The sequence below is a fragment of the Cornus florida genome, unplaced genomic scaffold (assembly GCF_030987335.1).
Source record: "Cornus florida cultivar Cherokee Brave unplaced genomic scaffold, ASM3098733v1 CherokeeBrave_3.0.0_Hap2_Chr01, whole genome shotgun sequence".
NCBI classification, from domain to species: domain Eukaryota; kingdom Viridiplantae; phylum Streptophyta; class Magnoliopsida; order Cornales; family Cornaceae; genus Cornus; species Cornus florida.
In genome coordinates, this window is record NW_026775571.1 from 94369291 (window position 1) to 94440844 (window position 71554).

At 37.0% G+C, this 71554-nt stretch overlaps 3 protein-coding genes across 5 annotated transcripts in view; 1 reads left to right on the forward strand and 2 right to left on the reverse strand.

Annotated features, from left to right (window-relative positions):
- LOC132277862 (uncharacterized) overlaps positions 1-1728 on the reverse strand; it is a 2053-nt gene extending 325 nt beyond the window's left edge. Inside the window, exons 1-3 of the mRNA XM_059779704.1 lie at positions 1159-1728; positions 932-1027; positions 338-745 (exon numbers count right to left, since the gene is read on the reverse strand). Coding sequence (XP_059635687.1) covers positions 338-745; positions 932-1027; positions 1159-1728 — 1074 coding nt within the window. The remainder of the gene's footprint in view (positions 1-337; positions 746-931; positions 1028-1158) is intronic.
- A 9208-nt stretch (positions 1729-10936) lies between these two features.
- On the forward strand, positions 10937-11417 carry LOC132307746 (calcium-binding protein KRP1-like). Its single transcript, XM_059805625.1, has one exon. It carries the CDS (start codon positions 10982-10984, stop codon positions 11330-11332), a length of 351 nt encoding a protein of 116 aa, XP_059661608.1. The 5' UTR covers positions 10937-10981; the 3' UTR covers positions 11333-11417.
- Positions 11418-21574: 10157 nt separating this feature from the next.
- Positions 21575-26883, reverse strand: LOC132307040 (G-type lectin S-receptor-like serine/threonine-protein kinase At1g11410). 3 transcript variants are annotated; one of them, XM_059804697.1, is made up of 7 exons: positions 25439-26881; positions 23665-23793; positions 23163-23326; positions 22707-23001; positions 22382-22619; positions 22141-22288; positions 21575-22047 (listed from the first exon to the last, which is right to left on the reverse strand). In XM_059804697.1, exons 1-7 carry the CDS (start codon positions 26736-26738, stop codon positions 21742-21744), a joined length of 2580 nt encoding a protein of 859 aa, XP_059660680.1. In that variant the 5' UTR covers positions 26739-26881; the 3' UTR covers positions 21575-21741. The 3 variants fall into 3 exon arrangements, with proteins under 3 accessions (XP_059660680.1, XP_059660688.1, XP_059660696.1); XM_059804705.1 differs by having other exon boundaries at positions 22791-23001; positions 25439-26877; XM_059804713.1 differs by having other exon boundaries at positions 21986-22069; positions 25439-26883.
- Positions 26884-71554: the final 44671 nt, after the last annotated feature.

A 71554-nucleotide genomic window follows, 5' to 3' on the forward strand; every position in this document is an offset into this window, starting at 1 on the left:
ACACAGAAGGATTGATTCATGGCATGTCTGAATGGCTCCATGCAAACACATCTGCGTTCTAAGACAAGAAATCAATCAACTCTTGCTTCTCCCCCTCAACAATTCTAGTTCCCACTCTTATGGTTTGATCTGGTTTATCATGGTTGATCTGTACTTCAACAAGAGGTTCTTCGGTCAAGACCAAAGGTCCCTCCTCCCCATTCTTATTGGGAGGAGGCTCTTGTAAATGCTATTTTGGGCTCGCAGATCGGATGGGAGCTTTTCCTTTTCCAGCAGACTTCAAGGTAACATAATAACATTCTTTGGCTACAACCTAGCCCCCATGAATATCTATCACCTTTGTTCTGTCTGGTCCCAGGCACCTCATCACTTGATGCAGAGTTGATGGAACACCTTGGACTCTGTGAATCCAACCTCTTCCCATCAGGAGGTTATAAGATGGGTGGATTTCAATGACCACAAAGCTCTCAGTCAAAACTCTTTCAGTGGCTTGCACTGTTACTTCTACCATGCCAATGGGGTCCACCCATTTTCCATCAAATCCTAGCAATGGATTCCTGGTCGGCTTAAGCTTCTCTGGTTTAATCTCGAGTCGATCGAACGTAATTCTTGGCATGATGTTTGCACTGCTTCCAGGATCAATCAGAACTCTGCATGCTAAAGATTCCGCCACTGTCAAGCTGACAACTAATGGATCTTCATGTGGTGTCTGAATATGCAACAGATCCGTTCTGTCAAACTTTATCTGCGTTGATGCATTCTGCTAGTGCAGAGCATTCACACTTCCTATCCTCCTCTTCATTTGTGCTTGGTGAAGGCGAGTCCGGAGCAATTCATCTGACTCCTCGCTTGACTCAGATCGACAGTGAATTGCATTTATTATCTGAACTGGTTGTGCGTTGTGGGAGCTCGACTTTTGACTCCTTTTCACTTGCGCTACCAATCGGTCTGCTTCACCGCCGGCCCTTGAATATATCCCGCAAATTCTCCTCTTGCTATCAGCATCTCCACCTGCCTCCTTAAGTTCCTGCATTCATTAGTCTAATGACCAAAATCACTGTGAAAAGCTCAATGTTTAGACTGATCTCTCTGCTCGAGAGGTTGTCTAATTGGCAAGAGAGAGCGAAACTTATCTTTGTTTTCTTGATATAGCCTTGCCAGAGTAACTTTTAGTAGAGTGATGAGCTCTTCTTCTCTAGGCCTCTTCTCTGCCTTCCAAGAGGTCTGTCTCTGTGGTGGAGCATGTTTTTGACGGATCTTGGCTTTGGTCTCCTCCTCCGTTGATATTATGGAGGTTTTCCGAGCGTTAGCTGCTTCTTCCTCTTCCAAACACACAAATCCATCAGCTCTTTCATTCAACTCATCCATAGTCTTCAGTGTGTTCACCACCAAGCTCGCGTGAAATGGTGTACCACGATTCATTGCTAGCTTGAACGCTTGGACCACTGTGAAAGGATGGCACTCAATCACCATGCTCTTAGTAAGGTTGAACCTAGTAAGAAAAGCTTGGAGACACTCGTCTTCATACTGCTTCATTGTGAAAAGACTCGAGATATCCTTGGCCGGGCGCTTATTCCCATAGTATTGGCTTATGAACCGATCGCACAAGCTTCGGAAACTGTCCACTGAGCCCCTCGGCAGGTTCTTGAACCAGTTGAGTGCTGGTCCAGATAGGCTTATAGGAAAACATTTACACATCAGGGGATCATTCTCTATATTTAGAGCCATTTTCAACTGAATGTGATATACATGATCAATTGGATTGGTCGTTCTATCGAACAAGATGAAAATAGGCATGGAGAATTTCCTCGGACTCGGAGCATTCAGGATCTCATCGATGGCTGGCGAATCAACCGTCCGAGCTACTGATCGGAGGGCCGCATTCTCCCTTTGGAACCTTGTAACAATTCTTTGATCTGCAGATCTCTACTCTGAACTTCCATAATCGTACGTGGCCATTGAAGGCCGGTAAGGCGGATTAAGCGATCTTTCCTCCGTTGACTCTTTCTGCCAGAGCGGTGTAGCTTTATGCTGACCAAACTCCACAGCTTCTTCTCGATTGTGCCTTTCTTAATATGGATCAAAAGTCATGGCTTCGTTCCGTATGATCTTTTCGTGCCACGGATCCAGGTGAATTGATCCCTCACGATCTTCCACGCGGCGAGCATTTGGCGGAAAATCATCTGGCTTGGCCTCCTCGCAGCGAAGATCCATGTGATTGTTCCCTTTTTGCTCACCTTGGTGTGCAACATCGGGTTGCATACCTTCTGCGCTTGCCGGAAGGGGTCGCAAAATCGCCGAAACTTCTTGACGCTACATTCCAGCTCTTAACTCTGCATTCTCTCTTCTGAGAGCTTCAATCATGTTCATCAACTCATCAAGCTTCGTCTGTTGGTCATTTGCCTACAAATTGGAATTCTCACCTCCAATCATGGTTCCTGATTGTAGTAGAGTCATTAACTGTAGAATCTTGATCAGATCTGACCTCTGCTTACACAAATACACCAGATCTGATTCTGAGATAGCTGAATTCCGATTTCTTTTAACCGGATCTGAATCATTCTTGCTGTGGATTCAGCAAATCTAGCTGTGCGGGCCAGATTACAACTACACAGATCTAACTCCAAAGATCAACTAAATCAAAAATTCTACTGAGTCCAGATCAGGATCTCGCAGATCAAAGTCTCACCAATCTGAATTCCACCTTCTGAAATCAAGCTTCTACTTCACGAATGAATTTTGATCAAGTCAATCTTCATCGATTCCCATGGACGGCGCCATTGAAAATGCAAGAAATTTCTCATCTATATTTTTTAAAAGTTACCCTTATACTTCAAGATTTTTCTCCCTTTTTTCCCTCTATTTTTTATCTATTTATAGACGGTTACAGGTCTTCTAGGAGTTTCCTAACTGACTTCTCATGCTAGGCCCCCATCTTCGGGCCTTCTCTTCTTGGGCCTAGCTTTATTCCACGGATCTTCAATTTTGTGCTTGTCTTACAAAGTTTTGGTATGGACCAAGATCTACTACCCGACCCAATGCTCTTCTCGCGGGTCATATCCGGCCATGCAGTTTTTGGCATCCTCAATAACAGACCTGATGAGCGCTGAAAAGTGTGCATTTAAACCCCTCAAGTTTGAGTGTTCTAGGACCTTTATCTATCTTATTTTTTCGTTTTAGATTAATTTCGTGTTATTTCCCTTTTTAGGTCAATAAATCTAAAACGAGCTAAAAATGGTTTCCTAAGGCCTTTTTGGAGTCAAACTAAGTGTTAGTGAGGATTTGGAGCAAAAGGAGACTAATTTGGAGCAAAAGAAGACTGATGCTGAAAATCTGCCAAGTGAGTTAGATCACAAAAAAGTGAGATCGATCTGAGAAAAGTGAGATCGATCAAACTCTGATCGATCAAACTGTTCGCGAAAGTTATTAAAAAGCAGATCTGAATCTCATTTCGAACCAACTAGGGCAGAGCTTCAAAGGGGCGATTCTAGAGCCGAGTTCTCATATTTTTGAGCTCCCAAAGCCTTGTATATAAGAGTGATTCAACCATTTTTTTGGGGAGATTCATATTCTTTACATTGTAATTTTTATTTTCTCTCTCTAGAAGGTTAGAGATTAGGGTTAGAAGATAAGAAGGAAGTGGAGGCATATCTCAAGATCCACCTCTAGATCCATACTCTCTCTATCTCTAGAGTTTCAAAAAAGAAGAAGATGAAGATGGACCCATGTTTGGACCTTACCCTTGAGGGTCTCATGACCACATCCACCTCCTCCATAATTGGCTAGATCTACACTTAGGGCTTGGATGAGCCCTAAGTCTTGTGTAATCTAAACCGTTGTATTTTTATTTTTGGGGATTTATATATATTATTGTGATTAGTATTCTAACCTTGTGAATTTCATGAATCTTGGTGTATTTCTATAATTTCTATGGTTTAATTCTTCCTATTAATTATCTAGTTTATTTACATGTCTATGTGTGATTAAATTATGAATTATGTCTTACATGATTCATATGGTTTAATTCTTCCTATTGATTCTCTTTGTAATTACATGTTGTCTTATGTGTGATTGTTTTGAGATTCACTCTAGGATTCTACACTAGCATATGCGCACACTAGCATTCATTTGTGGGGTACATGCTTTGTTGATTATTGAATTGGTTATATCCCAATTAAGCTAGTAGTGCATTGAAACTTTTCATTCTTTATAAAGGTGGATAACAACCCTTTTTCACTAAGTAACCGGGATTCTAGCCTCATCAAGCATTGAATTTCTCGCGCCGAAAGGTGGAGAGCCCAAACTTTAGGTTAATAATTGAATATAAAAAAATAAAAATAAAAAGAGAAAAAGTTGCAAAAGCAATAAAAAGTGAGGACTTCTTTCAAAAGGTGAGAAGTAGGAAATGATTAGATGGAGGTTGTCTTGATTTGTAGCCTAGTTAATTTGAACTTGTAAGTCCGTAGGGGTATTTAAACACCTAATGCCCTAAAGCCGTTCAGTTTGGGAGTCATTGACCTAACGCTCGACCTCATGGATCACTAGAAAGCTTAATAGATCAACACATTGCACCATGCTTCCATCTTTGATCCTTAAAAAAAAATAAAAAATATAAAAATATAAAAAAAATCGAGTGAAAAGAATAAGCGCACTTAGAACAATAAAGCTTTAATAAAAGGTCCACTTTTTATCTTAATGATCGGTACTAGATTTGTGTGCTAGTTTGAAGGTAAGGATGTGATTATTTCATTAGTTGGCTTAGATAGCAACATATATGATGCCGGTTCACTCAAAAATGATTCTAAAGTTGTTTCGATTTGCATGATCATTTTCTTGATGTGTGGAGGATCATACTTGCTTGCTTGATGTTGAGATTTTGGAAGATTACTTGGAAAGGGTTGAAAAATTGCATACTTGAGGTAGTTTTCTCCTAATACTTGTTTGCAATAATAGTACCTCTTTTGTGAGAATGAGCTTAATGTTTGTGGGTATCATTTCTGGAAACCCTCACGAGATTTACTCGTCCACTAGGGGTAACCTAGGAGTTTAAAAGGCTTGTTGCATATGCTAAATGCAATCGTGTTCCCTACGAAAGTGGCGTTATCCTTTTATTATTTTCTAGTTATAGTTGTTTAATTGCTCATTTCATTTCTTTACTTTGTAGTTCATTGCTAGGGACTAGCAATATTTAAGTTTGGGGGTGTGATGAGCGCTGAAAAGTGCGCATTTAAACCCCTTAAGTTTGAGTGTTCTAGGACCTTTATCTATCTTATTTTTCCGTTTTAGACTAATTTTGTGTTATTTCCCTTTTTAGGTCAATAAAGCTAAAACGAGCTAAAAATGGCTTCCTAAGGCTTTTTTGGAGTCAAACTAAGTGTTAATGAGGATTTGGAGCAAAATAAGGCTGATTTGGAGCAAAAGGAGACTGATGCTGAAAATCTTCCAAGTGAGATAGATCACAGAAAAGTGAGATCAATTTGAGAAAAGTGAGATCGATCAGACTCTGATCGATCGAACTGTTCACGAAAGTTATTAAAAAGCATATTTGAATCTCATTTCGAACCAACTCGGGCAGAGCTTCAAAGGGGCGATTCTAGAGCCGAGTTCTCACATTTTTGGGCTCCCAAAGCCTTGTATATAAGAGGAATTCAATCATTTTTGTGGGGAGATTCATACTCTTTACATTGTAATTTTTTTTTTTCTCTCTTTAGAAGGTTAGAGATTAGGGTTAGAAGAAAAGAAGGAAGTGGAGGCACATCTCAAGATCCATCTCTAGATTCACTCACTCTCTCTCTCCCTCTCTCTATAGAGCTTCAAAGAAGAAGAAGAAGAAGATGGAGCCATGTTTGGAGCTTACCCTTGAGGGTTTCATGACCACATCCACCTCCTCTATGATTGGCTAGATCTACACTTAGGGTTTGGATGAGCCCTAAGTCTTGTGTAATCTAAACCCTTGTATTTCTATTTTTGGGGATTTATATATATTGTTGTGTTTAGTGTTCTAGCCTTGTGAATTTCATGAATCTTGGTGTATTTATATCATTTCTATGGTTTAATTCTTCCTATTAATTCTTTAGTTTATTTACATGTCTATGTGTGATTAAATTGGGAATTATGTGTCACATGATTCATATGGTTTAATTCTTCCTATTGATTCTCTTTGTAATTACATATTGTCTTATGTGCGATTATTTGGGATTTGATCTTTATACTAGTTTTTCTATATTAATTGCATATCTATGTGTGGTTGATTGAAAATCTAGTGATGGCTAGACATGGGTTTTCATTGAATGGGTTTATTAATTAATTTGATGGATTATTCTTACACTTGATAGGTTATTCTACAATTTAATTCATGCTTGTACATAGGTAGACAATCTATACTTGATTTGATATTCCACGGCTTATTATTGCAAAATTTTATGATTCTCTATATTAATGTGTGCTACAATTGTGACTAATTTGATGGGTAATGCTTAGAATTGATGGGTTGTGCTACACTTAGTTTAAGTAGACAATTCATACATGATTTTGATGGTCCATGCTTAATATTGCAATTTATAGTCGCATTTTGTTCACAACAATGTATTCCCCATTAATGGATAGCAAATGGCTAATTACATGAGCTTAGTGATGATTCCAACACCCTAAGACCTCTCTTTATATCTCTTAAATCCCTATCTCTCATTAGTTTATTTTACTTTCATTTTAATTTCCTTGCAGCTTAGTTTAATCAACCAATCTCTCTCTTTGTAATCAATTGGTACATTAGAGTTGAAGTTAAATTCCAACACGTATAATCCGGTGGGACGATCCCTACTCACTCTTACTACGTTAGTAGTAGTGTTGGTAGTGGTTTTTATAAATTTAAACTTGACCTAAAAGGCTTTTCTTGAACCGCACATTCACTACATTATTTTAGCGTATAAGAACAGCCTCGTCAAGACCTAAGTCACGTAATTCTTCTAAACGGGTGCCGCTCTCGCGATCTCACTTGACTTAAATTTTTGCTGCTTTCACACTCCCGCTCCCGCACCTGCCCCCGCTTTATGTGACTTAGTAAAGACTTCATGGCAAAGAGAATAGCTCGGGCAGTAGAGACAAGGAGAAAGGTCTTCATCTTTGCCTCTTGATCTAAGTCGCAGAGATATGCAATTTTTTTCCCTGTGTTCTTGTTCTTCTCCACGAGTCTAGTATCTAGATATAGGAGATTTAAACTCATTTGAGTTTGGATGCAAGATTTGAGGTTCTACCGTTTGGCATGATACGGACTGGTTCTTCTTCCTCTAATCGTTCTTCCTGGATTGATTTGAACACGTGAATAAATTAAATAGACTATTTACAGCTGACCGATTCGTTTGTAAATTTTCTGATTAAACCAGTCGATTCTCATGTGAATTCTCATTCACACCAACGTACGGGATTTTAATGGTATCGGCAACCCCAAAATCTGATTCGGTTCAGGGAACTATAAATATCAAACAGTTGTCCTGCTGGTAATAAATATATCACACACTGAGAAATTAAAAATAGTGAAAAAAAAACATAAACGTAACAAATTCACATAACTATGGAGCTTAAAATGTGTACATATTATTTAACGTCAAAACAATATTCCCTTACAGCATCCAAAACGTATATGTCGGAAGTAGGTATGATGTTGTGCAATGAATCAGATCTTCCACTGATCCTCCTAAACAAGCTGCATTTATTTATAGAAGAACTAATAATGGTCCAGACTCATCACCAGCTGTTGTTGGCCGGAGGTTGTTCCACAAATGATGTTACAATTTCTATGGTGGAAACCCGCTAAAGGCCTTAGCTCAATGTCTCGAAATCTTATGTATAGTATTTATTGTGTATACGTAATTATTTCACAAAGTATTTGGTGTATTTTCTCACAACTGATTAGCTTCATGTAAGTTGAAGCAAATTCATGCAATATATAGTTAAAGACCCATTGTTGACAATGAGGCTATTGCAGAAATTTCAAATACAATCGACATTGTAGTTATAAATCACAATTGCAATTCAAGATGTCCCAAGACTTATGTTGTATTATCAACTTTTGATGACTTTCAATTTCCTCTCAACAGTATACCATTCAAATTGATCTGCATCACAACCACCAAGAAAAATCAATGAAATAGTTTTTTTTTTTGATAGAAAAATGGAGCAGGAGCTATGAAAGTTAGGGATGACAATTTGACCTGCCCCCACGGTTACCCGCCTCGCCCCGCTCCGTTTTTGAAGGTTTTGTGGGACTGTTTAGTTTATTTGGGCGGGGATGGTTTGATGTAATAAAAACCCGCGCGGATTTGGTGCGGGGGCGGGGGGATGTCGCCCCGCCCCGTTTAGATAGACAAATTACTTAAGTACCCTTATTTCATTAGTATATATATTTTCTAATATATATATTAAGTATCCTATATAACAATATTAAAGAAACAAATGAATTTGATTAGAAGGAAAGTTGTAATGGTGAAGAACTGAAGATGAGGGAGAAAAAAAAGAGCAAATCTATTTTAACAATAAATAAATTATAGTCTTAAACGAGACGGGGCAGGTACCCGTGGAGATAAAAATGTTAAACGGTTGCAAGGATGGGGTGAAAAGTCCCCCCGCTTTTGTGGTTTTGGACGAGGATGGGGGCGAGATTTTTAAACAGTTGCAGGGGCAGGGGAGGATACACCTGCCCAAACCCGCTCCCTTTGCCATCCTTAATGAAAGTCCATGAAGGAAAAAATAAACAGCTTTAAATACAAGTAGTATAGGTAAACAGAACTCTAGAATATATTATTAATTAATGAATAATTATGTACACTGACAAGCATTCAATGATGCAGCCTAATGTACGTATATTGTGCTTAAGTGATGCAAAGAGTTATGAACACATTTTCCATCAATGTTCATACTCGAAATTTGTTTGGAATAGAATTCAGCAGAACTGTAGGTTTAATACAAACCCTGGTTCTTTGGCAAAATTTTCTAGTTTGGGCATCATCAAATTGGAAGCAAAAATCAAAGGATTGTAAAATACTTACTTGGAAGCTACTACTAACAAGCTTTGTCTATCACATATGGAGGGAACGCAATAACAGAATCTTTCGCAATCTGAGTGGTGATCCATCCATGACACTCAATGCAATTGTCAATTCGGTGAGATACAAATTGTTCTCCATCAAGAAATATTCAAGTCCACATGCTCAAGAAATTGCAAAGAACTGGAACCTATCTAGCTCCTTCTACAAACCAGGCCACTCGAACTTCTTCTACTCCTTTCCACAATTCTCATCCACTCCACAACCAGCACCACAACTGACATAGCCAATTCCCAAACCACAATTTGGATCTTGTTGATGAATTCCCGCCCATGCTTATGGACTGGGTTTGTGATTTTGAAACTCTGATATCCATATTGGGCCAACTATTTGGACAATCTGGATGTGTTTTTTTGTTTTGGGCTTGTTGCATTTCCTTTGTTGTTTGTTTTGCTTTGGGTATATGGGCCCAGTTGTAATGTATTCTCCGTATATATATATAATGAAGATTTCTAATAGCATAAGGAAGCCTAACATTATTATAAGGAATGCTAAAAAAAAAAAAACTCAAAATTGAACTTTATCTAAAAATTATGAAAAAAAAAAAAAAAGAGAATAAAATACCTAATCAGTAGAAACTACTAAATACCAAAAATCCGAAGAATTTGAATTGTTTTAAACACAAAAATAAATAAAAATAAAAAATAATAAAATCCCAAAATATTCAACCATCTTGAAAATGCAATTTTGGCGTTTGGCCGGAAAGTAATGTACCCAAGCAACTTTGTTGTTGATTTCAATGAATTGGCTCATTTTCAATTGAAAATGAGTTTTTACAAGTCAGAACGAGTTTGGCAAAACTGCCTTGAAAAATTGTGTGTCAACTTGGCTCTTTAGACTTTTGACGGTTCGAACCGAATATATTGTAGACTTCAACAATGAGTTCTAACTAAATAAACTCTTGAAATAGTTCCTTTACGTCATTATATAGTTTTTTTTTCTCTTAAAATCAATTCAATAGTTTCAGTATGGCAATACCTCACTTGAATAATTATTGCAAACATGCCGGTAGAAAAATTATTCTTCTTAAAATAACCAAGTGCCACTTATGCAGAAAAAAGGGTCAAAATATCATGTATTTTACCAAGCAATTTTCTACACAAATGAAGTGATCTTGCTGGCTGGTTTCCAATTTATTTATTTTTTCAGGCAATTTCAAGCACAGTTTCCTCTGCCTTGAAAAGGAAAATTCTTAGTCTGGAAGTATCCAGACTACTCCATTCCCTTTTCAGCCATTTCTGCCAGGTAAGTTTCCATGGAGGTGTTACGTGTCATCGATCACAACCCATTCACATGACAACCCTGTCGTATATAAATTTAATACTAGTAAATCTCAATTCTTATTCATTACTCCATTCCATTTTCAGCCATTTCTGCCAGGTAAGCTTCCATGGAGGTATTACCTGTCATTGATCACAAGCCATTCACATGACAACCCTGTCGTATATAAATTTAATACTAGTAAATCTCAATTCTTATTCTTCATGAATAAAAAATTAATTGATTCTTTAATAAAATATTCTAAAGCTTTTGGTCCCAATCTACCTTATTAGTCTTATTAGACATTCATAAATTTTCTATTGACAATTTTACCCTACACCGCCATCAATGTCGGCCTAGACTCGTATTAGACACTCCTTTAGTGTGTCCACAAGGCCATTGTAAAGTTTCCATGAAGCTACTAACAAAAGAGAAAACAATAGGAATGCAACTTCCTTGACTTGGTTGGCATTCAAGGACTCAACTTCTCAGAACCTCATCAACTGTATCTACTACTACTTATATGCAAACACTATAAGTCTGTAATTTGTATCTACCAACATTCACAAACTCAGTCAATCAATTTAAGATCTGTAGCATTGCTAGGTTCCACTTTTCCAATGGAAGCAACAAAGGGGGTTCATTTTGAAGATTTCTTGCCGATAATAGCGGAAAAGTTAGGAGGTGAAGGGTTGATCAGAGAGTTGTGCAACGGGTTTCAGTTGTTGATGGACGGTGATAAGGGACTCATTACAGTTAAGAGCCTCAAGAGGAACTCTGCTTTTCTTGGGTTGCAAGATTTGAGAGATGAAGAGTTGGTGAATATGGTGAGAGAAGGAGATTTGGACGGTGATGGTGCTCTCAATCAGATGGAGTTTTGTGTTTTGATGTTCAGATTGAGTCCACAGTTGGTGGATGGAGCTGAGAGATTGTTAGATGAAGCTCTTTTACAAGATTTGAAGCATAAGTGATTGCCTTTTTCTTCTTTTTGCCTTTTTGTTGGTGTTTGAAAAATATATATTCGAACTCGAGTATGATAATGAAATAGAATCTCGATCTTTTTCTATGCTGTTTTGTGCTACACAGCAATAACTTTGTATTAATTGTGCGTGTCTATATATATATATATATACACACACACACATAGGGATTGAGCCAGGATTGAATTTTAGGAGAGACGCAATCACAAAAATAAAAAAATTCAACGAACATCAGAATCACAATTTTTTTTTTTTTTTTCAAATCAAAAGGCAAACAAAAATCAATTTTCTGACATTGACTTGTTGAACTGAAAAGGACCGTTAAAATCCTGAGCCAATATAAGAACCAAATATAAATTTTAATAATATTTTCATTGAATACCAAAATAAACATTCGCAAATTGGAATCATAGATTGTGAAATTCAAACCCAAAATGTTGATACACACAGACACAAAAAAAATTCAGATACAACTGATATACATACAATATCTTACAAATTGTAATTTTCTTTTTATATATATTTGCAATCAAAGTATGATAAAAATTAAAATAAATATGAATCATGTGAAATTCAAAGGGATTTCTGATTCTTAATTTTATAAATAAAAATAATAATAATTTAAGTGATAGTAGTTCAGTGGAAAACTTCAACCAAATTGCAAAACTCGCTCTCTCTTTTATTTTCTTTGAGAAAAATATAAACGTCCAACAAGGGCATTATCCATGTTCATATGTTTGCTTCTACTTAATTGGAGAATGTATCGAGTATTCTAAGGAGACCAACATTGTAATATACAGACGAATTGTTAATATTTAATTTTCATTATTAAGGGAAATATATTATTATACATTGACTGTTGGTACTATATAGTTGGCATGTGAGGATGCTCAATATTTTTGACCTAAATTGTATGGGAGGTGGGAAATATATAATTTTTAATTAAATTATATTGGGTAGGTGAATTTATTCACATCGGTGCCCACAGCTTTGGACTCATTTCGGAGAAAGTTTAGGAAGTAGAAGAATATATCAGTGAAGTCGAACAATGATTCTGGTGGTATTATAATGACATAAAGCAACTATTTCATAGAGTTTATTCTCCCGAAAAATAAAAAGACTATTTCATATATTTTTCATGGTGGTTGAGATGCTGATCATTTTGAAGGTTCAATACCGTCATTTTGAGTGATAAAAAATTTATAATACAAACTCTGATCCCGCTTTGACTACTGCTCTGTTTTATGTAAGGCTGCAACTTGGGCGAGTTAACCCAGCCTAACCTAAGCCTAACTCGAAAATTTGAAATTTGGGCTTTAGATTCACAAATTGGGTTCATATTCGGGCTGGGTTTTGTCAAAACCCAGACATTTTCTGGTTGGGCTCGGGCTCAACCCGAACCCAACCCGAAACCTTTTTTTTTTTCCTCTATCTTCTTTCTCTTTCTCTCGCTCCGCTGTCCCCTGTTGCCTTCGCCGCCGCCGCCGACCGCGCTCATCTAAACAAGTTAGATAAAACTGAAATATATGGGTTTGAGAGTTGAGAGACAGTGGCTGAAGCTTGAGAGTTGCACACAGAGAGAGAGATAAAACTTGAACAAAACCCATACATACAAGTTAGCAGATGCACAGAGAGAGGGGAGCAAGCTTGAGAGTTCAGAGACAGTGGCTGAAGCTTGCGAACGACGAAACCGAACTGGAACAGCGGGTGATGGAAACTGAAAGACCTGGCTTTTGATTTTTTGAACAATCTGAAATGATATGCCGATTTAGGTTTTGATTTTTTGAACAATCTGAAATGATATGCTGATATGGGTTTTGAACTTTTGATTCTTGCAAATAGATAGATAAAGCTGAAATATGTGGGTTTTGAACTTTTGATTCTTGTAGATTTTGTAGTTTGCAGTTGGAGAGAGAGAGAGAGAAAAGGCAAGTTCAGAGGAGAATGGAGATGGAGGCGATAGGGGAGGCTGAAATGATTTGCCCTAAAACTTTTTGTTTTTATTTTTATAATAATATAGTCAAATATATATAATACATATAAAACAATATTATATATATATATATGGGGCCCACAATATTTTATGTCATCAACGATGACATTCTTGGCGTGAGAAGGAAGCCCAGTTCTTTGTGTACACTGAAAGCCTTAAGTTGGATTATAAGGGAAGCCAACAAGTGAGCCTATATAAGGCAATGTACCTGCACTGCTTTTAGTGTGAAATAAGAGACTTGAATAAAGCTTTTCATCCTCTCTATATCACTCGTTCGTGTTCTCTCTCTCTTTGTGAGAAAGCTTCTGTAATAAATATTGCTCTATACATATATACACAAGCATATATTCATTACACGTTATCAGCACGAGACTTTGTCAACTGAGAAGAAAATTTTATTTTTCTTTCTCACTTCAAAGGGTAAGAAAAATAATTATTTATATTCAACTGTTGTTGTTCAAATTTTACATATAATTAGAATTGTTGAGCCTGCAGTCTCGCAACTATTTATTGATTTATTTATATTAGAGTATTTTTGTCTATTCCTTATAGAAAATTAAATTGTTGAGCCCGCCGTTTCGCAAATACTAAATTATTTAATTTGCGCAAACTCGAAGATTTGCATATATTAACCTACTGTTTGTGAGCCTGAAGTTTCACCAATAGTCTTTGCGAACCCGAAGTTCCGCAAAATTTGTTGACCTGAAGTTTCACAAATATTTAGTACTCTTTGCAAACCCGAAGTTTCGCAAAATTTGTTGGCCTGAAGTCCAAATGAATCTGAAATTCTTTGACCTGAAGTCATTTACACTGAGTACCCTTACAAACCTGAAGTTTTGCAAAAAGTAGAAATATAAATTATATGTGCCTTTTAGTGTAAACATATTTTGTCTTTTTGCTATTGTTTTGTTTACTGAAAGCACATGATTAACTTGTTGACATTATATAATATATTTACTGACAAATCACACTATAATGACTGCAGTATTTTTATAATCTCAAATTGATTATTCTTTTTGTAAAATAATTCTAACTATGTTATTTTATCATTTATATTTCATAATGTCAAATCTTATAAAGCTTGAATTTGTGGCACTTGATATTTCGGCCAAAAACTACTTGTCATGAATCCTTGATGCCGAGATTCACTTGGATGCAATGAATCTCGGAGAGACAATTAAGGAAAACAATAATACGTCCCTGCAGGACCGCGCGAAAACCATGATCTTTCTTCACCATCACCTCCATGAGGAATTAAAAACAGAGTACCTCGCGGTTAAGGATCCACTTACACTGTAGAAAAATCTGAAAGAATGATATGATTATCAGAAAACTGTGATCCTTCCAAAAGCTCCCTATGACTGGATCCACCTGCGATTGCAGGATTTTATAAGTAATAATGAGCTTTTGATGCAAAACCACCAGTCCCGTCCCACTGGATCTGTATCATTCCCAAAAGCGAATGTGTCATCATTTCACGGCCATGGACGTGGACGTGGACGCGGACGTCGTGGTGGTCGTGGATATGGTCGCAATAGAAATAATTATAATAATCGTGGTGGTCATAATTCCTCACTGGTTCCCAGAAGAAACTCCACACCGTCCCACCAGAAGTGGAATTCAGATACGACCAAGCAGGCAAAAGAAAAAGCTTTGCAATACAAAGCTCCTGAGATATATAATGACAAGCTTTGCTATAGATGTGGAATGAAAGGTCATTGGTCGCATACCTGTCGTACGCCCAAACATCTAGTTGATCTTTACCGTGCCTCAATAAATGATAAAGGAAAAGGAAAGGAAATTGAAATGAATTTTGTAGATGACAACTTGCCTATTGATATTACTCACCTTGATGTTTCTGGCTTCTTTGCTGATCCTAGTGATAGTATTAATCATTTGATTGGTGATGGAAATGTCCATACCAATTAATATGTCATTCTCTAGCATGTTATCCCTTGTGTGTTTTATCTTATCTGTATCAATATGTCTCTATCTAGGTTGTGCTAGTATGTTTTTATTTTGGCTATCTTGCATGTAAATATAGTTTGTATTTCAAGTTTGAAGTAATGAAACATATATTTTGTGTATGAAGAAGTATGGATTTGACTAAGGCATTGACTGTACCCAAGATAAATGGTGAAGATATATGTCTAGCAAACAGTGCAACAACATACACTATACTCCGAGATAGAAAATATTTTTCAAGTATAACATTAGTTGAAGCTCGTGTTAATACAATATCAGGTCCAGCAGACCTAATTGAAGGCTCCGGAAGGGCTATCATTGTGTTACCATGTGGAACACAATTGAATATTGATGATGCTCTATACTCTACCAAAGCCAAAAGAAATTTATTAAGTTTTAAATATATACGTCTTAACGGTTATCATATTGAGACGATAAATGAAAGGGGGGTTGAATATCTCTGTATTACATGCCAGAAGCATGTATTAGAAAAACTCCCTACTTTATCTTCTGGGTTATATTATACAAATATAAGAGTAATTGAATCACATGCAGTGACGCACCAGAAATGCTCTGACCCAAATAGTTTTTTACTTTGGCATAATCGCCTTGGTCATCCTGGGTCAATAATGATCGCCGAATCATTGAAAATTCATACGGTCATCCACTAAAGAACCAGAAAATTCTTTTAGCAAATGATTATCCTTGTACCGCTTGTTCACAGGGTAAATTAATAGTCAGACCATCACCTTCCAAGGTCGTCGTTGAATGCCCACCATTTTTACAACTAATTTAAGGGGATATATGTGGACTAATTCATACAGCGTGTGGACCATTTCAGTATTTTATAGTCTTAATTGATGCATCAACAAGGTGGTCACACGTAAGTTTACTTTCTACTCGTAATATTGCATTTGCTCGACTACTTGCTCAAATAATCACATTACGAGCACAATTTCCGAATTATCCAATCCAGACTATTCGTCTTGATAATGCCGGAGAATTCACATCTCAATCCTTTAATGACTATTGTATGTCAATTGGCATTCTTATTGAACATCCTGTTACACATACTCACACCCAAAATGGTCTTGCAGAATCTTTTATCAAACGTCTTCAGTTAATTGCTAGACCATTACTCATGAGAACTAAACTACCTGTTTCTGCTTGGGGACATGCAATATTACATGCAACATCACTAGTTCGCATTAGACCAACTGCATATTATAGTTTTTCACCACTACAACTTGTGATAGGTCAACAACCAAGTATCTCTCACTTACGAGTTTTTGGTTGCGCTGTATATGTTCCCATTGCACCCCCACAACGCACCAAAATGGGTCCTTAACGACGACTTGGTATTTATGTAGGTTTTGATTCTCCATCTATTATTAGATATCTTGAACCTATGACAGGTGATGTGTTTAAGGCACGGTTTGCTGACTGTCATTTCGATGAGACTGTTTTCCCTCCATTAGGGGGAGAAAAGAAAAAGCCAGAAGAGCAACGAGTTATTAATTGGAATGTCTCGACTTTATCTCATTTAGATTCTCGCACAAATCAATGTGAACTAGAAGTTTAAAGGATCATTCATTTGCAAAGTATTGCAAATCAATTACCCGATGCATTCACTAACACAAAGAAAGTGATGAAATCACATATTCCAGCTGTAAACATTCCAGCAAGAATTGATGTCTCTGTAGGACAGTCTGTCAGTGTTATTGCAAATGCATCTAAGACACGCTAGAAGCGTGGTAGACCAGTCGGTGCAAAAGACACTGTTCCCCGGAAGAGGAAAGTATAAGAGAAATCAAATAAAGAAACTGACACTCCTGAAGAGGTCACACTTGCAAAAGAAACAACGAAAATGATTGATCAATCGAAATTTTATAAGCAAGTAGCCCCAAAAGATATGCATGCCCCGGAAGTGGCACAAGCCCCAGAATTGGCACAAGCCCCTGAAGAGGCACTGATACCTGAAAATAATGAGATATCAATAAACTATAGAGAATTGTGGGATAAAAATACAGTTATTATTAACGATATATTCTCCTTTGCAGCTGCTCTTGATATTGCAGGTGCTAATGAGGATCCTGAACCTCAAAACATCGAAGAGTGTCGATGTAGAAATGATTGGCCAAAATGGAAAGAAGCAATACAGGCAGAGCTAAACTCATTAGCAAAACGTGACGTTTTTGGACCTGTAGTTTAGACACCTGAAGATGTCATGCCTGTAAGATACAAATGGGTGTTTGTAAGGAAATATAATGAGAAAAATGAAATTGTAAGATATAAAGCCCGACTTGTAGCCCAAGGTTTCTTGCAGAGACCTGGTATTGATTATGAGGAGATATACTCGCTTGTGATGGATGCAATCACATTTCGCTTCTTGATCAGTTTGACAGTCTCAGAAGCACTAGATATGCGTCTGATGGATGTGGTTACAGTTTATTTATATGGATCACTAGATAGTGACATATATATGAAAATCCCAGAAGGATTTAAAATGCTTGAAGCAAATAGCTTGAAACCACATACTATATATTCGATCAAGCTATAACGATCCTTGTACGGATTGAAACAATCTGGAGGTATGTGGTACAATCGAATCAACGAGTATTTACTAAAAGAAGGATATGTGAATAATCAAGTTTATCCATGCATTTTCATCAAGAAATCAAAATCAGGATTTGCCATTATAACTGTATAAGTTGACGATCTAAATCTTGTGGGAACTCCTGAAGAGCTCACCATGACTGCTAATTATTTAAAGAAAGAATTCAAAATGAAAGATCTTGGTAGAACAAAATTTTGTCGCAGCCTATAGATCAAACATTTACCAAGTGAAATTCTTATCTATTAGTCAACATACACTGAAAAAGTCCTGAATCGCTTTTATATGGATAAAGCTCACCCCTTGAGTTCTCTAATGATTGTCCGATCACTCGATGTGAAGAAAGATCTTTTTCGTCCTCTGGAAGAAAGCGAAGAAGTTCTTGGTCCTGAAGTACCATATCTTAGTGCAATCGGTCCTTTAATATACCTTGCAAATTGTACCAGACCTGATATGGCATTTGCAGTCAACTTACTTGCACGGTATAGTTCTGCACCAACTCGAAGACATTGGAATGGGGTTAAACACATTATGCGTTACCTTCGGGGAATGACTGGTATGGGATTGTTTTATTCAAGACAATCAAAGCCCCAGTTGATCGGATATGCAGATGCAAGTTATCTTTCTGACCCACATACAGCCCGATCATAAACAGGGTATTTGTTTACTTGTGGTGGTACTGCTATATCATGGCGATCTATGAAACAGACCATGACTGTAACTTCCTCAAATCACTATGAGATACTCGCAATTCATGAAACAGGTAGAGAGTGTGTTTGGTTGAGATCTGTTATACAACATATTCGAGAATCATGTGGACTCCCCCCAATCAAAAATAGTCCAACAATATTATATGAAGATAATACAGCATGTATTGCACAGGTAATAGGGGGATACATAAAAATTGATAGAACCAAGCACATTTCACCAAAATTCTTTTCCACACATGAGCTCCAGAAGAGCCGTGATATTGATGTTCGGCAAATACGCTCTAGTGATAATCTAGCAGATTTATTCACTAAAGCGCTTCCAACTACAACATTCAAGAAGTTAGTGGACAACATTGGAATGCGTCAACTAAAGGATCTTCAGGGTTGAACTAATGAGGGGGAGCAATTGATCAAAGAGGTATTAACATACTATACTCTTTTTCCTTCGTCCAGGTTTTATCCCACTAGGTTTTTCTGGCAATGTTTTAGTGAGGCAGTTTTAATCTATGCAATACCATTTTCTGATACACAATAATACTGTACTCTTTTTCCTTCACTAAGGTTTTGTCCCACTGGGTTTTCCTTAGTAAGGTTTTAACGAGGCATATTCTTAGTGTAGTATTGTGGACCCCAAGGAGGAGTGTTATATATATATGGGGCCCACAATATTTTATGTCATCAATGATGACATTCTTGGAGTGAAAAGGAAGCCTAGTTCTTTGTGTACACTGAAAGCCTTAATTTGGATTATAAGGGAAGCCAACAAGTGAGCCTATATAAGGCAATGTACCTGCACTACTTTTAATGTGAAATAAGAGACTTGAATAAAGCTTTTCATCCTCTCTCTATCTCTCGTTCGAGTTCTCTCTCTCTCTCTCTCTGTGAGAAAACTTCTGTAATAAATATTGCTCTCTATATATATACACACACATATATTCATTACAATATATATATAAATTTCAGGAAAAAACATTTATTAAAAAAAAAAAATTCAACCCGTAAACCCGACCCAACCCGTTCGAAAATATTCAGTCCGGGTTATGACCATAACCCATGTTGAGTACAATTCGGGTTGGTCCAACCTAAACCGATTCGGGTTGAGATTGGGTTGGGACTGGGCTGGGTTGGGCCAGCCCAAGTTGCAGCCCTAGTTTTATATGACTTAGGTTGAAATAATGGTGAGTTGCACGGCTCTAGGGGCAGGACGGACCCAACACTCAACATTCATTTTAGGTGTGGATGTGTAGAGCCCAAAAAGGGTATGGCCCCGAGGCCCAACAATGCCAAAGACGAAACTATGAGCAAAGAGCTGAGTCCAAACCCAAACCAACCTAGTAAAAGCCTAGAGTCCAGATTTCAGAACTATTGACTGTTGGTCAATAGTCTTCCAAATCGATCAATTTAGAACTTGCAGCGGCGAGCCAACGAGACAAGCCGGGAGCTTCCCTTTGGAGGTGGCCGGATTACAGAAGCCGGCAGTTCCCATTTAGAGATGATGTGTCTAGCAATCGTTGAATCAATCAATAAAGGAGCAGGACATCAACGTTAATATCACAGTATCAAGGGTATGGTGCAAAACTGAGGAATCCAATCTCCATTTGCCTTTCATGACTCTTCTATTCCTTTCAGACCAAATGTTGTATACAACCGAAGCAAAACATAGCTTGGAGATGGAAGCTCTTTAATTGGTTGGCTTAGCATTCCACTGAATCATTCCCATCCAACCATTCAAGCCACAAGGACGACAATTTATAAAACCCACAACGTGTTTGAATGAATGACCAAATGGGACGAACAAAGGAGTATTGGAAGAAAAGATGGTAATGTGACTTCAGGCATGTCTGAACAGAGTTTACATAGATTTGGGCCTTGTCCATGAGCCATATGTTTCCTGTCTAGGGTGGACAATTGAACATGGCAAGCCATCCACAAGATGAAGTTATGTTTAGGAATGGAAGGCTGTGACCAAATTAAGGCCGGCCAATGGAGAGTTGGTCTGTTCTGGTGGATGGATTTCGAAGTGCTAGCAATTTAGACCATTTCAGTATGTCAACCCTATGATGTCAACAAGGAGTGGTTAGTAAATGCTTGGTTACCCGGTTCAGGAATGAGACTTATGATTGAGGGTGGGAAGGCCCATGATGAATCAGCAATTAAGGTAGTGAGAGATGTGGCGGAATCGTAGGAGGAATCATTTGGCTACTGGGATGAGATTCTGAGGTGTAATGGGCCAAGTGAGCACCAACTGTCAAGCCAAAAATTGGAGTTGAGGCCATTTTCAATTTCGAGCTTGACATGGGGCAAAATTGGCTGGCCTGAGCTGTAGTATCTTCCTCCAATTCCAGGAGCATTGTCCAGGTATGTTGACCTCCCAGATGCTTCTTCCTCTAAGTAGATATGTGTTGATCCATTGAATCCATAACATGTTCTTAGAGCATAGAATGTTCCAGAAATGTTTCATGATGGCACACTAGTTCCATATGTGGAGATCGAGATTGTATAACTTGTAGGTTCATGTTTCTTCATATTATAATTTGGGAAGGTATCAAAACTTTATACTTTCTTTTTTATATAATTATTTTGCTAATAAATTTAACCTAAAACCAACTATTATAATTTTACTTGGCAAACCTCATGGAAAGTCACCGTATTTAACCCGACCTTTAAACCACCTCTGTCACAAGTTTAGTTTGTAACTACCAATAACATTATGCCACCAAAGAATAAACCATCCAATTGCAACCTTACTTATATATTGTATGAATAATATGTCATAAAAATATATTAAGTTATAATTTTTTATTGTTTCAAATTGCTAGGGTTGCTCGGGTTAGTAAAATCTGTACCCAAATCCCTTTCAGGCAAGATTTGGGTTGCTCGAGTTATAAGGCCCACCCAAGTTCCACCCCTAATTGCAGGAATTTACTTCAACTTGCATGAGGCTAGTCCGCTGTGAGAAAATACACTAAATGCTCTAATAAACAAAATAATACCACAACACAACATTTTGAGATATTGAGCTAACATCCAAAAGTCAAGGGGAAATATAATGTTAGTCAGCGTGTATAGGACGACTAGCAATGGCAGACTAAGGTACAATATGTGATAGTTAAAGATTTCAGCGACCCTCAACCATAGTATCTGTAATATCATTTATGGAACAGGCTCCAACATCAGCCAATGATGAGTCTGGACCATTATTGGAACTTCTAGAAATAAATGCAGGCTGTTTAGGCAGAGGAAGAGAAGTTTCATTGCACAACATAATAACAACTGCTGACATGGTTGGCCGATCATTGGCGTGTTCTTGCACACACAAAAGCGCAATGTGAATGCATCTAAGAACTTGATGAGTTTGATATGACCCACCTAATGATGAATCAACTATGCCCAAGGATTCTCCTTTTCCCCAAAGGTCCCAAACCTGAAACAGTTCAAAGCAAAATCTGAAGGCCAACAATTAAGCAACAATATTATTTGTAATTAATCTAAAATCTTTAACTTGCATTTTACTTACATGTCCAATTAGATTCTGAAAGTTCTCTTGATCATAACTGCTGTTTTTCCTGCCACAAATGATCTCTAATACTACGACCCCAAAACTGAAAACATCAGATTTTATTGAAAATAATCCTTTCATTGCATACTCGGGTGACATATAACCACTGCAGACATAACATATGAAAATTTTGTTAGCGTACTTAATGTTTTATTCTGTAAATCTCCCTCTTCAAAACATAAATGCTTGCACTACTTACTATGTTCCAACCACTCTATTGGTATTTGCTTCAATTTGGTCCCCTCCAAAAATTCTAGCCAATCCAAAATCTGATATTTTTGGGTTCATTGCAGCATCTAGTAAAACATTGCTGGCTTTTAGATCCCTGTGGATGATTCGTAATCTCGAATCTTGATGAAGATATAACATTCCTCGAGCAATTCCTAAAATGATATCAAACAGTTTTTCCCAGCCCATTGATGACCTTTTAGCTTCATCTGATTCCAAGAAATAAAAAATTGTCAATTCATTCATCATAAATTGCCAAATTAAATTATAAAAAACACTGAAAAGTACATATATACATAGATTGCAATTTTCTCCTCTTGTTGAATGCAGCATCCTAAAAGATGAGCCAAATGAAAGTTGTAGGAAAAACACATATGTACCAAAGATAAACGAGTCCAAGCTTTTGTTTGGCAAGTATTCATAGATTAACATGTTCTCCTCTTGTTGAATGCAACATCCTACAAGTTTAACAAGATTCCTGTGCTGGAGTTTCGCAATCAGCGTAACTTCATTCTTAAATTCCCTTATCCCTTGTCCCGAATTTTTTGATAGTCTTTTCACAGCTATTTCTTGTCCATTATGTAGCCGGCCCTGAAATTAATTAAATTAATTTTCTGATAATGGCAATTTTGTACAAGTTTACTCTCAGCCTATTCAAGCCAATCCTACCTTGAACATAAAGTTAAATTTGCTCTACTTTAAACACAATTGGATTAAGCTAGCTACGCAATTTTGAGACAACTATTCTGTACCTTATAAACCGTGCCAAAACCACCTTGTCCAAGCCTGTTAGCAGAAGAGAAATTGTCTGTGGCAGCTACAATGGTTCTCAAATCAAAGAATGGTAAATCTGTACTTGTTTCACTTTCAACAAGCTCATTTTCACTAAATGACAAGTTTCCCATTCCCCTTTTTCCTGTCAATGAATTATACAGTAAATATATCAGGCTCAATATTCGCAAGGAAGGAACTGAGTGATCCAGTTGTGAAACGATCTGGTGCCTATTAGGAGACGATTTCTGTTTCATGTTTTCGTTGCCAAATCGGTCAAAAACACAATCAAGTGACTCAAGTATATTTTTTTATTTTTTTTGTACTGCCAAGAAAGTCACACATAGGCATTGCCCTTTAGTGTCTTGGACATTGGACCTTTTACTTTGAAAAGTGAGAAAGTAACACTGGGTTGTAGCTCTTGATGGTATGTTTGTTGCGTTTTGCATGGTACGGAGCTGCATAGAAGAATAATCTGTTTACCTTTACTCTTCTTCATTACAAACCAATATGCCAAGAAGATTATGAGAAATGACACTACAGCAACTGACACTACCACAATGGCCACCTTCAACTTCTTGCCATGATTGCCTTTTGACTTGGAATATTGAGCTGCAAAGAAGAAATCATTAGGAATTTTATACAGAAATTATCCCTGTTGATACCACAAAAGAATTTAATAAATAAATAAATAAACCCCAACCACTTGATCATGGTGCAAACAGACTAATGAATTTTAAGTTCAATTTAATTACAAACAAGTTCCGATTCATTTAAAATCAACTATTACTATTCTAAAACAGTAGATAACCTCTTATACTAACAAATTGTTAACTGACCTATGAAATGACAAAATTGACTTCCATATTTAAAATCATAAATTCCTCTTATACTATCCAAAATAGTCATATAACCCTGTGTACTAAGAAAAATATCTAAAAACTTCATTACTTTTTAAAAATCTGTCATATCACCCTCAATCATTTTGTTTGCTGTCAAATAGTAACGAGACACTAGGACGTGCATGTCATATGCCACCTTTTAAAATAATATATGACGAGGATGTTAAATTTAATTTTTTTTTTTATAAATAATTGTAATATAATTTTTATATAATATTAATTTTAGTATATATACATATACTAAAATTAATATTATATAAAAATTATATTACTTATATATATCTTGAAACAATATAATTGTAAAATAAAAAAAAGTGCAACCTAAATAAATATATGAAAAACTAATATGAGAAGGAAAATATTTTTTACTTTGGCAATTGTTTCAAATTTTCAATCATTTTAATTTCTAATTCTTTTATTTTTTTATTTTTTTATATACATTGATTCCACTTTGGCAGAAATATACTCCATCTATCCTATAATAAGTATCCATCTTTCTTTATTTGGTTGTCCCAAAATAATTGACTCAAATCAAAAAGTTAATGTACTATTTTTACACATTTTCATTTTACCCTTTTTGTATTAAACTTATAAAAACAAAACATCATCACATCACTTGAACCCACCATGGATAGATTTCATAATTCATTCACTATCAATACAATAAAAAATATTAAAATCCACTTCTTAAAAAGTTAAATTTTCAAAAAAGGACACTTAAATTAGAATAGAGTTTGGCAATATCATTACTACCCCGATGAATTTTTATTTTTATTTTTTTAAATATTCTAATTAAACAAACCTCACAAAGTTTAACAAAAACACGATTATAATGATCAAAATAGAGAAGCACTCGAGTGTGCCATTTGCACAGCAATGAGTAGTTATAAAATTTATCATTTATAATTAAAAAATATTAACAAATACAATATAATTGAAATTTTCATTTACACTTGAAAATATTAACATTGTTGATATTTTTACCATCACACACTCATGATACATTGGTTTTCCTTCCTTTAAATATTTCGTAGACTTGTCGATAGAGATTAATGTAAAATTCTAAATATTTTTCTTATAAACCTCTTTTTAAGAAAATGTCAAAGAATGTGAGTAAAATGATTACTTTTGTTAGTTTTGAAGTTTATTTGTTAGTATAGGGTGTTATTCGATCAAATTGGATAGCATAGGGGCCTAATGATTTTAACAGATTGGGGTGATATGATAGATTTTAAAAAATGAATGTAAAGATTTATATGATTGTTTTAAGATAGTATAAGGGGATTTTATTATTTTAACCTTATCTTAAACGGAGAATCACAAATAATATGAGCATGGAAAGATTGATTACATACCTAATTCAACTGCATCAACTCGAATGTATATATCTTGGCCCCCATCTGAAAACACTCTTGTATCTATCAACTGATTGTGCCAAGTGACACACCCACTCCCTCCTCCTCCTCCTCCTCTTATGTCTACACTCGTGTAACCACTACAGGAACAGTCTTTCAAGCACACCTCCTCGCACTCTTTCAAATTCGAACTTATATTCACATGTGTCATTGTTGCATAGGGAATGTTAGAATGTGTCATCCGCACAAACCCCTCTCCATTGCCACAAACTTGTCCCTTGCGCTTCCTCACACATCCGCCTGATGCAACCCTCAAGGACCAATCACGTGCCACCTTGGGCTCAAAACCAGGTAAGCATGTGCATTTGAACTCCCCGTCATCACGTGGGTTACAATTACCATATGAACCACATGAATTATAAGAGTCGCACCGATCCTTGGGGGCCGACCAGATCTCGACCCATCTACGGTTTCCCTCTAGCCATGTAAGCCTTTGCACGATCCCGAACTCGTTCACGACCATTCTTGAGAAAATTGAGGTATTAAATAAATTGTAAAGTAGGGAGACCTCATCATGATTGTCAATATAACTGACATTAAAGATGAAATTAGATGTCGGCATCTCCGAAACACCACTCCATTTAAGCCCATTCCATGGACCGGTTCGCCATAACCAAATGGAACCCTTGGACAAGAGCAATTGTGGGGACCCACTAAGGTCCATCTTGAGAGAACACTCTCCAATTCTCGGGTCATCAGGTGACTTCCAGGCCGTTAGGAACCGGTTCAGACCTGTCCTCCGGTCCATCCCTATTTTCATGAAAGGAAGCATAGTATCTGTTGGATAATCAAAGCTTTGCCATGCAACAACCCTTTTGCCATCATCGCCCTGTAGCAAAACCAAATTCCCTGAATCCAAAAGTTGAGCTGAACAAATGCTGGCAGGAGCTGCCACCGAGACATTCGTCGACCAGAGGGGGAAGCTATCATTTCCATTATGTACTACGAGGTTTCCGGTTTTGTCAATGGAGAGAACTCCGGAGGTGTCATTGATCGGATTATCTCTATTTGCAACCCAAACAATAGTTTGTTCTTGAACTTTATGGTACCAAATTCCGATGTATCGTTTGTTGGAATTGCCGGGACTGAAGAACCCGAGCACAAAGAATTCTCCGCTAGAGACTAATTTGTCTCCATAGTTGTCTCTGATAGATTGGTTTAGGGATATGGTGTCAGTGGAAGTGCAGAATCGGGTGAGATTAAGAAATGGAGTTAGCAAAAAAAAGAGGACTCCATACATGTTTGGATGATTTTCTCTCCTAAGTTTTCGTTAGGCCGGTGAAAGTTTAAATTAAATTAGACCATCGATCGATAATGTTTAATCTAGATTTCTGTCAATTTTATGTTCTGAAAGGACAATAAGATCCTTTCCAAAAAAATAATAAAATAAAAAAATAAATAAAAAGTCAAGCTCAAGGTCGAGTAGCGAAACTATTGCTCTTTTAATTAAAGGACTGAATTAAATGTGTGCGATGACGGTCATCTCCAACCATTGAATTGTGTGGGCGCGAATCCACCTGAGATTTTCTGCAGCTTTTAAGTGGTCTGTATTTGATCACATTTTTCTTTATTTAACGGTTCTTGAAAAAACGTTTGATAATTATTTTAAGAGTCTAAAAGGTAATATTATTATTTAAAAACGTTTGATAATTATTATAAGAGTCTAAAAGGTAATACTATGATTTATAAGAGAATAATATCACCACTTAAAAAGTAAAAGTTGTTAACAACCATATACTTCATAATCCTCTTCAAAATTCTCTTTAAATTAACAAAATAGATCATTTTCATCCTCAAAAATCAACCAAAGTAAAGATTATTCACAGCCAAATATCTGGTTTATGTTTATGAATATAAAATAATAAATTTAGCTAAAATTAATTTTTTTTGTGTTCATATGACATGAGGATACAACAAATTTTAAAAAACATAAGATATGGAGATAAGTGTTAAACATTATGGGTCCAAATGACTGTGCGATGGCATCCCTGTCCAATCAATAATAGAGGTCATAACGATGACTTTAAGACAGTTTGTTTGAAAAAAAAACAGAAAGGGAAATAAACGTGTTGTATTTGGTATAAATTATTAAAGTAAAATTAAAGAAAGAAAATGGAGCGACTTTAAGATATACAAATCAGGTGTAATAAGTAGTTCTGTTATCATTTTAAAAATAGAGGAAATGGAATAAAATGACTACAAAGTTTAATAAAATATCAAATCAAAATATCACACGGGTCCTATCATTTCTTTGTTTTCAAATTGTCAGAAATTTTGGAAATTGGAACAGAAAAAAAATTGTTTAACATTTCATCGATTCTAGTATTTGTATTTCGGACAATCCATTCGGAGTCCTGTACCCATTTTTGTTGCCATACTAGTGATTCATAAAAGTTCAAAATTGGGGGAAAAAAAAAAACCAAATGGAATTTTGTGTTTTGATGTTTAGTTTGAGTCCTGAGTTGATGGATGGAACTGAGACGTTGTTAGATGAAGCTCTTTTACAAGATTTGGAGCATAATTGATTCTCCTTTTTCTTTTTATTTATTTATTATTTTTCTTTGTTGGTGTTTGAAAAAGATGCATTCGAATTTAAGTGAGAGAATGCAACTAATGATGGACGAATAACTTCACCTATAATGCAAATTTCACTCCTTTTGCTTTCTTTGACGAAAAGGTAAAGGACCATTAAGCCAATCCTCCATGCGCATTAGGAGCCAAAATCCTTTTTATTTATTTATTTATTTTTTTTAATTATTATTATTATTCTTATTATTATTTTTCAATTTTCTGCGGTATATTTAATGGTGACTTTCACAACTAAAGTAAATAAATTTCATATATATATATATATATATATATATATATATATTATTTTGATGAAGTATGGGAAGGTGAAACTCGAATACGAGCACACCTGTTTTGGGAGTTGGGATACTTTATCAACTAGACCACTCGGTACTGTCCAAATTTTACCTATTTTTACTTGCCTATAAAAATGGTAAAATTTATTATTTTTAATTTTAAATTTAAAAAAATGGGGAAGTTTATGGTGTTGAAGTTCATAAAAATGATGAAATTCACCATTTATGTATTTGATATTCAAAATAGTAAGGTTTATGGTGGTGAAATTAATTATTGAAAGTGATGAAATTTCAAAGTAAATGTGAGAAAATTCTCTACGGTTTGAAACATTCTGTCATTTAGACTAATTAAGTATTCTCCTTTTCTCATTGGCAGAGCAAACTGTGGTTGATATTGCAGAAGAAAAAGAATTCGAAAAATGGAAGCAAAGTACTTGATTGATATAGGAAATTGTTTCTTATACATGCAGATATATTGAACTTTATTTTTTTCCTTTTTGCATTAGTTGTTTAATTCTTATTGTCATACTGAAACTATAATTTTGATCATATATAGTAACAATAATGTGGAGTAAATTGAATTACCATGAAGGAATTTTTTTATAATGACATAAAGCAACTATTTCATAGGGTTTATTTTCCTCAAAAAAAAAAGAAAAAAAAAAAGAAAGGCCATTTCATACATTTTACATTGTGGTTGAAATGTGAATCAGGTTAAATCCATCATTTAGAGTGGTGCAATGCTGAAAAGAATTTGAGAATTATAAAAAATTGATAATATAAACTCCGTAATTTCAATTTCAACAATGGGTCTTTTAAGCATATATTGCAGGTAATGCTGGGATAACGATGGGTTGCGCAAGTCAATAGACCATCTCAAATCCAACATACTAACATTTCAACTTGCGTCAATTTCAATTACCAAAAAAAACTCACCTCAACTCAACCCTTGCCATATTTGACGAGTTTCACTAGTATTTTTAGTTTTGACTTGTTCACCTATCACCTTGTTCCTGATAAGTATCAAGAAATTACAAATAAATAAATAAATAAATAAGTAAAAAAAAAAAAAAAATTAAAGTGTATAAGCTTTTTTTTTTTTTTAAATGTTTCAAATATATATATATAGCTGCGTGAATAATAATATGTCATAAAAATATAGAAGTTACAAATTTTTATGTTTCAAATAACTAGGGTTGCTCGGGTTAGTAAAATCTTTATCCAAATTCCTTTCAAGCAAGACTTGGGTTGCTTGAGTTATAAGCCCACCCAAGTTCCATCCCTAATTGTAGGAATTTACCTCAATGATAAGTACACAAAACCTATTATTTTATGCACCAAAATAAGATTTTAATTAGATTTTTATATTATTTAAACATTCTTATATGCTCGTTTTGTGTTTTTTAAGTTTTAATGTATAAAAAAAAAGAAGAAAAAGAAAAGAAAAGTGAAAAAGAGAAAGGAGAAAGAAGAAAAGAAAAGAAAAGAAGAAAAGAAAAGTCAAAGTGTGTGCACGTGGAGAAGAGAAAGGAGGAGAGAGAAAGAAGAAAAGAAAAGAAAAAAATATATGAAATGGTCAGTGAAGTAAGTAGCAGCAGAAAGGTGGCGTAAAACAATGAAGAAGAAATTTGGACAAGCCATCATCACAGCCTACAAGTGGATTGCTTCAATTGTCTATAAATTGCACACTTCGGAGGCAAAGAGGATATGTAGAGATAGAGAATGATATAATAGATTGAGTTTTCCTTCTTGTTTCTAGTTGTAATTTTCTTCTCAATGCATTGTTATTTTATTACTCATCAATTTCTTGCTCTCAATTTATATATTTGAAATTTCTCATTCTAATATTGCTTTACATATTTGTTGTCCAATATTTATTTCTAGTTGTGACAAACTCCAAAATCAATGTTTTAAAAATCTATTGTCCGAAAATAAAAACTCATTTGAATATGTGGTTCGACCCTACTTTCCATTAAATATTTTTAGTTAAATGGTTGTAGGTATTTTATGTTGATATGGAGTATATTTGACAACGACAAATCCATAAATACACGACTATCACTCAACTTGCACGAGACTAGTCAGCGGTGAGAAAATACACTAAATGCTTGAATGAAATTATTGCTATTAAACAAAATAATACCACAACACAACATTTCGACATATTGAGCTGACGTCCAACTGTCATAGGGAAATATAATGTTAGTCAGCATATATAGTAATGGCAGACTAAGGTACAATATGTGATGGTTAAAACTTTCAGCGACCCTCAACCATAGTATCTGTAATATCATTTATGGAACAAGCTCCAACATCAGGCGACGATGAATCTGGACCATTATTGGGTCTTCTAGAAATAAATGCAGGCTGTTTAGGCAGAGGAAGAGAAGTTTCATTGCACAACATAACAACAACTGCCGACATGGTTGGTCAATCTTCGGAGTGTTCTTGCACGCACAAAAGCGCAATGTGAATGCATCTAAGAACTTGATGAGTTTGATATGACTCACCTAACGTTGAATCAATTATGTCCAAGGCTTCTCCTTTTCCCCAAAGGTCCCAAACCAGAAACAGTTCAAAACATAATCTAAAGGCCAACAATTAAGTAACAATATTATTTGTTATTAATCTAAAATCTATGACTTGCATTTTACTTACATGTCCAATTAAATTCTGAAAGTTCTCTTGATCATAACTGCTGTTTTTCCTGCCACAAATGATCTCTAATACTATATTTTATTGAAAATAATCCTTCCATTGCATACTCGGGTGACATATAATCACTGCACACATATGAAAATTTTGTTAGCGTACTTAATGTTTTATTCTTTAAATCTCCCTCTTCATAACATAAATGCATGTACTACTTACTATGTTCCAACTACTTTATTGGAATTTGCTTCAATTTGGTCCCCTTCAAAAATTCTTGCCATTCCAAAATCTGATATTTTTGGGTTCGTTGCAACATCTAGTAAAACATTGCTGGCTTTTAGATCCCTGTAGATGATTCGTAATCTCAAATCTGGATGAAGATATAACATTCCTCGAGCAATTCCTAAAATGATATCAAATCATTTTTCGCAACCCATCGGTGATCTTTTAGCTTTATTTGTGCAACGTCCACATTTTTTTTTAAAAGTATATATAATTTATTTGTATTATTTATTACATTATATATATTGGGATAATAGGGTTTATGACAGATAAGTATTGTAACTTAAAATTTGATAGTTAACAACGTAACGTGATTTTCTCTCAACGTTGACGATATTCTCTCTAACTGAACACGCGGCCATTATATCATGGTTATCAAAATCGCGATTTTGAGTCGTAGAATCGCACGATTCTATGACTCAGAACTCAAAATCGAGTCAAATCGCAGCAGAATCGCTCAATTGGTAGAATTGGGGGTAGAATCGGTAGAATCGGAGGTAGAATCGTAGAATCGGAGGTATCTTGTATGATTCTACACAATTCTACCGATTCTATAAAATTAGTTGTTTGGGCCTTTAATTTTGGGCTTTTTTTATTTTTTTGTTGGTTTGGCTACAAAATAAAAGAGGCCTGGCCCAAGTATAGTATACAAAGTTAAATATTTATTCTATAAAATATAAATTATTTTTCATTAGTGGCAGAAAAAGATATATATATATGTGTGTGTATGTGTGTGTGTGTGAGGATACCGGAAGTGACATGGGCCGGATATGACCCACGAAAAGAGAATCGGGCCGAGAAACTAGATTCAGCCCACACGATGACGTTGCGGAATGGGCCGAATGCATGGGATCTTCCGAGAAGAGCTAGGCCCGTAAGGAATGAAGCCTGAGGTTGAGGGACCCAACTTAGGGAATCACTTATAGCATGCTAATAGCACTTGTAAATGCCTATAAATAGGCAGGAAGGAGAGAATGTAGAGGGGGATTTTTTGTTAAAAATGTAATGAGACTCTGTCAAAATAGAGGAGGTTAATTCTTTGGATCTTCAATTGGCGCCGTCTGTGGGAATCGATGAAGAACATTCATTCATGCTTGATCGATGTCATGTTAATTCAAATTGATCCGCGAAGACGAAGCAAGATTTCTAGAAATTGAATCCAGATAAGAGAGATTGCAGTTTTTCTGAAGGAATTCTTGATTACTGTTGGTTTTGACGTGTTTGCGTTGGAATTACGCAGCTGATATTTTCTTGATCACAGCTAGATCCGGTGAGTTAGAAGCTAGAAAAGCTCAGATCTAGCGAACTGTGATCGCGATTCGGTGAATTTGAGTCCAGATCTGACGAGATTTGCATCAGTAAAGCTCAGATTTGATTAAGATCTTGTGATTCATGCCTTTGCTTCACTCCGGAATCATGATAGGAGGCGAGAGCTCCAATTCGATGGAGAATGTCCAGCAGATGAAGCTTGATGAGTTGATGAACATGATCGAAGTTCTCAGGAAAGAGAATGCAGAGTTGAAAGTTGGAATACAGCGCCAAGAAGCTCCAGCGATTCTGCAACCGCTTCTGGCGGGTGAAGAGGTTATGCATCCTGTTATTGTGCGTCAAGGTGAAGAGGAAGAGAACAATCTGACAAATCCTCGTCACGAGGAGGTTAGGCCAGATGATTTGCCGCCAAATCCTTGTCGTTTTGATGATCGAGAAGGCTCAATTCACTTAGATCTACGGCGTGAGCAGATCAGGCGGAATGAGGAAATGACTTTTAATCCGTATCAGGAGAGGTTCAACTGAGAAGAAACTGTAGAGTTTGGACATCACAAAACTACACCAATTTGGCAGAAGGAATATGTGGAGGAAAGATCATCCGATACGCTTTATCGACCTTCAATGGCTACGTTAGACTACTGAAGCTTAGAAAGGAGATCTACGGATCAGAGAGCTGCCGCAAGGTTCCATAGAGAGAATGAGGCCCTTCATTCAGTAGCTCGGACGGTTGACTCACCATTTATTGATGAAATTCTGAATGCTCCGAGTCCGAGGAAATTCTCCATGCCAGTTTTCATCCTGTTTGACGGAACGACTGATCCAATCGATCATGTATATCATATCCAATTGAAAATGGCTCTGAACACGGAGAACGACTCCTTAATGTGCAAATGTTTTCCAACAAGTTTAGATGGACTAGTGCTCAATTGGTTCAAAAACTTACCGAGGGGCTCGATTTATAGTTTTCGAAGCCTTTGCGATCAGTTCATCATCCAGTACTATAGGAATAAGCGCCTGGCAAAAGATGTCTCTAGTCTGTTCATGATACGGCAGCATGAAGATGAATGCCTCCAAGCCTTTCTTACTAGATTCAATTTAACCAAGAGCATGGTGATCAAGTGCCATCCGTCCACGATGGTTCAGGCATTCAAGCTGGCCATGATTTGTGGGACTCCATTCCACACAAGTCTGGTGGTGAACACGCCACAGACCATGGACGAGCTGAACGAAAGAGCTGATGGTTTTGTACGCTTAGAAGAAGAAGAAGCAGCTAATGCTCAGAAGACGTCCATAATAACAACAGAGGAAAAAGCCAAAGCAAAAATTAGGCAAAAGCAGGCTCAACCACAGTGTCAGACCTCTTGGAAAGCTGAGAAGAGGCCTAGAGAGGAAGAGCTGGTTACTCCACTGAAAGTCACACTGGCAAAGCTGTACCAAGAAAATAAAGATAAGTTTCGACCTCCTTTACCTATTAGACAACCCCTTAACCAGAGGGACTAGTCTAAGTATTGTGCTTTCCATTCTGACTTTGGCCATCAGACTAATGAATGTAGGAACTTAAGGAGGTAGGTAGAGATGCTGATAGCCAGAGGGGAGTTCGCAAGTTATATCCAAGGCACGGTGGTGGAACAAAATCGACCAATGGAGCAAGTAAAAAGGAATCAGGAGCCGAGCTCCCACAACTCGCAACCATTTCGCATAATCAATGCGATTCATGGTTGGCCTGAACTGGCTGAAGAGTCAGAAGAACTGCTTAGAGCACGCCTCCGCCAGGCATAGATGAAGAGGATGATAGGCAGTGTAAACACTCTGCATCAGCAGAACGCATCAACACAAATCAAGTTTGACAGAACCGACTTGTTACGCGTTTAAATTCCTCATAAAGATCTGTTAGTTGTCAGTTTGACAGTGGCCGAATGTTTGGTACGTAGAGTTCTGATTGATCCTGGAAGTAGTACGAACATCATGTCGAGGGACACATTTGATCGGTTCGAGATTAAGCTAGACCGGCTCAAGCCCACTGGGAATTCTTTGCTAGGGTTTGATGGAAAATGAGTGGAGCCCATCGGTATGGTGGAAGTAGCAGTGCATGCTGCAGAGAGGGTTCTAATGGAGAGCTTTGTGGTTGTCGAGATCCATCCCTCTTATAACCTTCTGATGGGTAGAGGGTGGATCCACAGAGTTCAAGGTGTTCCTTCCACTCTGTACCAAGTAATGCGATGCTTGGGGCCAGACGGCACCAAGGTGATTGACATTCATGGGGACCAAGTTGCAGCTAAGGAATGTTATTCAGTGACACTAAAATCCGCTGGGAAAGGAAAAACACCTATCCAATCGGCGAGCTCGAGATAGCAATTACAGAAACTTCCACCTAAGCAGAATTGGGAGGAGGAGCCAATAGACTTGACGGAAGAACCCTTTATTGATGTACAGATTGATCAATTTAGGCCAAAGCGAACTACTCGAGTGGGAGTATGTGATACCCCTCGGATCCGAGACACGGGTTGATCAGGCCCAGGCCCGAACCCGAGGGAAATATCAAACAATTAATAATTTAACGAACACAGAATACAAATTGAATTAAAGAAATAAAAATAATAAGCTGAAAGAAACTAGAATAAAAATCCTCAAAACATAATTATTTAAATCCATTAATCCAAAACTCCATAAGTTTACAACTCAGGAATCCATCCAGTGGACCCCTTATTAAAACCCAATAGAAACTAAAATATCTGAAATAGAATCTAAAGCTAAACATAGAAAAGATTCCTACGTAGTCGGAGGAATGAATATCTGTATCTGCTTTACACGTCCAAGCTCTAACCCTGGAACTAACGGACACCTGAAAAATAAAGAGTGGTCAGGCCCACATGCAAGTCCTATTCTACTACAATCCAAGCAGTAATCCGATACGCATATATATCCTAGATAGCTCAACAATATCTATCTAGTCCATACATATATATATCCACACTAAGGGACATTCACTGGACTATAGTAGGGGTCTCAACCTGAATAGAAGGCAACATGCGAAAACGCACCCAAATGTAGGCATAAGTACCTAGACCTAACAGGGTACACTTCAACCTACTTTAACTAGCTACGCATCCACTGTATATACGCACCGTAACCAACGAGTCTGAGACTCAAGCTCATCTCGTGGTACCATAAACATATATATAAAGTCCGTCCAAAACCAGGGTATGTCATTCAAATATTTATTGAGATGACATACAATATATAAACTAGTTAGTCACTCAACTTATTCAATTAATATGACTTAACTACCATCCATTAATCCAGGAAGCCATTCAACTTAGTCGTAATTGATTTGACTCAATCACAATTTGGATTCAATATTTTTCAATCCATCCTTTAATCCATTGGGGTAGGTTTAAGCGTTTTGAGCTAAACCGTCCCTAGTATGTCACTATCCCATACCAGTGCATACAATCCTCCATATCCATGTAAATTGCAAAACATAATAATAAGCTAGTAATTTACAATCCAAACCATTATCCATATCATTGCAGAAAAGTATTTAAAATTTCAGCAATATAAATCCCAGCATTAATTCATGTAATTGCACTAGAGAATTTGATATTCCAACAATTAACATTCAAAGCATGCATAGTTTAAATCTTAAACATAAAATGATCTATCATGCATCCAATATAAGATTTATAATCTTATTATAATCTATTATGTTGCCCAAAATTAAGCTAAGCAATTTGGTTCTTTCCATCCATTATCAGTATGCTAAGTTGTATGCTTTTATACTGATTCATCCTTTAAATAATTTATAAAAATTTATTTACATATCCGTATTGTCAAATTTCCTAAGCATAATAAGTGTATTATGCATGTTAGAACCACCCAAAGTCCATTTAACCCATTTAGATTACTTAAAATAGGTTCTAAAACAATTCTGGGCAATTAAAACTAAGTTCCAGGTCGCGGCCTAACTTAGTCGGCTAAGTTCCTAACTTAGTCGGCTCAGTTTCCAACTGAGTCGGCTAAGTTGCCAACTTAGTCGGCTCAGTCTCCAACTGAGTCGGCTAAGTTGGTGCTGATGCCGTCTTCTTCGTTTGTTCAGCCTCTATAAACCATAAAACTCCATTGCTAAGGCCTCTAAGCTTCAACCTAAACCCCATACATCTATACTAAATTATTTTAAGTGTTTTAACATGCAAAGATTCAATTTAAACAACAGTTCATGCATAAAGATCACAAAACTAAAGAAAACACGAACAGGTATGTATAACTCTGCAACCTTCTGTTTTATTTTGATTAAGCATGCATCATTAATTTGTTTTAGGATGAATTAAACTCCTGGAGTCTAGCTAGGCATGCACAGAACACGAATTAAAGGGAAAGAGAAGAACAGAAACTTGCCTTTGAGTTTCAGATTTGAAACTCTAATCCACGTCTCTGAACTTCCAACTTTGTTCCACGCCTCTGTTACTCTTGGCTAGCCCAGAAGCAACCCACTCCATCCTCATTGAGCCTCTTTGTTAAACCCTCAAAGTTCCCTCTCTGTTACTCTCTGTATTCCTCTCTGTAACTCTTCGTTTCACAGTATTCGTGAATAGGCTGAATAGGGTTTGTTTTGTAACCCTTGGCAGACGTATGCTTATGTATTTATAGGTTTTAATCTAAACCCTACATTAAATCCTAAACCAACAACAAGTCGGCTCTAACCCAACTACAATGTATAACATAAAACCCTAATAATGAAGCAGCTAAATTACATTTAAATCATAAAGCCACATAAATAATTAAAACGCTAGAATATAATTAAGTTAAAAAAAACAAAATACAATTTAAATAACCAATTAAAATAATTCCATTAAAACCATAATAATAAAAGAAAATAAAATACCATTTAAATAAACCAATCCATAAGTAATTTAAACAACATAAGACAAACAAACATGTAATCGATTAACAATCAAATAATCAATTAAGTCCAACACACAAGCAACTAAACAATTTAAATAATTAAAATTTAATTTAAAACAATAAATTAAATACTAGGACTATCCTTCTGAAATTAGGGGTATTACAGAGTAAGACTCACCGGGAGGGAAAAACAGGAATTAATTGATTTCATATCTCACAATGCTGATGTATTTGCATGGAGTCACTTAGACATGCCTGGAATTAGCCCTTTGGTATCCCGTCACTTCCTGAACGTTAATCCCAATACAAGACTTGTAAAGCAGAAGCAGCAAAGGTTTACTCCAGAACATAACGGGATCATAGCCGAGGAGGTTGATAGGCTGCTTGATGCTGGATTCATAAGAGAAGTGTACTATCCCGATTGGTTATCAAACGTTGTTGTTGTGTAGAAGAAGAATGGGAAATAGCGAGTGTGTATTGACTTCACCAATTTAAACAAAGCTTGTCCGAAGGATAGCTTTCCGCTGCCCAAGATTGATCAAATGGTGGATGCTACTACTGGGTATAAGCGTTTAACCTTCTTAGATGCTTATTCAGGTTATAATCAGATCCCCATAGACCCTGCTGACGAAGAGAAAACTTCTTTCGTTACCGAGCGAGGGACCTATTGCTACAAAGTTATGCCGTTCGGACTGAAGAACGCCGGAGCAACTTATCAAAGGCTTATTAGCAAAATTTTCAAGGATCAAATAGGGAAGACTGTGGAAGCCTACATTGATGACATGGTAGTAAAAAGTAAGAAGAAAGTTGACCATCTGAAATATCTACAAGACGTATTTGATGTGTTGAGACAATATGGAATGAAGCTCAATCCAACCAAGTGCTCATTCGGCGTGAGTTCTGGTCAGTTCCTGAGACACGTGGTTAATCATAGAGATATAGAAGCTAGCCCTGCCCAAGAAGAAGCTCTGACTAAGAATGTCGAGCCGAAGACAATCAAAGAAGTGCAAGCACTTACGGGTCGGATAGCTGCATTGAGTCGGTTCATTTCCAAATTGTCAGATTGCTGCAAACCATTTTTTGACACAATACGAAGCCATGGGAGACAAGTTTGGGGGGATGAACAGCGTCAAACATTAACTGGTTTAAAAGAATATATGCAAAACCTTCCGGTCCTGTTAGTTCCCGAACCAGGAGAAAAACTATTTTTATACCTCGGGGTATCCAGCATCGCGACAAGTGGCGTTCTGATCCATTGTAAAGAGGGAAAGCAATATCCAGTGTTCTATATTAGCAAAACGATGACTGAGGTCGAATGACACTATTCAAAGGCCAAGCGGGTGATACTCTCGCTAGTACATGCGAAAAGAAAGCTCAGGCATTATTTTGAATCCCATCCTATCATCGTTCTAACCACTTTCCCTATCAGAATAATCCTACATAAGCCAGACCTCTCAGGGAGGATGACAAAGTGGGCCATAGAGTTAAGTTCATTTGACAAAATATATGAACCCAGAACGGCAGTCAAAGGGCAAGCAGTGGCAGATTTCTTACTGGAATGTGATTCAGAAGACATGGAGGAAGACCTTCGAGGTTGCTTGTGGAAACTCTTTGTCGATAGATCCTTAAATCAGATGGAGGCAGGCATTGGAGTCAAACTGTAGACACCAAGGCACGTCCTTAAGTCAAGCGCTCCGGTTTGAATTTAGAGCCACTAACAATGAAGCAAAATATGAGGCACTACTGGCTAGACTTAAGCTCGCCAAAGAGCTGAAGGTCAGGAATTTAACCGTCTTTAGTGACTCGCAGTTAATTGTCCGGTAAGTGAATGGCGAATATGAAACCAAGGATGAAACGATGGAAACATATCATTCTACTGTTATGCAAGAAGTCAGAAACTTTGAAAAAATTGAATTCATCCAACAACTGAGATAGCATAATGAAGATGCCGATAGGCTAGCATGTAGCACCTCGGGTTCTGGAAAGACATTGGCAAGGGTGATTCCAGTAGGAATACTGAACCAGCCATCCATTTTTGAAGAACCTTGATCGGCTGGTCAATTAAACATCAACCTTCGCAATAGCACGAATCATTGTAAAATAGGGCTATTGGTCGGGTAAGTCGAACCACTGGGACTGCGCTAGTCTAAGGCAACCTAAGTGTCTAGAGTCATTCTTAGGATGATGAAGGGGTATAGAGTGTTTGTTTGTCACTAAAGATAGGAATGTAAAGATGCATAAATTAAGAACTTGCAAGAATTTAAAAGAGATAAAATGTGGGTAAAAGAGACTAGGGAAGTAACTTCACCACCTACAATATAAACATGCTAGAATATGATTCATTCGGGGAAAAACAACATAAATATATGGCTATGATAAGTAGTTACTCATGGTTACTACATTACCTTCAAAGGATTCATGGAATCAATAGGCAAGAACAATTTATCAAAGATTTTACATGCTCAATTACCTAAACTAAAGTGTAATTTAAGACATGTTCACTAAGCCAGAAATTGTCAAACCATCAATCACATGATAAGAGCACATGAAGCTAAGAATTAAGAATAAGCCATCAAAGGAAGAACCTAAGCTATGGCCTATCAAATCTCTCAACAACATGCCATTAAAACCATTCCAAAAATCTCATCTTCATTGTCACCATGAAAATGTAAACCATACAACCATGAAAACATACATTCTAAGACAAGAAAGTAGGTCCAACATAATCATTAAATCAAAATCAATTCATTACATCAAGTAAGAGTTCTAGATTATGGAATCACCATAAAAATACATTATTTTTCCCAAACTAGAATCAAAAGTAAAGCATGCTTACAATGAGGGGTTCCATTACCTCCCTAGAGGAGGAGTTAGTTACACATGGGAGCCTTAGAATGAAGAAGAACCATGGATCCTCCTTCCATTTTCGAGCTCCCCTTTCTTGCTCCAAGAACTCTCCTTCCTTTGCTCTATCCTCCTCCCCTATCTTCTCAAAATGAAGCTTAATAATAATGAGTGGCTTTGCTTCCCTTATCTAGATCACTTATCCACCCCAAAAGCTACCAACCAACATCTCCAACCACTTCATAAAGGAGGCAATCCAAAAGGGCTAAAAATTGAGCACAAGTGGGCTGAGTCGTGTAGAATTCTGCCCTAATTTCGAGTGCTCAAAATAGGGCCTCGAGCACTCGAAAATTGGGCAGAATGCCCTATGCTTGGTTTGCTCCGCTCGGACCTACTTTGGTAAAACTGTCATAAATTTGTGCTCTGAACTCTGAATTACAAACCGTTTGAAGATTTAGAAAGCTAATTCAGAGCTCTAAAAACTTTATGTTTTGGTGGAGATCCAATTCTCAGGTCTGGTTCGTCGAAATTGAAGAACAAGGCAGATTTTCATTGCTGCCAGGCAGTTCTGAGCACCTCTAATAAGAAGATCATAACTCTCTGCTCCAAACTCCGAATGATGAACCGCTTGAAGATTTGGAAAGCAGATTCAGAGCTCTAAATTTTTCATGTTATGATGGAAGTCCAGTTCTCGAGTTTGGTAGGTCAAAAATTGTGAGCAAATCCGGATTTTACTGCTGCCAAAATTCACCATTGCACCTTGCTATGCTCAAAACTCCACAAAGCATCATTTTTGCTTCCTTTTTGCAATTTAACCTGAAAATGTGCAAAAACATACAATTGGAGATAATCTATATAAAATACACAAATAAAGAACTTAACTAATGCAATTTAGGGCGCTTGAATATACAATATTCGGCGCTTATCACACCCCCAAACTTACATTTTGCTAGTCCCTTAGCAAAACCAAAATGCAAAACTCAATGGAATGACAAACATAGGACTGCTACTACAAAAATATCTACCATGGTAAAATAAAATAGATACATAGCTCAAATACAACTTGAAACAGACAAAAACTGGAGATGGGGTCATTGGGAAAACTACCTTGCATATATGAAGTATTGATACAAAAATTGGCTAAATACATTTCCACATACATGCATCAACATCAAAGTCTATATAAATAACTCAATTATCATCTCTTGAATGGAAATCAACCATAGCTTCAGTGAAAGTGAATTGGATTCTCAACATGCGGCTTTTACTTTCTTTTCCAATTCCCAAGCACAAGTTTTCAAATCATTGAATTCCCCTTTAAATGAGGTCCCTAAGGCATGACTTTATTTACAAGACAACTTTTGTTGCTTGTTGACAATTTATTGCAACTCATAAGCGAAACATAGAATGGTTGTGCAATGCTGAAGTCCCTTAAGCTTTCTAACCAACCTATGTAGCAAGCGTTAGGCCAACAACTCCCAAACCAGATGGCTTTAGGGTGTTAAGTGTAGAGACACTCCAAAGGGCTTAATAACTCAAGTTGGAAAAGCTACGAACTCTAGCGAACCATGTTTATTACAATTTTTTTGAATGACCGTGCAATGTTTAAGTCCTTTAAGCTTTCTAACCAACCCTTGTAGCAAGCGTTAGGCCAACAACTCCCAAACCAGACGGCTTTAGGGTGCTAAGTGTAGAGACACTCCTAGGGCTTAATAGCTCGAGTTGGAAAGGTTACGAACGTCAACTGGTCATTTTTTTCTTTCTTTCTCAGTTTTTTTTTTTAGACAACTTAAATCATGCCAAAGATATTCATCTATCAGGTTCATTTAATCAAATTAACTAGGCTAAGGTCAAGGTCAATCAAGTTGCATGCCTCACAGTTAAGTTTCCAATGTGCATCTGTGCATTGTGAAGCTTAAAAGAGTGTCAAATCCAGCGAGAATCTAATTGAGACATTTATATAGACTGATTTGAATCCACATGATCATTTCAACTCAAATTTTTCTTTATTTTCAAAAATGTCAATTGCTTCTATACATAAGGTATTAAGCATATGCTTCATCCCCAACAAGTTCAAATCATACTATCATTGCTTAGCAAAAATGTGAAACCAAAAATGTCCTATTGCACCCCCAAACTTGAATGTCACATTGTCCTCAATGTGTGAAGACAAGTGAAATAAAATAAGAGCAAAGAAGGTAAAAGAACAATATTACCAAGTAGAGTGACGAATGCAAAAATATCCATCGATGTAAATGCGCAAACGCGTCCCCCAAACTTGGACCCGAAGACCTGCCAAAACAGCACTAATATACACAGGTAAAAGCATAGGTTTCGGAATGAAAAACTAAAAGAGAATGAATAACACAAACATGAAGTCTAGTAAAAATCCAAACAAAACATAAATTAGCACACATTAGTCATAAGGTTACAATGGATAACAAAACAATGCCAAGAATGGGGCCATTTAGAGAGATGAAGCTGGTTCAGGCATTGTGTCGAACAGGTAGTGTGCATGACAAAAAGGAAGAGGGCCAAAGGTTGATTAGAGTGATGAAAACCCAAAATTTTTTTTAGACAAAATACTCTCTAGCATAGAGCATAACAACAATCACACCCAAACTCCACAATTTCCATGTCCATACTCCTCAAAAGGATAACAACAACATAACAAAAAGAATAAAATAAAAAGGATGAGAAAACATACCTTGAGAGAAGAATGGAGAGAAGGGAAAGATGGAATTAGGAAGGAGGATGGAGGTGCATGCATGAGGTGGTGGGTTGATTGGTGCCGAGGGTGGAGGGTGGTTGGTTTGGGGTTGAGGATGGTGGAAGCCGAGAGGAGGGTTGTGGTGAATGCCGAGAGGAATTGTGTTGGGGAAGGTGATGGTTAGGGAGTGAATTTGCTGAGAGGGGGGTTGAGTGTGTTGCCGAGAGAGAGAAGGTGAGGTCTGGGTTGATGGTGGTTTGGGTTGTTTGGGTTGGTGGCGTGGTGGGAGTGAAGGAGTTGGATGGGGTGGTGAGGTTTGAGGGTGGTTTGGTTTGTTACATGGCTGGGTTGTGGTGTGTATGGGGTGGGTTGGGTGAGTTGGGATCCGAGGTGGTGGGTGAGTGAAGGAAGAGATGAAATGAAGTGGGTTTAAAAGAGAGGAGGTGGAGCTTGGTTCGAGCACTCGAAGTGGGTCTTCGAGTGCTCGAAAATCCAGCAGTAGGCTGCATGGGAAGGGTTGTGGTGGAAACTGAAAGGTGGTAGTGTTGCATGGTGTTGGATGGTGGGTTTGTGGAGGCATGCATGGGCATGCATGGTTGAGGAAGTGGGTTGTTGTTGTGTTGCAAGAGGTGGTGTGAGGGTGGTATGGGGTGTGAGATTTGTTTGGGTGCATGCAGGATGGTGAGGGTTTGGTTTGGTGTTGAGAAGATGGGCTGCAGAGATGTCGAGAGGGTGGGGAAGGTTTGTGGGTTATGGGAGTTGGTTGCTTGGGGGTGGTGTGTGCATGGTGTGAGGGGGTGGTTGTGTTGTGGAGAGAGAGAAATGAGATGAGGAAGGTTGGTTTGGTGTTTGGTAGCCGAGAGGGTGAAGGGTGGGTTTGGGAGGTGGATGCAGGTGTGGTGATGTTTGGTTTGTAGAGGCCGAGAAAGAGAGAAGGTTGGAAGGTTGGTTGGGTGTGTTGGGTTGGTTGTCCATGGTGGGAAAGTGCCCGAGAGGTGGAGTGGTTGTGGTTTGCTTGGGTTTGGTGGTAAGCCGAGAGAGAGGAGTTGGTTGTGAGGTGCATTGGTTTGCAGGTTGGATTGCAGCAGCGAGGTGATTCATGCATTGTGGTTGTAAGGCTGCAGGCAAGTTGCATGGAAGTGTGGATGCCGAGAAGGTGGAAAGATGGGTTGGTGTGCATAGATTGCAAGCACGGTTGCTTGCTTGCATGGTGAAGTGGAGAAATGCCGAGAGAAGGTTGCATGGTCGTAGGAGCTTGCTGCAAGCATGGAGGTCTTGGGTTTGCTGAGTGGTGAGAGAGAGAGGTGGAGTGGTGAGTTTAAAAGAGAGTGAGAGGCTAACTTTGAGTGCTCGAAAATGAGCCTGCGAGCACTCGAAATGAAGGCAGTGTCTCGGGTGTTTGGTGCAAGCAATTTCGAGCAATCGAAATGGTATTGCGAGTGCTCGAGATTTTGGCAGAGAGTGAGGGTTGGTTGGTGCATGGAGTTCGAGCATTCAAACCAGAATTTAGAGTGCTCTAAAATGGCTCAGAAGGCTACGGAAGTTGGGCTAAAAATTTGGAGAAATCCAAATGGGAAGCTAGAGTGCTCTAAATGAAGGCAGTGAGCTTGGGATTGATGGTTCACATTTAGAGCACTCCAAATGGGAGCTAGAGTGCTCTAAATGAAGGCAGTAGGCTCATGGAAATTTGGTTCACAATTGGAGCAATCCAAATGGAAGCTAGAACGCTCCAAATACAAGCAGTAGCCTCGGAATGATGGTGAGAAAGTTTGGAGCAATCCAAATGAGAGTTAGATTGCTCCAAATTTTGACAGTAGCATTCGAATTGATGGTGAAGACATTTTTTTTTTTTTTTTGCAACTGCTGCACCTGATGCCAAGCAATACATAGATGGATTTTCAGACCTTACATACATTATTCCAAACCAATGCATGGATGGAAATCAAGAACTTGGCAACTTCATGCAATGCACGGAAAGTTTGGAAGATGCTTCAAACTGTGCAATTTTTTTTTCAAACTTTACAATCATCTCAAATGCATGGAAAAAATTTTAAAATTTGCAACTCCATTTTAATTCAATGCATGGAAAAATTTAAACTTTGCACTTCATCTCAAATGCATGGATGGAATTTGGTCTCTTCAAATGCATGGATGAATGTAGGAAAAAATTTTAAACCTTTGCAACATCACATAATGCATGAATTAAATTTCTGAAAATTTTTCTAGAACTTTGCAAATTCATTCCAATGTAATGCATGGATGGAAAAGTTTGAAAACTTTTCAACTTTATTGCAATGCATGGAAAATTAGAAAAAATTTTCAAACTGTGCAAATTTTTTTTTTTTTTTTTTTTTTTTTTTTTTTTTTTTTTTTTTTTTTTTTTTTTTGTTTCAATGAGTGCATGGATGATTTCAAGAAGATTTCCCAACTTTTGCAACCTCACACAATGCATGGATGATTTTGAGAAAATTTTCAAGCTTTGGAACATCTCTTCAATGCATGGATGAGATTAAGAACATTTCAACAATGCATTAAAAATGAGAGATTGCACATGAGTTGCATGCCAAAGATCCTATGAAATTGCTCGAAAGCGATGGAAATTTCCGGGAATGAAAATTAGAGCTGAGAAGGTCTAAGAGGCCAGTCTAAAATTGTAAAACACAACTGAAGACCATTTCAGAAAAATCAAAATTTTGGCTTATCGAAACCATTTCCCAGAAAATTTCAAGGCACGAGCAATTTAAGAAGGTAGAGAAGCTTGGAACATCGAAAGAATTTATTCCCTTGCTTTGCTAAATTTAATGTCGATAGCTAGACGAAGTTAGAGCAGGTACTAATCCTCAAAAATCTCAATAGCTAGACACACCGAGATCAGGTTAGTCCTCCTTACCCTATACCATGTCTCTCAAGAGATTCAAGCTTCCCCAAATAGGATAATTCTTTTAAAAGCGAAGGAGGAAGAGCTTGAAGACAAAAGTGGAAAAGAGGTAGCGGAAAGACCTCAACCCACTCTTCATCCTCAATGAAGAACTTTGGATTATGGGGCTTATTTGGATTATGGGAAGATGGATTAGGTGAAGGTGCACCAAGCAACGACTTATGAAGGGTCATATTGAGCACGGGAATGCTCAACAAGTTATCCTTCAGACTTTCAACATCCTCGTCACACTTATCCGGCGGTTCGGGCTCAATAGCTTGAGATAACTCAGGAGAAGGAATGAGAGGAAGTGCAAGCTCCCAAGAGAGGGATACATTTGATGTTGCCCAAGGAAGAGAGAGAATAGGTGGAGGAATATCAAACAAAGAATTTACCTCCAAAATAGAATTGTCAATATCAAAATCCTCATAATTGAAATGAGCTAAGCAAGCTTTTAGAGGATCCTCCATTAAAGGAGGTGCATCAAGCAAAGGATTATGTAGGGGCTGTTTTGGAGTAGGGTAGACAATCTCTACATCATTATTTTTCCCATTTTGAGCCACAATTGCTTCATTTTGATGTGGGGCAACAATTTGATCTTCAACCACCATTTTATCATTTTCACATGTAATAACCATTTGATCATTCTCATGATGAAAGTAACTAGGAATAATCTCATCATTCATAGAATTTTCTTTTGGATTGGCCATAAATTCAAATGAAAATGTTTCCTCCTCTTCATGATTTTTAGCATTAATCCTTTGTTGAATTTGAGATATTTGGTCATCTATCATTGCACTAACTTGGGACTGGTGATATGGTACCACTTGATTGATAGACTCTACTGTGGATTGCATGCTAGCAAGGGAAGCCAATAGTTGATTGTTGGAGTCCATCATTTGCGTGTGCATAGACTCCATCATTTGTTTGTTAGCAACAATTAGCTCATCCAATGGAGACGGTGGAAAAGGAGAAGAGGGCTGGAAATAATGATCATTGGGTTGAAAATTGGCTTGAAAATGTTGCCCATGAGATTGTGGGGCTGAATTTTCCATGTCATGCCACAAGAAATTTTGGTGATCTCCCCTACCCGAGTCATAACCATTGAAGTATGGATCACTACCCGGTTCAGAAAATTTCTCATTTGGTTGCACTAGATAAAAGTCCGAGAATTGTCTCGTTGGAAGACATTATCTTGTATGATGTGTATGACTACAGCAAAAGGCACAAAACTCATGTGGTGTGTAAAATTGAGTTGAAGGAAAATTACTCCCCATTAAGGACTAATTCAGCCACTTGATTAGATACATTAAGGTGAATTCACACAAAATATATACAACACAATTAAACTACACAGCAACCCTTCACCAAAACATCCACATGCAATGATCCCTTTCTCCTCAATTATCAAGACAAAAATGTAAATGGCCACGACAAGGACCGATGCTTGAACACGAAATATAAACAAGATAAGAGCCTCGACAAGGGCTTCACAACTAAATTAAACACATACACAATATTCACAATGCGAAACTAGAAGTTAAGAGACTTACCTGGGGTCCTCTAGACTTACAATTTGCCAGCGTTCCCACGGCGAGAGTTGAGTCCCTAGAATCTTACAACACTTAAAACACAAAGATGGTTAAAACACAATAGAAATATTCACAAAACACAGTATTCACAATCAAACTAAATTTAACCCTAGAACCTTAGTCGCTAAACCGTATGCAAGTCCCCGGCAACGGCGCCAAAAATTGATCGGTTGGTCAATTAAACATTAACCTTCGCAATAGCACGAATCATTGTAAAATAGGGCTATTGGTCGGGTAAGTCAAACCACTGGGACTGCGCTAATCTAAGGCAACCTAAGTGTCTAGAGTTATTCTTAGGATGATGAAGGGGTATAGAGTGTTTGTTTGTCACTAAAGATAGGAATGTAAAGATGCATAAATTAAGAACTTGCAAGAATTTAAAAGAGATAAAATGTGGGTAAAAGAGACTAGGGAAGTAACTTCACCACCTCCAATATAAACATGCTAGAATATGATTCATTCGGGGAAAAACAACATAAATATGTGGCTATGATAAGTAATTACTCATGGTTACTACATTACCTTCAAAGGATTCATGGAATCAATAGGCAAGAACAATTTATCAAAGATTTTACATGCTCAATTACCTAAACTAAAGTGTAATTTAAGACATGTTCACTAAGCTAGAAATTGTCAAACCATCAATCACTTGATAAGAGCACATGAAACTAAGAATTAAGAATAAGCCATCAAAGGAAGAACCTAAGCTATGGCCTATCAAATCTCACAACAACATGCCATTAAAACCATTCAAAAAATCTCATCTTCATTGTCACCATGAAAATGTAAACCATACAACCATGAAAACATACATTCTAAGACAAGAAAGTAGGTCCAACATGATCATTAAATCAAAATCAATTCATTACATCAAGTAAGAGTTCTAGATTATGGAATCACCACAAAAATACATTATTTTTCCCAAACTAGAATCAAAAGTAAAGCATGCTTACAATGAGGGGTTCCATTACCTCCCTAGAGGAGGAGTTAGTTACACATGGGAGCCTTAAAATGAAGAAGAACCATGGATCCTCCTTCCATTTTCGAGCTCCCCTTTCTTGCTCCAAGAACTCTCCTTCCTTTGCTCTATCCTCCTCCCCTATCTTCTCAAAATGAAGCTTAATAATAATGAGTGGCTTTGCTTCCCTTATCTAGATCACTTATCCACCCCAAAAGCTACCAACCAACATCTCCAACCACTTCATAAAGGAGGCAATCCAAAAGGGCTAAAAATTGAGCACAAGTGGGCTGAGTCATGTAGAATTCTTCCCTAATTTTGAGTGCTCGAAATAGGGCCTCGAGCACTGGAAAATTGGGCAGAATGCCCTATGCTTGGTTTGCTCTGCCCGGACCTACTTTGGTAAAATGGTCATAACTTTGTGCTCCAAACTCCGAATGACAAACTGTTTGAAGATTTGGAAAGCTACATCAGAGCTCTAAAAACTTTATGTTTTAGTAGAGATCCAATTCTTAGGTCTGGTTGGTCGAAATTGAAGAACAAGGCAGAATTTCATTGCTGCCAGGCAGTTCCGAGCACCTCTAATAAGAAGATCATAACTCTCTACTCTTAACTCTGAATGATGAACTGCTTAAAGATTTGGAAAGCAGATTCAGAGCTCTAAATCTTTCATGTTATGATGGAAGTCCAGTTCTCGAGTTTGGTAGGTCAAAAATGGTGAGCAAATCCGGATTTCACTGCTGCCAGAATTCAGCATTGCACCTTGCTATGTTCAAAACTCCACAAAGCATCATTTTTGCTTCCTTTTTGCAATTTAACCTGAAAATGTGCAAAAACATACAATTGGAGATAATCTATATAAAATACACAAACAAAGAACTTAACTAATGCAATTTAGGGCGCTTGAATATACAATATTTGGCGCTTATCAAACCTTCGGGCCTATATCCTTGGCAAGTGAATGTTATTCCATATGAGCCAAGTTAGATTGATCCGATCATAACTTATATTCGGGACGGTACTCTGCCTGAGCAAAGAGATGAGGCTAGAAAAATCAAATCAAACACTGCAAAGTACGCCATAGTGCATAACCAGTTATACAGGAGGTCTTTTTCTGGGCCGTACTTGAAGTGCGTTACCCCCACAGAGGCTCGGCAGATATTGCGGGCTATTCATGAAGGTGTGTGTGGAAATCATTCAGGGGGAAGATCTTTAGCACACAAAGCAATGACGCAAGGGAACTTCTAGCCGAACATGTCACGAGATGCGGAAGAATTCTCCAGAAGATGCGATAAGTGCCGAAGGTTCAGACCATTAATCCATCAACCACCTGAGGACTTGCACGTGATGGTCATACCATGTCCTTTCGCATAATGGGGGATAGATGTGGTTGGTCCTCTGCCAACTGCAAGAGCTTAGAACAAGTATGTATTGTTGGCAATAGATTACTTTACCAAATGGGTGGAAGTAGAGCCATATCCGAGCATAACGCAAACCCATGTAAGACACTTCATGTGGAGTAACATTATTTGCTATTTTGGTGTTTCGAGGTCAATCGTTATTATTTATGGGACTAATCTTGACAGTAAACAAGTTAGAGAATTGCTGGAAGAATATGGAATTAACCAAAAGTTGGCAGCAGTAAGTCATCCCCAAGCCAATGGACAAGCAGAAATTACGAATAAAACAATTTTTGCTTGTATCAAGAAGAAACTGGAAGACTATAAAGGGAAGTGGTTGGACAAACTCTCGAATGTCCTATGGGCTTACAGAACAACCCCTAGACGGCCGACCGGGGAAAGCCCATTCGCCATGGCATACGGAACTGAGGCAGTTATACCGGTTGAATATTTGGTTCCAACTGTCCGAAGCTTAATATGGAATCAGGAACAGAATGACAAAATGCTGAGATTTAACCTTGATATGTTAGAGGAAAAGAGAGATGTTGCGGCAATAAGGCTTGCATCCTATCAGCAGACACTGGCTAGCAGCCACAACAAAAGGGTGAAGCACAGAGATTTAACACATGGTGATCTGATTTTGAAGAAGAAGGTAGGAATGGTTAAAAAGATGATGTCACCTTGGGAAGGACCATACAGAATTGCAGAAGTCATAGGGAATGGGGCATATATACTAGAGACCATGGCTGGAAGGTTAGTTAACAAGCCATGGAATTCTACATCTTTAAAAAGGTATTATCTGTAGAAAGTTTAAAGTTCTAATTCTGGCATTATTCATTTTCAGTTGTACAGAATTCTAAAATTTATAAAAAGTTATCTTCTTCTGAAAAGTTGAGTGTATGAAAATAGTAAAGTAAGTGGCAGCTGGCACTATGAGCCGAACGCCAAAAACTTGCCAAAAAGTAAAAGAGTGAAAGTGGCAAGTGGCATTCTAGTCGAGCGTCAACCACTCAGCAAAGTAAGTGGCAGCTTGCACTATGAGCCGAACGCCAAAAACTTGCCAAAAAGTAAAAAAGTGAAAGTGGCAAGTGGCATTCTAGCTGAGTGCCAACCACTCAGCACAGTAAGTGGTAGCTAGCACTATTAGCCAAATGCCAAGAACTTGCCAAAAAGTAAAAGAGTGAAAGTGGCAAGTGGCATTCTAGCCGAGCGCCAATCACTAAGTAAAGTAAGTGGCAGCTGGCACTATGAGCCGAACGCTAAAAACTTGCCAAAAAGTAAAAGAATGAAAGTGACAAGTAGCATTCTAGCCGAGTGCCAACCACTCAGCAAAGTAAGTGGCAACTGACACTATGAGCCGAACGCCAAAAACTTGCTAAAAAGAAAAAGAGTGAAAGTAGCAAGTGGCATTCTAGCCGAGCGCCAACCACTCAGCAAAGTAAGTGGCAGCTGGCACTATGAGCGAAACGCCAAAAACTTGCGAAAAATAAAAGGAAAAAAAAAATGTGTGGTAAAGTGGCACACTAGCTGAACGCCAACCACTGACATACAGAGAGAAACCCACTAACATGTAGAGAGAAACCAGATCAGATAGCATTAAATCATTAAGTAAAGGGATTTTTGGCAAAAGTTCAACCAAAAGTCAGCCATCTCATTAATAATGAAGTTTCTAAGTTACAAAAAATGAGTATATAGATGACAAAAGTGCAAAAGGAAGGAGATCGGTGCATCAGAAAGGTTCTAACTAGAAACATTTGCCCCATCAGTTTCTTAATGGTGCTGAACGGTCCCCTCATCACTGCTGGCGGTTCCGTCCTCACGAGGAGAAGATTTAAGCTGAATGACAGAATCATTCTGCTGAGTTCTATCCTCAGTAGCATTGGAAGAATCATTTTGCCAAGGCTCATCCTCAGTAGCAGTGACAGATGGAGTCACAGTGGACAGAGGAAGAATGCCCAGAGGTTAAGCAGTAGAGGGAGTAGGAGTGATCCTGTGATCCTAGAAGAGGCGATCTCTTGGCATTCATCAAATATGCCCTCAGCAGGGGTGGAGTCTGGGTCGGCATAAACACCCAAAGGATTAATCTTTAGCTCTTTGACAACCTCATCAGGGGTAGAACTGGTCTGACCTTCAGCTGGAACACGATGGGTATAACCCTCTCGGAACCCCTGAGCAAATCTGAGGGCCCCAATCCTGGAAAACCAAGCGTGCAGAGCTAGCATACCACCATTTACCTTACTGATGGTGTTGAGTAAAGCATCACGCTCGTCTAGAGCTCTTTTCTCCAAGGCTATCTGAGCGGATTGGTCATCACTCAAAAGGCGCTGAAGTTCTTCCTTCTCAGCCTTAAGAGATTCTCGCTCAGTATGCCAGACACTCTTCTCAAGTTGCAGAGCGTCTTTTTCGCCCTGAAGAGAGTCTGTCTCCTTTTTCAGAGCATCCCTCTCTTTCTCAACTTTGTTGAGCTGAACCATCAGCTCGGCATTCTGAGTAACTAAAGCATTGTTCTCCTTGTTAGCTGCACCAAGGTTGTCAGAGAGCTTACGAGCCTTGGCATTTCCCAGCTTAACTTGCTTCTGTATGGCCATCATCCTAAATAGGGTCTGCAGAGATATACACGATAACTAATTAAGCTGAGCAGGTGATCAGAAGTAATCAAATGTAAAGACTATGTAAAGATTCATTGACTGAGGGGCAAAAGTTACCTCCATGGCAGACAAGGGGAACCGGTTGAACACTTTTTTCTGAGACAGACCCTTGGCTACCTCAATATCTTTAAGAGTCCACATGCTCCTATAGTATGCCATAGTAGTCTGACCATCCTTGAACATGGTCTCGTCCAGCTTTACAGACGATCTGTCCGTTCGAATAAAGCGAGGGTTCCATGGTGCCGATACAGAGGCAGAGACATTAATAGAGATAGGCCCAGAGAGAGCAGGAGGCCTAGTCAGAGGAGGCACGGATACACTTGGCCCAGAGGGCTTAACCCTTTGTGATAAAGGACTGTCATCAATGCTGAGAGCACTATCAGGCTGAGGCCTTTTTCCTCCCGTATTTTCCCTAGCGGCAATAGTAGCAGAGCTGGGAAGGTTACTGACAGAAGGGGTCACGTTCTGATTGATAGGCGTAACATTGGAGACCGGGTCGATAGCCGTCACGGTTGGATCGATGGAAGGAGTGGTATCAGAAATAGTGGCAGAAGAAGATACTGAAACTGGGGAAGAAGTTGCCGCAGGGGCAACAACGGTCCTGGGGGCAGCTTTCTTCCTGCCGAAGGAAGGGATCTGGAGTTGACTCATTATCTTGCCAAGGGTTGAGAGAGCAAGAAGGTTGTTTGAGGTAAGGAGGTCCGAGTAAGAGGGAATGTCGCTCAGAACGTACTTCTTCAAATAGTTATCCCTATCCCTGCAAACACCGTAGCTCAAATCATTACAAGGAATGCCTAAGGAACGACATAAGAAGGTACAAAAGTGAGGAATGCAAATCTCATAAGGACAGTCACTCTTATGGGTTTTGTATTTTTTATACGAAGAGACAGAGCACTCGCCAAAAGCGCTCGGGATAGGAAAGTCCTTTGCGGCTGGAGAAAACCAGGCTCCCGTAATCCCAATTATATTTTTCCTCTAACCCTTCTCAGATTTGATTTTATCTTTGCATATGGACCTCTTCTCAATTGGGTAGAAATGGTAAAACGGTTCATCAGTTCGGATTTTGCTAACCTTGTAACAGAGGAGAAGATCTATGAGGTCAAGATCTAGACCTCTGTCACAGTTCAGAAGCAACATAACAGATAGAATCCTAAGAAAATTTGGGTTTACTTGCAAAGGGGAAAGCTTCAGTTTATTAAAAACGTAGCTAAAGAAGGGATGCAGAGGGAACCTAATGAGATTTAATTGAAGATTGGAAAACAAGACCTCGTCGGGAAGAAGGCCAACACCAGTCCTAATATTTACATCTTTGGGGCAAGCCCTAATTTGAATGTCATCAGGAAGGTTAAGTTTCATACGAAGAACACCTAAGTCTATAGTCTTGGTGAAAACGAACAAAGATTATGAGGAAGAACAGCAAATCCCTAGAGGAGGAGAAAAAAGGAAAACTAACCTCGAACGATTGAACACCGCGAAGAGCATTGCAAGATCACAGGAAAAAGAAGCTTTTGCAAAAGTTTGTTGGAGGGGATTTAACTCAAAAGAGACAGATGAAGATTCGACTAACAGTAAAGCAAGGTAGAGATGGTAAAGAGGATTGATGGAACATCTCTGAGGCTTATAAAGACAAGGTGGGCCCGAAGGCCGAAGAGTCAGGAAAGCGAGGAGTTTTTTTGAATCTCGAAGCACCAACTTCCAAATCCAACCATCCATTCTTCCATGAGATCTTCTCGAGCCATCAAGCCATGATTAGCAACCTCTAATAATTACCCCCTAATTAATTAGGGAGTAATTATGGGGCAGTTGAGGATACTGGAAATGACATAGGCCAGATATGACCCATGAAAAGAGGATCGGGCCGAGAAACTGGATTCAGCCCACACGATAACGTTGCGGAATGGGCCGAATGCATGGGATCTTCCGAGAAGAGCTAGGCCCGTAAGGAATGAAGCCTGAGGTCGAGGGACCCAACTTAGGGAATCACTTATAGTATGCTAATAGCACTTGTAAATGCCCATAAATAGGCAGGAAGGAGAGAATGCAGAGGGGGATTTTTTTGTTGAAAATGTAATGAGACTTTGTCAAAATAGAGGGAGTTAATTCTTTGCATCTTCAATATGTATATATATCAATTATTTTTACCATGCATGTGGATGTCCCAAAATATAATTTTGTGTTTAATTATAAAAAATTAAAATGATCAATTATATCTCAAGGATGCATACTCGTGACTAACAGGTTTAGGCAAATTTTAGTTTCATGATCAATATTTTCATTTGACTAATTTTTTTTTTTTTTTTTTTCGAAAGCTTATCATATATATTAAAAATTAAAAATAATTTTAAAACTTAAAAGACTTGCCGGATATGCCAGCCAAGGTATAATCTTGTAGTCTAAACTGATAATATAATGAAATCGAGTTAACACGTGGTTCATTAATTTTGTTGTGCTAAGTCTTGATTAATTTCATACTTGTGACTAATAAGGTCACATATACTGTAACACTTGGATTGGTGGACAAAAAAGTCTTTTTATTTCTTCACTTTTCGAAGGAAAAAAAAAAAAAAAAAGAAAAAAAAAGAAAGAAGGGAAATTGCATAAAGTTAAAAAAAAAAAAAAAAATTCCTTTTTAACATTGGAGATGGATGAGTAAAGATTTGAGATTTGTAAACTCATATTATTTTGAACTACATTCTCTTTTATTTATATTCGGGCTTTAAAATATTGTTAGGATTTGAGATTTGTGAACTCATGGATATGTAATATTGTGTATTTTGGCCTCATTTTTGTTATATTTTATGGATCTTATTATTTAAGAAGTTAGTTTCAACTGTTTTTTCACAATTTGGTAGAATCTTACGATTCATGATCCGATTCTACGATTCCGATTCTACGGAGCCCGAAACGATTATGTGTAGAATCCTGATTTTAACAACCTTGCATTATATACCACCATTAGTTGTGAGATGGGGGGAAGTGGTTACCTGATAATAAAGTGTTGGCCTAAGGATTTTTATTTAAAGGTCAATCTTATATTTTGATGATTACAAACCATTAATGATGCTTATGTACTAATATTTTCATTGAGTGATATATAGTTGATCAATCATTCAATCCTCAATGATGAGCTAGAAGTTCCATTTCAAGCATTCCAAACACTCAAGCAATGGATTCAAGGAAGCATCAAAGTGCAAGAAATTAAAGAAGAACTCGGACTTCAAAAATCATTCAAGCTTTTCAGTAAGTCTTCATCAAGCCTAAACGATCATGGTCAAGAAATAAAGAAAATGGTAGATAGGATGGTGAGAGCTTAAGATTTAATTTCAAAGTTTATTTGAATACATTTTGAAGCTCAAAATTATAGGACTATGCATATCATACACCATTCATATGTTCCTATGTTCATTAGCAATAGACTTTGCACTTCATTCATATATATTGTCATATGAAGTCTTTGCTAAGAAAGGGTTTATTCAAACTTGCATAAGCTTTGAAAGAGCTCACAACTTATGCTAGAAATCCTAGGACATAATGCACTTGATATTTATCATCTTTATATGTCCCTAGACCCGTAGAAATAGAACTTGAACTAAATTGAATCATTCATCAAAGTCCTAGGTGCTAGAAAGATGGATATCTCAAAAAAAGTAAATTTCAGCCTAGAAAATATCCAGACCATCTTGCACTAAAACTACTATAACTATTTGTGTAGTTAGAATTTTTATATAAGGCTAGTGGCATTGGAAAGCTGACTTCGAGCTCTTGAGTTTAGACTCAAATTTCACCTAAATTGGATTTAAAATGACTGAGATATGAGCTTCACAAAAAACCTGATTCTGCTCTGCAAAAATTCTGACCAGGTTGCACTAAAATGGCCATAACCATTACTGTGGTTGGAATTTTTGAGCAAGGCAGGTGGCTTTAGAAAGATGACTTCAAGACAATAAATTTAGACTCAAATTTCACCTCATTTGGAGTTTCATGGACTGAGTTATGTCCATTTGAAGTCATGCACTTTTTCTGTCCAATCCAATTTAGCAGCAGCCTTTATGAAGCAATAGCAGCCTCTATAAGAAATAAAGCCAGCTCTCTTAAGACCAATGGAGCAGGCTCTATGAAAGATAGAGCAGGTTCTAAAAAAATGGAGAAGGCTCCATGAAATTAGAGACGGCTCCATGAAAATAGAGAAGGCTCCATGAAATTAGAGACGGCTCCATGCAAATGGAGCAGGCTCTCAAAGAATAGAGCCGGCTCTGTAAAAGTCTCTCTCAACTCCAGTAGCTATTTTTCAACGAAAAATGAAGTTTCCATCCAAAGAGCAGACTCCCAAAATAGAGAGTAGGCTCTCAGAGGCTGGGAGCCGTCTCCATGCAATGGAGAGCCGGCTCTCAAGGCTAGGGAGCCGCCTCCTCTTGTTTACAAGAGCCGGCTCCTTCTAGGGTTTTGAACTGGAATGGAAACATTTTCATTCATTATTCCCCAACTACTTCTAACAGCTATATTGAGCTTCGAAATTCTATAAATACAGAGGGGTTGTCTGCTGAATAAGTTGACCATTTTTTAGAAACATTAAATTGCATCAAAGAGAGCTTTTGTTCTCACATCTTCTCCTCATCTCTCTCATTCACTCATATACTACTTGAGAGAGCATTCAAGAACATTCATTCAAGTGTATCAAAGAGAGCTTTTGGCTCTACCATTATACAGAGCTTTTGTTCTGGTTATACTCACTTATAGAGCCTCTGTTCTTATATACAAGCTTCCATAGCTGAATCAGAGTGAACTTCAGAGAGCATTTCGTGAGCCTTTGCTGAACTTTTGTTCTAGTATTTCATCAGAGCTTTTGTTCTGCATTTTTCTCATCACCTCTCATACATTTCATACTTAGAGTTTGAGCTTCACTTGATTTCATATATACTCTATTGTGAGGTTTGATTTGTATCAGTTCTTGAGAGGATTTCTTGTATTACAAATTCTATCTACAAATCTGCTGTAAGCCTAAGAGGAAGAGTTTCTCTTAGCAAAGAAATTGTAAGGGCTGGTGTGGCTTATGTAAAACGAAGAGAGGTGGTCTCTTAGCAAGGATACTGTAAAGGGTTGGTGTGACCCAAAAGGAAGCCTAGGAGAAGGGTGTTCTCCTAGCAAGAAAGAGAAGTAAGGTCTTGCTTCAATTAAAGGTTTGCTCTCCACCATTAAAGAGAAGCTCTAAGGAATTTGGGAAGTCTCAGGAGGGCTCTTGAGCCGAGGAGTAGGAGTTTCCGAACCTCGCAAAAATCGCCGTGTTATTGTTTGCAATTTCTCTTCCCTTATCTCTTTTACAATTGTGCTAAATTGATTACTTTCATATCTTGTTTATTACATAATTGGTTATACTGTTGATTAGAAATTGTATTTCTATAATTTGCGAAAATTGGCCATTGACTCTATTCACCCCCCTCTAGAGTCAATTCTTGGGTAACATAAAGGTTTCTGTACAGGGAAGATTCAGAGAGAAGGAAATGAGGTTTCAACATGATTAACCAAGGAGGAGAGAATAATTTGGAAGAAGAGATATGTGAAGAGATAATTAAAAGGCAAGTAGATCTTTGCTAGTTTTTAATTTCAATTGTGTGATATCTTAGAGATTTTATGTTTTTTTTTTATAGATATGAACAGTACTTGATGTATCGACTGAGGTAGGAATTATACGCATGAATGTAGATCAGTGTATAGATCATCTTCATAGACTACTTCACTGGATTCGGTTTAGTATGAAATAACGTGAATAAAAATGAGTATTATTTTGACTAGACTAATTCATATATGTAAACTGTTATTTATGTGAGCTATGGTTATGCCCATGAGTAAAGGCAATTATTTTATTTTATTTTATGGGGATTTGTTTATATGATGATGCATACCTAGTCTTGGATAGACTTTATCTATAATGGCAGATATATATGTATAAAGTAAATACTGAAAGTCGTATTGAATAAATTGTATGGTAGTAATGATTACATAGGACTTTATTTCCTGAAGTTGGGGTATGAGGAGATTGTATACTGGAGGTGGGATATAGATATTCATGAGTAGATATATATATATATATATATATATATATATATATATATATATATTTGAACTTGATTGCCTAGTCTATTATTCAAGGAGTTGTTATTTAATTGGGTGGAGCATGATTGATAAAAGGAAACTGTGTTTAATGATAGCTATATATGGAATGCTAGTGAATTAGATTGGATTTTAATTACTGGAACTATGTTGGTAAGATATATATATATATATATATATATATATATATATATATATTTTACGTTGAGATGATGTGCTATAGAGTTTTTTTTTATAACTATAAATTACTGGGTCTATTAAGTTTGAATTGTGGATGTACTTATATAAATCTAGTTTCTCACAGTTGGAAAGTAGATAAGTTTAGAGAAATTGAAATACTGGAAAAACTAGGATTGTGGGAATCTTGGGCAATTAGAAGAGATTAAGACAGAATTGTTGTCACTGAATTTGCAACGTGCTTTGATAGTTGTCATGTGGTGTTAGTGGGATCTTGAAATATAAACTTTAGACGGATTATTGATTTTGTATAAAATTAGTTTTTCCTAAAATGTGTTACATTAATTCTTAACGAGAGAATAAGAAATGATGTTAACTAATTAATTAAATATGATGAAGTACTATTTAATTGGAATTAAATTGAGAGTCCTGTCTTGGGAAGTTGGATTCATTCCTAAACTATTATTCGATAGTTGGATTCGTTCCTTACCATATGTTGAAAGGTTGGATTTGTTCCATACTTATTATTGGATGGTTGGATTCGTTCCTTACCATAAGTTAAAAGGTTGGATTTGTTCCTTACCTATTATTGGTTGGTTGGATTCGTTCCTTACCACTACTTACAAGCTGGATTCGTTCCTTATCACTACTTGTTGGTTGGATTTGTTCCTTACCTAGAATACTAGGAATTGTACATAAAACTAAGTGGAAGGAAGGATATAAAAATAATAAATTCTATGATATATTGTACAATTTTTGGTAAGAGGTAGTAAGAGTTTACTTGTTGAGTTGTGAACTCACTCTTTATTTAACATTTCAGGTAAGGCGCCTATGGAGTAGAACTGATGTTGCTATGACAAGCTTACTTAATAAATGTTTAGTTCATTTCTATTGTATGCAAGACATTTTAGAGTGGAATAATGTAACTAAAGGATTTTGTTCCTCATTGCTTATATGGAGCACCTTATCTTTTCCTTTTATGTATGGTTACTTATTTCTAATAAATAATTCAGCTATTGGTTTTTATTTTGTTAAATGATGAGATTTAAGTTTTAGTCATGCCATGTAATGTTTTGGGTGAGAGAACCCTTTATTGAAATTGGGTGTGACAGTTTGATATCAGAGCATAGGTTTAAGAAATGCCTGGCTAAAGTGGAAACATGGAAATGGAATTTAGTGGTAGTCTAATTTAAGTAACAATGATGATCATTTATTATGTCTTGATATAGTGATTAACACTACTCTTATATTTAATTAAAAGGAAGATGTTAGGCAGAGGCAGAGGTAGAGGTAGAGGTAGAGGTGGAGGTCACCATAGACTCACTACGACAGAGTTAGCTGATATGGTTGCAACTTTGAATGACTCTGTGAGGACCTTAGAGCATATGATTCAGAATGGAGGAGCGGGGGTGAATGCTCCAGCTCATCAGGAGGGAGCAGGAGTGGAAGATCCAGGACAACTAGAGGAAGCTGGAGAGGATATTCAAGCACCACAGGAGGAACAGGGTTTAGAGGTTCCAGTGCAGCCAGAAGAAGCTAGAGTGGAGGCTCCAGTTCAAAATGTGGATGTACCCGCACAGGGAGTATAAACAAAGTCTCTTTCAAGCCTGATTAAGGAAGCTAGGAAACTTGGCGTGGTACCATTTGGTGGGGCAGTGGATCCTATGGATGTCGATCGATGGATTCTGGACTTAGAGAAGGATTTTGGAGTGATGGATTGCAAGAGATCCAGATGCAGAGACTAGCGACTTTCTTTTCTGACTGAAGATGCTTATCATTGGTGGAATTCAATTACTCGTGCTGAGGAGAGGGTCGGTATAACATGGCAGGTCTTTAAAAAGAAGTTCTATGAGAAATATTTTCCCCCGACGGTCATACAAAAAAAGGCAGCAGAATTCTTAGCATTAGAGTAGAGAACAATGACAGTTGGAGAGTAAGAGGCAAAGTTTGCCTTTCATATCATTCCAGATGAGCAAAGGAAGGCACGAAAGTTTAAGGAGGGTTTATTTTCCTCTATACGATGATCGGTTATAGCACAGTGCCTCTCTACTTATGCAGCAGTTGTGGAGCGAGCACTAGTGATAGAAAGGGAGAATGTGACTTACCAGCAACAGAAGGAACAGAAGATACTCTAAAAGGGAAAAGCCAAGATCACTACTGAGACTCATCAGACAAAACAGGGAAGTCAGTCTCAGCCTGGGCAGTTTCAGCAAGGTCAGGGGAGTTGCCGAGGCCATGGAAATTATTACGGTTAGAGGAGTCAGCAGGGCCATGGAAATTATTAAGGTCAGAGGATCCAGCAGGGCCATGGAAACTACCAGGGACAGAGGAACTATTAGGGCCAAAAGGATCAACACAAGAATGGAGGAACTAATTTTCACAAGCCAGAGAAACGACAGCGACGGGGTGACTCAGGGCAGACTACATCCACGGTGTCAGGTGAACAAGCCCAATAAGCAGAGCCTATCTAATTTTTAGGACACTGTTATAACTGTAGAGGAAGATGACACAAGTATATTGATTGCCGTAAGCCCTGCAAGACAGACCAGCCAAATACTCAAAATCCGCAGCAAGATCAGGGAAAGGCTAGAGTATTTGCCCTTGTACCAACCAATTAGGAGGAACAGACACCAAACCCAACGGTAAAAGGTACTCTTACTATTTTTGGCAGTATAACAAAGGTTTTATTTGATTCTGGAGCAACATATTCCCTCATTTCTATGACATTTATGGATGCACTTGGGGTCAAACCTGATGTTTTTGATGATCCTGTAACGATTGTCACACCTCTTGGTGAGGCAACATCATTATATCGGATATGTAGAGCTTGTCCAAACCATTTTGAAGAGCTTGAGTTGTCTGCTGACTTAATAGTACTTGCCATGAGTGAGTTGGATGTTATTCTAGGGATGGATTGGCTAACGAAGCATCATGCTAGACTAGACTGTTTTGAGAAGACTATTACTTTCTCAATACCTGGAGAGTCACCATCTGAGTTTTTATGTGGTGAGTTTGAAGGTACTTTAACTATGGGGTTTGTTGCTCATATTGAGACTGTTGAGCAAAGGACTTCAGTTGAGCAACTGCCTATTGTGTCTCGATATACGGATGTATTTTAGGAGATACCAGGACTACCTCCGAGGAGGGCACTTGATTTTTGCATTGATTTTATACCTGGTACTTCACTGATTTCGAGAGCACCATATAGAATGGCACCTGTGGAATTGACGAAACTAAAGAAGCAACTTCAAGATTTATCAGATCGGGGTTTCATCAGGGCGAGTACATCGCTTTGGGGTGCACCAGTCCTATTTGTGAAGAAGAAGGACGGGTCACTTCGGTTGTGCATTGATTGTCGTTGATTGAATAAGGTGACCATCTGGAATAAGTATCCCTTGCCTCGTATCAATGATTTATTTGACCAACTTTGTGGAGCTCGATATTTTTCCAAGGTTGATTTGAGAACAGGGTATCACCAGCTGAGGGTTAGAGAGGATGATATTCCTAAGACAGCCTTTAGGACTCGTTATGGTTTATATGAGTTCCTAGTCATGCCTTTTGGTCTGACAAATGTCCCAGCTGCATTTATGGATATGATGAATAGGTTGTTCCAGCCATTCATAAATCAATTTGTGGTAATCTTTGTAGATGACATCCTAATTTACTCCAAGACTCGAGAAGAACACGAGCGACACTTGGAGATAGCATTACAGATGTTGTGTGAAAATTAGCTTTATGCTAAGTATGAAAAATGTGAGTTCTAGCAGGAAAAGGTTCAGTTTTTGGGACATGTGATCTCCAGCAGTGGGGTAGTTATGGATCCTGCTAAGGTAGAAGCTGTGTTGAGTTGGGCACAGCCGAAGATAATCACTGAGATCCGAATTTTCTTGGGATTAGCAGGATATTATCGACGTTTTATTAAGGGTTTCTTAAAGATTACAACGCCATTGACTCAGTTGACTCGGAAAGGGGGGAAGTTTGTATGGGATGATAGATGTAAATGAGCTTTTAGTGAGCTCAAGACTAGGTTAACCACATCTCTAGTACTTACTATTCCAGTCAATGGTAGGAGTTTTATTATTTATACTGACGCATCGTACAAGGGTCTGGGTTGTGTGTTAATGCAAGAGGGTAAAATTATAGCTTATGCATCCCGACAGCTTAAGACACATGAGCATAACTACCCTACACATGATTTGGAGTTAGCTACTATTGTTCTTGCGTTAAATATGTGGAGGCATTATTTATATGGTGAGAAGTTTGACGTGTTTTCAGATCATAAGACTCTTAAGTACCTGTTCTCACAGGATAAACTCAACATGAGACAACGTACGCGGGTACATCAAGTCCATTCATAAACTTTAGATCATGAGAGTGCATGTAATTGGAATTAAACATCAAGTCCATTCATGAAGTATTATCTCATTATGTGCCATTGACTTATAATTTGTCACCCTCATGATCTCTAAGGTGCCTGCAACTTCACATGCACTCTCGATCGATGAAAATATCAGTGAGCCATTCGATTCTACCCCAACCTCCATTCAAAATACACTGCTTAATTTATTAGAAAATTAAGGGACTAGCCCTTCACAGGTTTTTCAAAGAAAAATGTAGCCTCATAGGGTATTGCATTCACAACCCAAGTAAAACTACCTCTACTCCATTTAACAATTCCCAAACTCGAATTACAGATTTTCAGCCCAATCCTCTTTTCAATTTAAAATCACAATCCAACAATCAAGTCCCATTGCTCAATTTCAGTCCAATATTTTCTTTTTAGATTTCAATTTTTCAGTTTTTCAATTTTTTTGACTTTTCAGAATATCAACTCAACAAGTATGCATATATATACTGAAAATGAAAAATGAAAATAAAAATAAAAGATTAAAGGCACGTGACCCCCTAAAACAATCAACTTTTTAAGCATATAATGCATTGCTATGGTGATAATAAAAATGAAGAAGCATAGTATTTGACCTTTGTTATAGATTGGAATCATAGAAATTCTGATTCTTCTGCTCCTAATGAACTGGTGATAATTAATCCTATCAAAAATAAATATATTGACAAAGGAAAAGGAGGAACCAAAAGCAAATCCGGGAAAATAACTTAATTTCTTTTAGCAACAATGATATGACACAAACCTTGTAGCACTAGGGAGTAAGTTCTTGCAAAGACTTTCTTCCTTCTACTATCTTTTCTCTAAATCACTGTGAAAGAGAAAGAAAAATGTCAATGCAAAACAACAGTAAAAAACAACGATGTGCAAAGAAAAAGGCCTAAAAATAATTGCAAAACAAGATTTTAGCAAGGTAGTTGAAGCTCTCCCCTCATTGTTCACCAAAATAAACATATCTAGTAATAAAGCATTTCACGAAATTGATACCAGAAAGAGTACACGAATTTCTAATGAAAACTGGGGCTAAAAAAGAGAAAAAGCAAACACGGAAAATCACATTTTTGATGAAGAAAATTGCAAAGATAGTAAGACAACTAGCGAGCACATTTACTGACTTGTTAATATATTTTCAAATCTCCTTAACACGCTTATCCTTTTTTGTCTTAACTCTTTCAACTGCATCACATGTTATATAATTCATAGGTATAAAGTTTTTGTACACAATTACAAAAATTTAGTTCATCTCGCAAAGTTAGAGTTGTGCAAAAAATAACAAATCATTATTCTACCACCAAATGCGTGCATGATTAATGAAAGATGAATTAGTGATGCACAAAAATCTCAAAGAATTTTGTAACGAAATCAAATAAATACTTGCCAAAGAAATTGAATTAAGATCACAAAATTCTAAAATAAAAAAAAAAAATTTTAAAAAAAAAAATTATTTTCACAAAGACCTACTTCACTTATAGAGGGTGGAAATGAGAGCAAATAAACGAAGTTACTTCAGTTGAGTTAAGAAAAAGAACAAAAGCTTCAGTATTTGATATCAATGAGCACAACATACATCAACTACAAACCAGAAATTCAGTGGCACTGCGAGGTGCAATCATCATGATTTTATAGTGTAACAGGAAATATTGCTCAAACTATTTAGCTTGTGCTTAGCTTAACTCATTATTTATTAAACAGGCATCCATTATGCAATATTTTGAAAAGTAAATCAAATGTCATCATAACACCACTGTGATGGCCATTCACCTGTCTTTTAGCCTTTTCATGAAGATACTATACCAAAAGAATGCACTTTCCAAGTAGAATATTTATGAATTTACAATATCAAGTTACTCACAGTAATTGAGTTACTTCAGTTGCCTTTTCTCTAAGCGCCTTCTATCTAAAATGAAATTAGAAGCTATTTCTACTAAGAACTAATTTATTGACTTGCTATACTTTTGAGTCTTAGGTTGATGTGGCCTCCTATATAGCTACATTAAGATAATTCTGAACCTCAAGGATTCCAAAAAAGACTTGTAATTGACCAAATGCTATTTTTTTTTTTTTTTTTTTTAATTTGACCAAATAATCACTTCCAATTGGAGTCTTAGATATGCTTACACAATAAGAAGAAGTCACCATACAAAAGAATAACTGGCTTCCAGGTAGTCAATTTTCTCCCATTTGTGCTTGCCTTGTTGCCTTTTTATGTTACTATCTTGTTTCTATTTGATAAAGTGTGCAATTCTCCTAATGTCATGTTACTCTACTCCAATATTATCCACAAGACCCCAGTAAACTAATGATCACTTGTGCTGATTCACAAGTTAGGATTCTTCATGGAATTAATGTGATTGGCAAATATAGGGGTACGTGTTTATTTTTTTCTTGGGGAAAAAATAGGGGAATTTCAAACAAAAAATAATAATAATAAAAAATAAAAATAAAAATAAAAAAGGACATACCAGTTCTTAGCCCAAAGCGGTTTGAAATGCATAGTCAAGCAAATCTTCCCTCCTTTATACATCTAACAAAATCCGCAAAAACCCAAATCAAATTACATCATTCCCATGCACACAAACACACAGATAAACAAATTGACAAACAAAATTTGATAAAAAAAAAATAAAAAATAATAATAATAATAATAATAATCGTAATTGAACCTTGTGGGTCTTGCCATCCAGTTGGGGCAATTCGAGTTCAGGGGCAATGGAAGGGTAGGTGACAGGGATGTCGCACTATAACAGTTATGGCTTTCACCAGCGCTCAAAAACGCTGGTGAAAGCCTTAAAAAGCGCTGGTAATTCCCTTACCAGCACTTTACCAGCGCTTTTGAAAAAGCGCTGGTGAATCCCCTTTTTGATTGCCAATGCAAAGGAAACTGGGACAAAGGCTGAATTATAGTGGTCACACTGTCAGCAATAGCAAGAACATAGCAAGCTCAGTGTCTTGTAGCATTCAAAAACAGAATTTTTTGTTCAAGTAGAAGGCAAACAAGAGACCAAATGAGTCTTTGGTTCTTACTATGGTTATTTAGTTACAGTAGTAAAAGTCATCTTCAATGGAGTTTGTTATTATGTCATTATCCCATAACCAATCCACGAAATTTCATAGTTATGATAGGCTGATACCATTGGCCTCAACTTATGTCTATGTAAAATAAAAAAATAATAGTAAACGAATTTCTCTAAGATATTGTGTGATGATTAACTGGGAAGGTTTGGACTATTAACCAGCAAGTAAGAACTCCAGACTCAGGTTTTTTAACTTGGAAGATATGGAGGTTTACGCTTTATGGTGATAAAAAAAAAAAGTCCATGCTACTAATTTCACTAATATTTAAGTTCAAGATTTTTGTGACCCCATGTATCAACACTCATATTTAAATTCATATACTTATAAAAAATAAAAAATAAAAAATAAAAAAACCTCATATAAGGATCATAATAAAAATAAATAAATAACTAGAATGAACAACTTACATGTTGAAGCAACCCTGGCACTTCACATCCACAAAAATTATATCGTTGAAAGTCTAAAGAAACTCTACATAAGACAACCAAACATCAATAGTCTTGTAGAGAAAAACTAAAATAATCCTAACGAAAGTCTGAAGAAACGTATTATAAAAAATTTTATATACAGTAAAAGATCTAATATATATATTGTTGAGGCTGAAATTCGCGCAGTTCAATACGATACCGTTTTCCTGCAAGGAAGAGAGGAGAAGATCGATGAACCTTGACGGCATCGGTGTGGTGCCTGCTAAGAGCTTTCTGACGATCAAATTAGTCACGGAGGTCTAAAAAGAAGGCAGGGCTTAATAATAGTTTTTACGTCGTACCTTCTTTAATGGCTTGGTGCCCTATTTATGGCTGTTGATTGGAATCAAAATCGTTTCGCCGATGTCGATGATTGATCTTATCTTCTGCTTGTGCGAAATCATAGGAGATTTGTTGCTAGATTTGTCGGGGATATGATTTAATCCTTTTGACCTCCTCCATTTATAATAGGATTATTCTTACCTGTTGAACCATGTCAGATTTGATTTCATTATCCTTGATTGATAATGAAATCTAATCAATCTTATCGAGGGTAGGGTAGGTTTATATTTTTCCCTATCAGTTGGCCCCCATTCCCAAGCTTGCACGTCTAGCTTTGGGAATGTAATAAATAATAATAATATATATATATTTTTCAATCCCTGTGAGTAGTACCCGCAGGTACTATTCATGTGAATAGTAACTCAGGAAATTTTTTTTTAATACCCCTGTGAACAGTACCCGCGGGTACTATTCCCGCGAGCACTATTCAAGTGAATAGTAACTCAGGGATTTTTTTTTTTTTTTTTGGCACCCGAGGGAACAGTTCATGAACAGTGCCCGCAGGCACTGTTCATGAATAGTAATTTTTTTTTTTTTTGCACCCAAGGGAACAATACTCTTCCTTTGATAAGGGAATAAATTGTATGAGTTTCACTCCTTAATAAGGGAATTGAACTTTACGAGTTTTACTCAGCTCGTCCCTTTAGTAAGGGAATTGAACTTTACGAGTTTTACTCAGCTCACCTCTTTAATAAAGAATTTTTATTTACTATCTCTTATTGTAAGGGGATATTAATTACGGGATTCATCCAACCCGGGTCCTTGGATTATGGGATTCATTCAGCCCGGGTCCTGATAATACATGATACTTATCCCCTATAGTCCGGGGATATGGATGACGGGATTCATTCAGCCCGGGTCCTTGTAATACATGACATTTATTTACTATTCCCTTATAGTACGGGGATACGGATTACGGGATTCATTCAGCCTGGGTCCTTGTAATACAGGACACTCATTTACTATCCCTTATAGTACGGGGATACGGATTATGGGATTCACTCAGCCCGGGTCCTTGTAATACAGGACACTTATTTACTATCCCTTATAGTACGGGGATACTGCACGTATAAACTAAAAGGAGTTTTATTAAAGACCATCATTGCTTCAAGGCTTATTAAAAACAAAATAACACGTGATGGAGCTACCCTCCATTTAAAATGATTAACTAAGATGCCCCCAGTCTTTATTGTGAATGACTTGATAAGGCTAATTCCAGCCGTGAGACAATTTCTAGTTGGTATACTCATCAGAGTCATTCTCATGATATGTGCTGTCGCTCTGGCTGAAGAATGATTTCTTATATTTGGTGTTATTTTCATCCCTGGCGAGAGGGGCTGGCTTCTTCTTGTCCTCTCCTTCCTTCCGTGCACTCATGGTGTCTTCAGCGTTGATATGTTTTTGCGCTCTGACCAACAACTCTATCATGCTGGTGGGAGGTTCTTTTGATAAGGACAACAAAAATCTGGAGGTTTGGAGATGTGATACCCCTCGATTATAGAGCCACGGGTGATCAAGTCCGAGCACAGATCCGAGGGATACCAGATAATTAATATATAAACAAGCAAGAATAAAAACTGATTAAGAATAAAATAACAATCCGCTGATAGAAATCTAAAGTAAAAACCTCAAATTTTAAATAATAAGTAAATATCATTTAAAACATTCCAATCCATACAACTCGGGAATCCATCTAGTGGACCCCTAATAATTCAAAATGATAAAACTTTACAGAATTTAAAATCCAAAACTAAAATCAGAAAGAAAATCCTATTTGGTTGGAAGAGTAACTGACTGTATCTAGAGCCACGGGTGATCAAGTCCGAGCACAGAATACAAGGGATATCAAACAATTAATATTTAAACAAGCATTGGAATACAAGATGAATTAAAAATAAACAGATAAGCTGAAAGGAAAACTAAATAATAAATTCTTATTTAAAAATCCTCAAATAAATAATGATTAAAATTCCATAATAAAATCCTCCAATCTTCTGATACCAGTAATTAATTAAACTACAACTCGGGAATCCATACTGTGGACCCCTAATAATATCCTAACTGACATAACTGAATCGAAAAAATAATAAGTTACTAATGAAGAAAAGTCCTACGTAGAGTCGGAAGAATGAATGGCTGTCTCTGCTCGGCACGAACAATCTCTAAGACTGGAACTGACGAACACCTGAAAAATAATGGTGGGTCAGGCCCACATACAAGTTCTAATCTACTACATCCCAAACAGAGACCCGATACACGTACACATCCTAATTAATTCAACAATAACTAAATAGTCCATATATAGATATATACACACACTAAAGGAACCTCACTAGACTATAGAGTTGTCTCAACCTGAATAGTAGGCAACATGCAAAACGCACATATAGTGGGCATGAGTACCTAGACCTACCAGGGTACACAACTACGCTATATCTAGCTACACATCCCTGGCAATATACGCACCCTAACCACTGATCCTGAGACTCAAGCTCATATCATGGTGTATAATTATATATTTAAAATCCGTCCTATCCAACCATCAAAAATAATCTATCCAATTATTATTTCAATACTATGTCATCCAACTATTCCGTTGACCTGACACGAATAAGTAGGACTTAACACTATGGTTAATCCGTTCCCTTATTAAAAATAGGTAGGACTTAACTCGTAAGTTAATCCGTCCCTAATATGCCCCCATCCCATAATGGTGCATTAATCCATAACATATCCAAATAACAGTTTCCAACCCAAGGATAATGTAAATATATATATATTTTTACATCTAATAAACCAAATAAATATGATATAAATCTTATACACGTCCTTTGCATTTATTTCAGCAAAAATATCAATTCTAATTAGCATGCATTTAATTTACATCACAAGAATTTAACATGCATCTCAATTAAATTGTACATCCCCATGTACTCATTAAATTAATTTAAATCTAAACAATTGATTAAACTAATTTAATCCAACAATATTTAATTAATTTATCCTTTCTAAAATTAATTAAATTCCATACTTAGCATGTACACTTAAACCATGCATTCCAACTCTTAATGAATCTAATTAAATTAAATAAATATTTAATTCAGATTCATCAATCAAAAATATATTAAACTGACTTATACTTTATACAAATTTCGTTCTGCGTGTACACTTTATGAATAAAACAAATTTCAATTATAATTATATTATAAACTAGTTTATGTTAAAGTCATATCTTGCTACAAACAGATTGTTGCTTACAATTAATGCATAGAATTCTAGAATGCAAAAGTGACCAAAACTGATGGTTACTTCCTTTTTCGGCGTGCCAAATTTGCAAAGAAAATTTAGTTTTGAATTCTTATATACTTCATTCATAAACTGATTAATGGAAACATATATAGTTGACCTCGTTCGGCGTGTATACAAGGAACCACACTGATTCGTATATATATATATAACTGGTGCATGCCAATTTGATTCATGCTAATGCTAAAAGAAATTTCTCGTGACGCGTGCATGAAGTAAACAAACAGAAATTCTAATTAACATTAAATTACAATCTGTTTGTTTGTTTGTTTGTTTTTTTTTTCAAAAACAACTATCAATGGCTTCCTTGTTCGGCGCGTGTGAATCAAATCTAATTCCATCTGAATTATATAAATTACTCTATACTAAACCCATAATATATTACAACATAATTAAAACCCAAACTATAATACAACACATGAAAATTTAATTTATCAAAATATGAAAATTATTTCAAACCCATTAGTAACACATGAACTGAATTTTTCAAATAAATTTATATAATTAGATTCAATTAATTTATTTACAGAACCTAGAATTAATCGAGCATGCATAGGGTACGAATCAAAGGAGAAGAGTTAGAAAAGAACTTGCCTTTAGGGATTAGATAAAAAACCCTAACCTCCTTCTTCCTTTTCTCTTCCTTCCTCTTCCTTCTTTCTCTCTCTAAAATATAGTACGTAATATATTTTCTAACCTCTGTCACAACCCTATAACTATATATTTATAGTCAAATAAAATAACACTAATCCTTTTCCCAATCCAAGCCAAACTAATAATAAAAATAAAATAAAATAAAATCTAAATACTAAAAAGGTAACTAAAATATATGGTACGTATAATCTATGTGTAATCCTTTTTATATGTAATATATAAATATATATGACTTTCCTTATATATATATATATATATTTAAATTCCTAAATAAATACACATCATCACACACAATTTCATTTAAACAATTAAATCAATTAACACATTTAACAAATAATTAAATCAATTAAACAAGTAAACAATTAGCCAAGAAATCAACTAAATAATTAAATGCAATTAAAAAAAAATACCGAGACTATCCTTTTTAAAATCAGGGGTATTACATTCTTCCCCCCTAACAAAAGGAATTCCGTCCTCGGAATTCGCC

Coding starts and splice junctions, on each gene's coding strand:
- LOC132307746 (XM_059805625.1), top strand. CDS start 10,982: ATGGAAGCAACAAAGGGGGTTCATTTTGAAGATTTCTTGCCGATAATA.
- LOC132307040 (XM_059804697.1), bottom strand. CDS start 26,738: ATGTATGGAGTCCTCTTTTTTTTGCTAACTCCATTTCTTAATCTCACC. Junction 23,794..25,438: donor AGTTGATGCAGTTGAATTAG/GTATGTAATCAA, acceptor TCTTCTTTGCAG/CTCAATATTCCAAGTCAAAA. Junction 23,002..23,162: donor GTTTTGGCACGGTTTATAAG/GTACAGAATAGT, acceptor AATTAATTTCAG/GGCCGGCTACATAATGGACA.